At 45.7% G+C, this 72,089-nt stretch overlaps 1 protein-coding gene across 2 annotated transcripts; it reads right to left on the minus strand.

The window, feature by feature from the left end:
• Positions 1 to 7,905: 7,905 nt before the first annotated feature.
• Positions 7,906 to 31,833, minus strand: LOC132833861 (claudin domain-containing protein 1-like). Of its 2 annotated transcripts, none has more exons than XM_060852491.1 (5): positions 31,727 to 31,833; positions 30,222 to 30,545; positions 12,909 to 13,016; positions 12,003 to 12,140; positions 7,906 to 9,577 (listed from the first exon to the last, which is right to left on the minus strand). In XM_060852491.1, exons 2-5 carry the CDS (start codon positions 30,517 to 30,519, stop codon positions 9,354 to 9,356), a joined length of 768 nt encoding a protein of 255 aa, XP_060708474.1. In that variant the 5' UTR covers positions 30,520 to 30,545; positions 31,727 to 31,833; the 3' UTR covers positions 7,906 to 9,353. The 2 variants fall into 2 exon arrangements, with proteins under 2 accessions (XP_060708474.1, XP_060708475.1); XM_060852492.1 differs by lacking the exon at positions 31,727 to 31,833 and adding an exon at positions 31,620 to 31,702.
• Positions 31,834 to 72,089: the final 40,256 nt, after the last annotated feature.

A 72,089-nucleotide genomic window follows, 5' to 3' on the forward strand; every position in this document is an offset into this window, starting at 1 on the left:
CAGAATAAGGACAAATGGGATAATTGGGGTTAGGATAAAATGGATGAATTTGATTGAGCTCCAGATCAAAGTGACCTGAACACCAATTGATGCATAACAAAACCAGGGCTCTTTATGAAGCCGATCCAAACCTGTAAACATAAAATACCAGAACATGTTCTTCAAACCACTCAAAAGTGTCAGTGATCCTAAGATTCCAGCCGCTGTTCTCTCTGTACAGTATCGACTTTTCAGCTTGCTGCAACAAAGCACTACAAATCGATCAAAGATGAAATCAACAGTGAACCATACAGAACAATCAATAGCTATATATGGCAGGAGAGCTTGGATATTACACACAGGCACAAACTTTAGGAAAATAATCTGTCTTTTAAAAACAATTGGAATATGTCTCAGTATCAGATCTAGGATAATAATGAGTAAATCTTCCGCTAACATGGCCACCAGGTAACGAGAACACCATGTGGAGAGACAGCACTTTCCCCGACAGAGGATGACAATCGTCACAACGTTAACTGTAAAGAAGAAGGGGATTAAAAAAAACTTGAGATTATGCAGAAGCCTGGGAGCAAAGCCTCCATTTTGTCTCAGGAAGAATTCATAGAGTCATAGAGCCATGAAGTTGCACAGCACAGAAACAGAACCTTTGGCAAAGTCATCCAAGCTGACAAGATATCTTAAATTAATATAGTCCCATTTGCAAGCATTTGGCCACACTCTCTTTAAATCTGTCATATTCATGTACCCACCAAGATGCCTCTTAAATGTTGTAATTGTACTAGCCTCCACCAGTTTCTTCAGCAGTTTGCTCCATTCATGCACCATTGTCTGTTTTAAAATGTTGTTCCTTAGGTCCCTTTTCTATTTTTCCCCTCTCACCAAACATTTATGTCCTCTCGTTTTGGACTTCCCTCCCCTGGGGGGGAAAAAACTTTGCTTATTCATCTGATCAATGCCACTCAAGATTTTATAAACTTCTGAAAAGGTCACCTCTCAAGCGCTTGATATTCCAGGGAAAATGTCTTGGCATACTTAGCCCCACCCTTTAGCTCAAAATCTCCAACCCTGGCAATATCCCTGTAAATCATTTCTGAACCCTTTCACATTTCACAACATCATTCTTATAGCAGGGAGACCCAAAATGCAATAAAGGCAGTATTGTCTCTATTAGTTCTGCTGGTGCAGAAGAGGGGACAGAACTTCAAATAAGCAGAGTCCCCTTTTTTTAAGGTGTGTTAATGATACTCAGTTGAAATACTTGCCATAATGGATGGTTATGATACACCACTGAAACATGTGAGATTTCAATCTGGGGCTCAGACGTAGAGACACCCATTATTCTGTTACAGATAATCCTGCTAGATTAGTTAATGTTTTGGAAAATAAAAATATGAGGGAAGGCAATGCTCTAGTATATTACCGTCAATAATATGTTCAATTCCCACAGTCTCTGAGGTATGGTGAAGCACTCTCTTTTCTCGACCTCTTCCTTAGTCTGAGACGTGGTGATCCTCAGGTTAAATTATCCACCGTCGTCCCTCTGAAATGAGATTGCTTCCCTAAATGCTCAATTATATCGACTTTATATCTGAGATTGAAATTGTGTAAAGAGTACAAAGATTGGCCTTTGAATAAGGAGGACCAAATGCTGCAATAATGTATCAGAGCAGCAATGGCAGCATTATATAGGCCTGCTCTTGCGTAATGTGGAAAGTGATACTTGCCTATTGCCTGCCATCTTTACTGCTACATCAGCAATTGAGAAATATTCAATAAATCTGCAAAATTCATGTGTGTATTTGAATTAATTGACATTAGCCACAGATTTTTTTACATTATTCGTAATTATGAAAACGTTCAACTGCTACCAATCATTACAGCTAGGCGTGTTTGTTCATAATTTAGCTCGTTTTAACTATGCGTTCTTAACCTAATTTCTTCTTATCAGAGAGACAGGGTACTCACCTAATGCGAGCAATTCGGATCACTTTGTTCCCACTTAAACGTACTTAATCTGCTTAACCACTACTCCCACGTGATTGGGATTCCCGCAAAACTGACAAAAATCATGTGAGACCATCAACCAATAAGAAGTGGGAACAAGACGAATTTGTTGGGAATATGGAGCCTGCTCTACCATTAACTGGTGTGATAGCTGATCCCATTTTTCTAACGTCCAATTTCTTGTCCTTTCCTGGACTCTTTTAAGTACTCTTTGTTACACATTATAAACAAAGTTGTGAAGTCCATTTGGATTGTTTGGTTTTGCAGCAGATTCCCTTGCTGCTCGAGAATCTTTCTACTTCAGCCTTTGACTGTGAAGAAATAATACAATGAAAGCATAGAACATAGAACATTACAGCGCAGTACAGGGCCTTCGGCCCTCGATGTTGCGCCGCCCTGTCATACTAATCTGAAGCCCAGGAGAAAGTGAGGACTGTAGATGCTGGAGATCAGAGCTGAAAATGTGTTGCTGGAAAAGCGCAGCAGGTCAGGCAGCATCCAAGAAGCAGGAAAATCGACGTTTCGGGCATGAGCCCTTCTTCAGGAATGAGTCCTATCCGAAGCCCATCCCACCTACACTATTCCATGCACAGTACGTCCATTTGCCTGTCCAATGACGACTTAAATGCACTTAAACTTGGCGAATCTACTACCGATGCAGGCAAAACATTCCATACCCTTACTACTCTCTGAGTGAAGAAACTACCTCTGACATCTGTCTTATACCTATCGCCCCTCACTTTAAAGTTGTGTCCCCTCGTGTTTGCAGTCCCCATACTTGGAAAAAGGCTCTCCCTGTCCACCCTATCTAACCCTCTGATTATCTTATAAAACCTTTGTTCTGAATGGAAATCACCTCCGATGTTGCTCCTCTGCTATGTGCAGGTACTGAATTCGTATTGGCAAACCAGCTGAACAGGTCAGAGACAATGTGCTTGTCCTCCCTATTTCCTTCAGTTTAGCGCCCGTTCACTTGTTAATTGGGCAGCACTCTAACTATTGTGCCCATAATCAGTAAAACAATGAACTGTGAACGCCTCCAGTAATATACATTACTGGAGAAATAAAACAAATCTGGCAGCACATGTGATGAGAGAAACAGCGTTACCGTTTTGAGACCAGTGACTCCAGAACAATTGAGGTTGTGAAAGGATCCAATCACAGGAATGTGAATAGTTTAATTGTATCATTTGCCAAACAAGTGCCAAGGTACGTTCATAAACCCAAGTTTGATGCTTCAAACAATCCCATTTGGCTTAAGGTGGGCTTGGGAATCACAAGTTTCGATGGGCAGAACTATATGAAGACATGCAACGAGAAGGATGCCCCAGACAGATTTACAACAATGCAATCATGATGCAACCCCTTTTGACAAAGGGTCAGTTAGACTCGAAACGTCAGCTCTTTTCTCTCCTTACAGGTGCTGCCAGACCTGCTGAGATTTTCCAACAAAAGTTTGAAGATCGGCAAGATTGATGAACAAAAGAATTCGGGAAACCATTTTAGTAGCAAAGCTTCTCCAAAGTTTTGAACTGCCTCTTTTAAAGTCGAAGGTTTGGAAAGGCATAAAAGAAGGGCACTTTTGCGAGGAACTGAAGAAAATTGTTGGGAATTTTTATTGTAACCTGACAGGGATTATAACATTAGGTAAGCATGGCTTGGAGTCTATCTAGTGGACACAGACACTCACCAGTGACACCAATGATAACGAGGAAGGGATAGTAAATGGCTTGAACACCCCGAAGTATATATTTGATTCGAATTGTTAAAGGCACTACATTATAGCTGGTAGTAAGATGGTAAAGTGCCATGCCGAAACTTCTGTCCATTGTTGTCACATTCCAATAAGCTTTAATCGGATTCTTATTAGTTTCTGCGATAGGCCAATCTGTTGCTTCTAGTGGTCCAACAATTGGTGTGACATCCCAATCTATCCCCAATCTTTGCACCATTGCTGTGCCATTGAAATCAATATTTCCTCTCTCTCTCTAATTCCTTGAAGGTTTGGAGTCGAAATTATTGGTTATATATTGAAGGGAGACCTTCAGAAATAGAGGGAGTAAAGCCTCCAGGGACACAATTCGGCTCCAGTGTTAATTGCACTAATTACAGTCACTTAATAAACAAGTTTAGATGCGCACCTTTTACGCACGTAGTCGTTGTTACACGTTACAAAGAAAAAGTGATGAAGTCCATTTGTGTTTTGCGTGAGTGGGTAATGAAATGACTTTTGGAAATGACAAAGCTTCTAACTATAATTTCTCTGTCCTCCTTTGATTTGAGATTCATAGTTGATGCATGGATTGTTACAAATATTACACACTGTTCGGAAAATGAAAGCGATAAACGGAAGGTTTACAATACAGCCAGTCTAACATTGAAGGCGTGTGAAATTTAGAGAGAAAGAACAGACAATAAAAAAGCTGATTGGATGAAGCTGAGTGTATAAATGAAAAACAACATGCATTTTTCTATGCTAAATTTATGTAGTTTGTTTAGGAAGTAGTGAAACATAGTGATTGGGGCATTTTGGTTAAAGCTCTACATATTATCTTTAAAAATTCATTTTCAGGACGTGGGTATGGCTGGAGAGCATTTGTTGCCCATTCTGAATCGTCATTGAAATGATTACGTTATGAATGATAGAGCCCTGAAGAGGTATGAAGATAATCCGTCCAAAGAATTTTGCAGGTAGCAGGACAGAAAGGTAATATTGTTCAGAAGGCTAGAAGACAATTAGGTTTCTTAGTCATATGCAACAGCTGGGAAGTTATGTTGGAAATGTTGCAATGATGCTTCTTCCTTAACAAGATTACATTGTCCTTGGACTTGTTTCAACAGTGGTTGTCAAAGGCAGAGGTTCCAATTTGTCTGAGATAAACAACTTTAACTATTTCTAACAGATATTGTCCAAGGCAACAAGAAGGAAAAGGGCCTTTTGGTTTGCTTAAAAAGAACACGTGTACAATGAAAGGGGAATGGCCAATTCTCCCAGTTCGCAATTTTCTTCTAGTTTGGTTTAATTGTTGCTGGGTACCCCGAGAAGCTGCTGGGAAGAAAAAAAAAATCATTTTCCAGCAAATTATCCCTGGTTGATCCTCTCTGCAATCTCTCTCTCCTGTACGAACCTGTATTTGAATTTACCTGTTTGCCAAGTGGTGTGTTTATGGGAATTGGAAGAGCTCTGGGTTAAATTGCGGGCAATATCGTGTTGGTCAGGTTTTCCAATCATTGTCATTGTAAATTCTGTTCGAGTTTGCTTGCGTGGTCTGTAATTTGGCAGTCTCTAAAAAAAAATGTTTTCCTTGAAACTGAATGGTTTGACCAGCTGCATCACTGCAAGAAATTCCGCCATGCATCTTCTTAAAACATCGAGCAAAGCTAGAGTCTGGGCTACCTTCTTGAAATGTTTTTAGTGAGTTTGGCCTGGTCCTTAACAATGTACACAACACTGATTAGGTCAGCACTGAAATATTGAGCACATTTCATATATCATCACATGACAAAGTATATGTTGTTGTGCCAGAACATGTACAAAAGGAGATTTACCTGAATGGTGCCTAGCATGGAGGTTCTTGATATGACAAAAGGTTAGACGGGGTGACTTTGTTTTGCTTGTAACAATATAAATTGAGTTGACCTGATAGGAGATATATAATGGCATAAGTGGCATCGATAAGGTGGATAGGAATGCACTTTTTCACGAGTTAGCATGTTAATCAGCAGAGGGCATGGATTTAAATGAAAGGTTCGAGGATAAAAAGAGGGTTGAAGCATTTTCATAGAATAGACTCATATAATCCCTACTGTGTGAAAGCATGCCATTCGACCTGAATCTATACCGACCCTCCAAAGAGCATTCCACCCAGACCCACACCCATACCCGACCAGTGTAACCATTCCTCATGTCTCACTCACTTAGCCTGCACATCCCTGAACACCATGGCCAACTTATCATGGACAATCCAACTAACGTGCACATCTTTGAATTCTGGAAGGAAACCACAGCACCCAGCGGAAACCCATGCACACACGGGAAGAATGCATAGACTCCCCACAGGCAGTCACCCATGTTGGAATCAAACAAGTGTCTCTGGCACTGTGAGGCAGCAGTACTAACCATTGAACCACTGCAAGGCACAATTTTGCCTCACTCAAATGATGGTGCGAGTGTGGAATTCATTGTCTGAAAAGAGGTTGTGTTTGAAAAGGGTAATACAACGAATGATGGAAGGTACAGTGTGAAGGAAGATCGTTTGCTTCTTATTTTAGTTATTTTATTTTAGTTATTTTCTCTGGTACTTGCGGGGGGGGGGGGGGAAAGAGAACTAGACGGTATAGATTTAGAGTGAGAAGGGGAAGATTTAAAAGGGACCTAAAGGTCCAAATTTTTCACACAGAGGCAGATGGGTGTAAGGAATGAGCTGAAAATGTGTTGCTGGTTAAAGCACAGCAGGTTAAGCAGCATCCAAGGAATAGGAAATTCGACGTTTCGGGCATAAGCCCTTCATCAGGAAGCCTTCCTTGAGGCAGGTACATTGCAACATTTAACAGGCATCTGATGGATACATAAATAGGGAGAGAGAGATATGGGCCAAGAGCTGGCAAATGGGATTAGATTAATGTAGGAATTATCTGGTCAGCATGGATGAGTTTTACGGGTCTGTTTCCATGCTGTACATCTCTATGACCCCATGATTCTATGACTAAGAAGTGATAATCAAAGTTTGAGTCTCTGCCTCTCCCTCATGTTTAAAATGAAATGGTGCCTCCCTCCATCACTGCACAATCTTCACATGTTTTTGCATGGAATCAACCTTCTATTGGTCAGACCTGCTTTCTGAAGATCAGAACTGCTTTGAGCCACCAGAACCCAACTTGTATTTGCCAGATCTCCCTTCAGTCACTGGTCCTCCATCTCTATTGATCAGACCTTGCAAGTACATTGTGAATATTTCGTAAGGGTTTCCTCCTCTCTGTCTTCAAGTTCAACTACAGACAGTGTGATGTATTAGGAAAAAGGGAGAAGTCCCAACATTCTTGCAGCAGCCAGTCACTTCACTTGGGATCGGGCTCTTTAATTCAGTCAGTGGTCAGAGAGCACTGAGGTAGATAAAGGGGTCCAGAAGGCAGGAGTGCTACATTGTCAGACCCTGCATGCAGCCACTTTAATGTTAAAGGTGTGTGCTTCTCTTGCAATATTGCCTCCAATACAGTATTGGTCACCTTCATTTTGTGGGGGAAGGAGGGTATTTAGAACACACTAAAGACAGTTCAGTGGACACTTTCCAGTTGGACACCCGAAATGAGTAGGTTGCCTGATACGGAAAGGTCAGCAGATTGGGCTTGCTTCCACTGGATTCTAGAAAATTATGGGATGGTTTGATTAAAATGCAGATCAGAATGGTTTTGGTAAGATGGACTTGAAGAAAAATGCTCCTTCCTGTGGTTTAATCTAGAACCAGGGGGCACTGTTTCAAAATGAGTAAACCGCCCCTTTTCTGACAGAGTTGAGGTGAACCTCTTTCCCCGAGACTTGAGACGCTTCACTGCCCGAGACAACAGTGGAGACCAGGTCATTAAATGCTTCACCCACATGTGGATATTTCCTTAGTACTCTCTCCCTCCCTTAGTTTTCAGTTGTGGGACAAGTCTCCGAAGGGCAGACAATTCCATCCAAATGTACAGAAAGTTGTTGTATCGGAGCCATTTCACATCTACTTTGGTATTGCACGTGTGAGTCAATGTTCAGTTTCCGTATTGAATCTAATAACAGATTGCTTCATCTCACAGTCGTGTGATGACAGCAACTCATCACAAACGCAGAAGAAAGCCTCAGCAGCAGACAAATCACTCATGGTCAGACTACACTTGAGAAAACCCAATATATAAACACCTGCTTTTATTTCAATAACTTAAATATTGCAGGGCACAGGAGAACTATCATAAAAATACATGCACTAATTATTAAATAAGGACTTCTCACACAGATTACAATATACAAAGGTACTTTGTCAGCCAGGTCCCACGGCCGGTTATATCAAAATGCCACCTCCATTTGGAGTGAGAGCACACTCCGGTTCACCCCCAGACGCATATTCTCAAAAGGAAACGAGTGAATCCATGATACTGTTACCTCCTGAATCCATTTCAGTCATGATTTCATTCAGCTCAGCTCATAAGAGAGAAGACGTATTTTCAATTAGAACTACAAGGGCATCCCACTCCTAAGGATTGGAAGGAACCCAGATTGGGACTTTGTTCTCAAAGACCTGTGAAAATGACAGCATTTCATTCTCAGCAATTATTAGATAGCTAGCCAGCAAAAATATAAAAACAAAGCTTTTGTGCTGAGTAGGACACTCTCTCTCTCTTGCCTCTGAGCCAAATGCCTGTTTGGGGCCACATCCCAGTGTCTCAATGCAGCACCAAGAGGGCACAACACAGCAGAGGGATAGGACTCTGAGGGGCAGTACACGGTCAGGAGCTCATTACTAATGGAGTGCCGCACTGTCAGAAGAATCAGTGCTGAAGGAGTACTGCACCACTGGAAGGTCAGAACTGCGAGAGCACTGCGCTGAGAGTCAATACGAACAAGATGCTCCCACTTCTGGACAGTCTCGTTCCTAATGGAGTGTTGTACTGTCAGAGGATCATTGTTGAGGGAGTGCTGCACTCTCAGGTGGTTAGAACTGCAGGAGCACAGAGCGGTCAGAGCCAGCAATGGAGGCAGCACTCCACTGCTGGAGGGCCAGGCCTGAGGGAGCACTGTCCTGCCAAAAAAAACTCAGTACACAGGGAATGCTGCACTGTTAAAAAGAGGGCCAAATCTGAGGGAGCACAGCATAGCTGGAAGGGCCACAGTGACAGCCCTGCAAGGATGGGGGTGGCAATAACAGAGGGCCTGTCTGCCCTCTCAAGGGGGCAGAGTGGGCAGAAAAGAGCCTACAGGCACTATTGAAGAGCGGAAATGAAGAGCAGACCCTGGGCCCACTCAGCCACCACCAAAGCACTCCAATAGTTTGCTCATTAGCACCCAGCTCCTTGTGACAGCTCCTTCCTGTCCACAGTTTGCATCCAGTTTGACTACTTCAGGATCGCATGGCACTGGAAAACGGAGTGGGGAGTGGACGGGATTTGAAGAATTACCGACACGTGGGGTCCCGAGCAAAAATAAGGGGGGGGCCTACACCCCCCCATGGAACACTATGAGGTTAAACATCCACGATTGAAATGCATGAAGGGAAGGATTAAGAACCAAAAATAAAAGTCCTTTGACATCACGGCTATTTCCAAACATGATTGAAGTGCCTCTTCACAAATCGGAGCGAGCAACGGGAAACCACAAGCTAAGCCACCCGGTAAGCCTTCATCCTGCTGTATTCTGTCCGGTCGGTGCGGGCGGCCCAGATAAACAGGGCTGCGGCCATGAGCTGGAGAGGGGCAGATACACACGCCAGGCAAAACGACCAGCCGTACTCCCCGTCCGGGCGGGGCTCCGAGTCCTGCATCTTGGCGTGGAGGAGCTCAACGTTGGCAGCGAAACAAGCCACGGTGCCCAGGGTACAGATTCCTGGCAGGGAGAAAGCGACAAAGGCACGGTTAAAAAAACCACACAGCAGTCCATCCGTAAAACAAAACAATTTACGCTCAAATTTCTGGACAACTGCCTTGAGTTGCCATTAATGCATAAAGTATATCCCAAAACATGGTTAAAAATGTGAGGAACCAAGAGTTGCTCACTTTAGTTGGCGGAACACACAGTATTCCTTAAAGGGTAAGAGGCTGCAAATATAGTCATTGCAGGAAGAGGCCTAGCTGTCCTAGTCAGTAAATCACAGCCTACATTATGGGGAGGGAATGTTAAGTGGTATTATTGCTAGCCTATTAATCCAGAGACCTAGGTAATATCCTGCCATAACAGATAGTGTAGCTTGATTTCAATTTTTTAAAAAAAAAAGAGATTAAGAGTCTGATGAGGACCACAAAATCACTGCTGATTATCACAAAAATGAGCAGATTTACTAACACCCCTCAGGGACAGAAATCCGCCACCCTTCCCTGACCTGGCCGACATGGGATCCAATTACGGATGGTCAATAAATACCGACATGGCCAATGACATCCACATCTCATGCACGATGCGAAGAAAAAGCAGTCCATTGGAGATGTTCATGGAACATTAGCCTTTGTCACAGGAGTCGTGAAATCTTGCTTCTGCTGTAGGGGGGTGTTGGGTAGACTGCACCTGGGAGTACTGCGTGTAGGTTTGGTTTCCTCATCTCCAGGAGGATATTTTTGCCATAATGCAAATACAAGTAAGGCTCACCAGACCCGTTCCCCGGACAGACAGACTGCCCTATGCAGAGAGATTGGGCAAAATGGGTCTAAATGTGGTCTTCATAGAGCTATGATGAGAGTGAGAGGTGATGTGATGGAGCATTACAGGAAGAGATAGACAGGTAGAGGCAGACAGCAATATCCAATTTGGGCCCTCGATTTGAAAGCAAGGGAACAGCCGATTAGGATCGAGAGATGCAGCTTTTCTCAAAATGTGAGCCCTGAAGTCTGTACCGCAGGGGTCTTTGCTCAAGTTTTAACAGTAGAAAGGATATTGTTAAATTGGAGACAGTTCAAGAAAGATTGACAACATCCTGGTCAATCTGGAGGATTTGTGCTATAAGGATAGGCTGAAACTTTTTTCACCGGAGGTCGAAACGGGACCTTATAGAGATTGAGAAGGTCACAAGGGACACAGATCAGGAGAATAGCAAAGTATCTTTTTACCCCTAGAGTGGAGGAGTTCAAAATTAGAAGGCATATTTTTAAGGTAAGAAGAATAAGATTTAAAAAAGGATCTGGAGGGGCAATGTTTTCACTCAGAAGGTGATTTGCATACGGAATGAACTAGCACAATATATGGTAGATGTAGGTACATGTAAAGGGCAGGTACACACGAACGGGAAAGGGATATGGGCAAAATGCAGGCAAGTGGAACAAGTTTAGTTTGGGAAACTTAGCATGGACGGGTTGGACCGAAGGCTCTGTTTCCCTACTGTATGACTGAGTGCAAAGTGCCATAGGGATAGTGCGCATAAAAGGCATTAAAGCATTGGATCAGTCATGATCACATTAATTGGGAAAACAGGTTCAATAAGCTGAATGGCCAACTCCCATTCCTATACTCCAATAGAAGCTGATCCTCACTGACTTCCCAGCCCAACTGCTTGTTCCGTGGTGCTATTGGGGGTGGGCGTTTGCACTCCCTTTCTGATTTTCTTAAAGAACTTCTTCTCGGTTTTTGGTTGCACCTCAGTCCCACGCTCCTGACCTTGGGAGAGAGAAGGTAGGTCAGAGGGCCTCCTCGTTGGGTCTGCTCCTGGCCCAGGCCGAACTGGCCATAAAGAGGTCCAGGCAGTGGGCTGTGGAGGGGGGTCGTTATGGCCAACTGCCTGGCCCTCTTCCACGGGTATGAGAGAGCCCGGGTGTTCCGGGAGAAGGAGCACACACAGTGTCCACCAACACCAGAGATTTTCAGGGAAAGGTGGACATCGCAGCGAGTAGAGTGCTTTATTGTCCCCTCCAGCTCTATTTTGATTCAATCCCTGCCTTCCCTTTACTGTTTGATCATACAGAATTGCCCTCTTGCTTCCTTCCTTTCGGGGTGGTGACATTGAATGAAGATTTGTATACCTGTTGCCTTTCACTGTTTAAAACAAAAGCTGATCTTTGCCAGAACATGTGATCTCCAACAGGTCTCATTCCTGTGTCGGGAGGTACCTTACAAAAACAAACCTCAATTTGAAACCCACAGGCTCCGGGTTCAATTCTGAGCAGGAATCAATCATCTACATTTGGGCTGCTGCTGCAGTAGGAGGTACATCACACTGTATGGGCGGCTGCGAGGCTGTGAAGTATTGCAGTGATGGAGAGGGGCGCAGGCAGGGAGGGAGGGAGGACGAGCAAGGGGAGAAACAGATGCGGCCTTCAAACATTACCTGCGAGGAGGTGCAGCACTCCAGTGCCAATGGCAGGGTACAGGCTGCGACAGGAACACACGCACAATCCAATGAGGGCCCCGAAACACATCAAACCCAAACTGATGAATGGGAGTAGGATCTGACAGCGACTCAAGTCTGAAAACACCAGGGCGGAGAGAGAGAGTGAGAAAGAAAGAGAGAGATTTATTGAATGATGTCCCAGCATGTTGGCCAGAGTAAGGTTTCAGTGCATGATCCATTCGATTAATGCTTGAACTGGTCAATGAGTCTTCCCAAAAGGAATGAGAATTCAGTTGCTGAGAGAATAGCAGATGCAAAGTCACAATAGTGAAGTCTGATGTAAATCTTGGTCTGGAAAAACCTGTCACCTTGCTATTAATACTGCAGCCACTTTGTGAGGGCTGTGAACAGACAAACCGAGGGATACTACACAACAGATGTGCCTGCTCCTGTATAACAGGCTCAATGGTGTGAATGACATTCCCATTCCTGTATAACAGGTATGAATGGCCTCACCTGTTCCTCTGTAACAAGTTGGAAAAGTTCCAGTTACCCGTACCCTAATCCAGAGGGAATGGCTCCCAGTCCAATGTAACAGGACTAAGAGGGCTGATTGGCCTCTTGGCACTGCGCAACACACTCCAAGGGCTAAACGGTCACCTCATAAGCCTGTGTAACAGAACAGAGGAGCTGAATGGTCTCTAAAACGATCCTGAGCAACTGAGTAGAGCGACTCAATGGCCTTGGGTTCTTGGGCAATCGACTGCAGGGACTGGGTGGAAGGTTCTAACCCCAATGCGCTACAAGGGGCACAGCCTCAGGCAGGGGTTTCTCCAAGACATGTCGAAACCCTGGAGAGGTCGATTGGGGCCTCAAGCGCAGGAGGGAGGAAAATGGACTCACAGGTTCTGACGTAATCCACTCCGCTGTTGTGGTTTCCGATCTGTTTGTACTTGGGTGTAAACTGGTTCTTCAGCGAGAAGCTGACACACATACTGCCCTGGTTCACTTCTGGAACAAAAACAGAAAGAAAGAATCAGAGGATTCACATCAAATATAAAAGGAAGACACTGAAAGAAAGAGGGGGAGTTGGGTGGGGTCTGTCAGTGAGAAACTGCGGCAAAGGCGTTCCAGGATAACATTATACTTGGAATTATGGAAGAAGAGTGCAGAACGCTGGACAGGGCAAACAGTGCATGGCAGAATGTATTGATACTTGGAGAGCAGATAATGTTTTTAGCACCCGTCTCTCAGAAAAGAATAAAAAAAAAGGCCAATACAGTACATCTTATTAAAATGGACACAGAATCTTTCAAGATGGCTTCCAGAAGTCACATGACTGCTGTCATCGATTCACTGCAGCAGAAACCAGGCACCTCAATGTATTAGCTCAGCGGCAACCACAAAGGGAGACATTCAGAATTCGACTGACACTTGGATAACTCAGAAAGTCTTCCCAAATTCAGTCTCTGAAAGAACAGGAGATGGGAGGTTACCAGAGAGAATTTGAACTACAACAACAACTTCTTGCCTCTAACATTGCAGCTGCTCTGCACAGATGATGATTGGACAGACTGAGGGGTGCCATCTTCAGCAGAAGGCCAAAGGGACAGTTGGCTGGAAGGCAAAGCAGTCAAAGGACTGATGAACTTTGGGAAGGTTGGTGTCTTCCTTCTAAATTCCAATGAGTGCACGCCCAATCTCCTCAATCCCTCCTCATTGAGGCAGTCCCTCCATACCCAAGATCACCCAGGCAAACCTTTTAAGGCCTGCATCAAACACCAGAACATCTTTCCTTAATAAAAGGGACCCAAAAAAAAAATACAGTATTCTAGCTGCAGTCAGACAAATGTCTTGTTTTAGCAAAACCTCCCTATTTTTATGCTCCCATTCCCTTTCAATTAAAAAAGGCCAAGATTCCGTCTGCCTTCCCATGACCCACCGAACTTGGATGTTAGTGTTATTGTCTTTCATGAGGCAAATATAGTCGTTTCAACAATAAGTTTGCCGAGATCAAACAAGTAGCCAAACAGTTATTAACCAAGGTACTGTACTTATTTCAGCTACATCCTGTCTGAAAGTACACTTCTTTTTAAAAATTAGGGGCAAACACAGTGGCTCAGTGGTTAGCACTGCTACCTCACAGCACCAGGGTTCAATTCCAGCCTCAGGCGACAGTCCGCATGGAGTTTGCACGTTCCCCCGCGTCTGCGTGGGTTTCCACAGGAAGTATTCACCATAACGTTCAGGGACGTGTAGTTAGGTGCATAAGTCAGAGGTAAATGCAGAGTAATAGGGGAAATGGGTCTGGGTGGAATACTCGGAGGATTGGTGTGGGCTTGTTGAGCCGAAGGGGCATCTGGAGGGGGACTTAAAATGCTGGGAATAGTAGATTAGATTACTTACAATGTGGAAATGGGCCCTTTGGCCCAGGTCCACACTGACCCACCGAAGCGCAACCCACCCAGACCCATTCCCTTACATTTACCCCTTCACCTAACACTACGGGCAATTTAGCATGGCCAAGTCACCCTAACCTGCACATTTTTGGATTGTGGGAGGAAACTGGAGCACCCGGAAGAAACCCACGCAGACACGGAGAGAATGTGCAAACTCCACACAGTCACCTGAGGCGGGAATTGAACCCGGGGCATCTCTGGTGCTGAGAGGCAGCAGTGCAAACCACTGTGCCACCATGCTACCCACTAAGGCTGTGGGAGTCGAAATATGTGGCACTGGAAAAGCACAGCGGGTCAGGCAGCATCCGAGGTGCAGGAGAGTCAACATTTCAAGCATAAGCCCTTTATCAGGAATGTGGAGGGGAAAGGGGGCTGAGAGATAAATAGGGGGTGGTGCTGGAGGGAGGGGTGTGTGGGGAAGGGAGATGGGAAGGCGATAGGTAGATGCAGGTGGAGGGGAAATTGTGAGAGGACAGAGGGAAGGGTGGAGTGGTTGAGTGAGAAGATGGACAGATAGGACAGGTCAAGAGAGTGGTGCAGAGTTGGACAGTTGGATCTGGGATGAGGTGGAGGGGGGTGTGGTGGGGAGGAGAGATATAAAAAAAAATGAAGTCGATGTCGATGCCATGTGGTTGAGGGTCCCTAGGCAGATGAGGCATTCTTCCTCCAGGTGGCGGGTGGCTTGGATTGGTGGTGGAGGTGACCCAGGACTTGCACATCCTTGGAGGAGTGTGAGGGGGAGTTGAAGCGGTCAGCCACAGGACAGTGGGGTTGTTTAGTACGTGCGCCAAGAGATGTTCCTGGAAACGTTTTGCGAATTGACTTCCTATCTCTCTAGTGTAGAGACGACTGCATCGACAGGAAAACAGTAGATGTGTTGGGTGGATGCGTAGGACAATCTCTGCCAGATGTGAAAAGATCCTTTGGGACCTGTTGGGGTGATTACACTACTAGGGTGTTTAATGTAGGGCTAGGGAGGGTAATACTATTACTGCAACAGACACTTCTAGCTCCAGCCCTGAAACGGTTAATAACAGCCATGCGGGCTGAAGCTGGCAACTGCATGACTACCTGTCTGGAGCTCGCAATTGATATACATTTTGTTAATTAAATCATGGAGCCTGTAACTGCCAGCTAGTGTCAATTGTTCCATCGAAACTCATGATTGATAAAGGAACCTGTAACTGTCAGACAGTGTGAATTGCTCTATCGGAACTCATAGTTGATAAAAGTACCTGTTAATGTACTTGCTGAAACTATTGATTAAATCACGGAAAACGACTAGCCTGTCAGACACATAGTAATGAGAGTTGACTCTCTAAACAATGAACTATTGATTACGGGATCGGAACCGCTGGCCCCAGGACGTCTGTGCCATTGTCAAGCACAGCAGGAGCTGGACAGGCACCTCGATGCGGCCAATGGGAAGACGGATCCCATCGCGCGCAGATGAACGGACCAATGAGGAAGGCGGACAAGGAAAAATCTGACCGGGGACTCCTGGCAGCGCGAAGTATAACTGTGCCAAGTCCGAACGGGGGGAGTTCGGAATGCCTTCTCCAACGAATGCATGCTTGATAATTCGTTGTATCGTTTCCCAGTTAAGATTCTGTGAATAAACGACAGTCTGCGCCAAACTAAAGATGCCAGTGTGGGTCTCTCCTTCCAAAAGGACACGCAAAGACGGGACCCTGCGGGTCCGTCATAACAGACCTCAGATGGAGAAGTGATGAGCAGAAGGTGTGGGCGCAGGCTTTATACTACTTGCGGCAGCAAGGGAAGGCGCCGGGAGTGGAGGGTGGGTTGGTAGGAAGGGCACAGACCGAACAAGATAGTCACGGATGAAACACACACAGTCTCTGAAACGCAGATAGGATGGGAGGGAAATATATCTCTGTTGTTGAGGTCTGAAATGGGGTGGCCGAAATGGAGGAGAATAATGAGCTATATCCAGAGCTGAGTGGGGTGAAAGGTGAGGACCAGAGGGGTGCTATCCTTGCTACATGATTGGAGGGGTGGAGTTCAAGGGCAGAGATGTGGGAAGTGGGCTGTCCTCCTATTTCAGAGACTGCTATTTCTCCTCCCATGTGATCAACAAAGCCCTCCAGCATATCTCCTCCACTTCCTGCACCTCTGCCTTCAAGCTCCACCCCTCTAACCCCAACAAGGATGGAACGCCCCACCCCACCCCAGTCCACATCCAGCAGAGATTTTCCTGCATATCCACCCACCTCATTGACTGCATCTGTTGCTGTCAATGTGGTCGCCTCTACGTCAAAAAGACAGGACGCCAACTCGCGGAGCATTTCAGGTACCATCTCTGGGATGGACCCACCAAACAGCCCCACCACCCTGTGGCTGACCACTTCAAAGCCACCAATCAACTGGAAGCACACCTCATCTCCCGCCTCAGGAACCTCCAAAAACAAGGCATCAACGGCCACTTCACTTGTTCCCAATCTCCCTTCCACCCCCCCCTCCCCCGCCCCAGCTCATCCCTCCAACTGCCCTCTTGACCTGTCCATCTTCCTTCCCACCTATCCACTCCACCCTCCCCACCAACCAATCACAATCACTCCCCGCCTGCATCTCCCTATCGCCTACCTTCCCTACAGCCCCTCCTACTTATCTCTCCACTTTCCGAGTGAAGGGCTTATGCCCAAAATGGCGACTCTCCTGCTCCTCGAATGCTGTGTGACCTGCTGTGCTTTTCCAGTCACCACCTACCGACTCTCCAGCATTCGCAGTCCTCACTTTCTCAGAGTAGTCATGATTTGGAGATGCCGGTGTTGGACTGGGGTGTACAAAGTTAAAAGTCACCTCCTTCATCACCTGAAGGAGCAGCACTCCGAAAGCTAGTGCTTCCAAGTAAACCTGTTGGACTATAACCTGGCGTTGTATGATTTTTTAAACTTTCTCAGAAGGTTGTTGACCGTGTGCAGATAAATGTATGTTCATCAACATGCTTCAGTAGCAGGAAAAGTGGCAGCTTTGACCAGGGGGCTGACAGGAATGACGAATCACCGATTTAAAAACTTACCTCGTGAATAGATGGAGTGCACAAGGGACAGCTGAGTAAGTAAGGTAATATATTTGGGTGGTTGCTTTATAAAACACTACTCAGGTAGTGTCTCCTACCCATCATGTTCCTCTAACCAAAAACAAAGTTTTGTGTGCCAGATTGGTAAGATTTTTTTTAAATCCTGCATTTTTCTACATTCTCTTTGGGAATTTAGAATAGTGGGAATGGCAATTAGGGCAGTTGAATGTTACTCCTGCAGAATGGGGAGGGGAGGGTCACCACTAGTGTCCCTGCTGACTTCCTGTGGGAAAGTGCACCCAACTCCAGCTCTATGTTAGGGAACCTGAGAGGGAGCTGGATGAACTTTGGATCATTCAGGAGGCGGAGGAGGTTATTGAGAGGAGATACAAGGTGGTAGTCACATCTCGGGTACAAGACAAAAGTGCAGATGGGTTACAGTTAGGGGACGGAAAGGAAACCAGCAGACAGTGCTGGGGTCCCCTGTGGCCATTCCCATCAAGAGAGAGGATACTGGATGGGACAATTTACCATGGAGTACAGATCTCTGGCACAGTCTGTTCCTGTTGCTCAGAAGAGAAGGTGGATGTTTGGGGAGGGGGAGGAAGGCAGAGAGCGACAGAGCGACAGAAAAGAGATGAACAGAGCATTAGTCATTGGGGCCTCCATATTTAGGGGACAGTTGGGAGGTTCTGTGGGAAGGACAGACTCACGGTTAGTGTGTTGCCAGCTCATGATGCCTTGGATCATGTCTTTGGGATCCTTGAGGGGGAGGAGGAGCAGCTCCACATCGGCACTAACGACATAGGTAGGAAAAGGGATGAGGATTTAAGGTAGAAATTCAGGGAGCTAGGCTGGAAGCTTAGCACTGGAACAAACAGATTTTATCTTTGGTCTGTTGCCCGTGCCAGTGAGGAGAGGGATAGGAAGAAAAGGGAGTTGAACACGTGGCTACAGGGATTATGCAGGCGGATGGGTTTCAGATACCTGGATAAAGATGTGCAGGTTAGGTGGATTGGCCATGCTAAATTACCCATAGTGTTCAGGGATGTCTAGGTTATGTGCTTTAGTCAGTGGTAAACATAGGGTAGGGGAACGGGTCTGGGGGGGTTACTCTTTGGAGGGCTGCTGTGGGTTGAAGGGCCTGTTTCCACACTGTATGGAATCGAATTCTAGTTCAATGGAGGCTCATTCTGGGGTAGGTGGGACCTCTATAAACAGGATGGTCTGCACCCGAACCAGAGAGGGGTGGGGTGGGTGGGGGTCGATTCGTGCTGTTGCTGAACTGGAGGGTTTAAAAAAAGGATTCAGCAGGGGGATGGGAACCTAAAACTTGTATCTCCAGTGACCGGGGAGGTTGAGAGTAGGGAGGTCAGAAATGAGGTTTCAAGATTGCAAGAGCTCACCCGCAAGCAGGGAGGTGGTTTGAAGTGAGTCTATTTGAACAGGAGGAGCATCCGGAATAAGGTGGGTGAACTCGAGGCATGGGTTGGTAGCTGGGATTTCGATGTTGTGACCACTTCGGAGACACGGATAGAGCAGGGGACAGGAATGGTTGTTGCAGGTTCCGGGATTTAGATGTTTCAGTAAGAACAGAGAAGCTGGTAAAGGGTGGGTGGGGGGCATTGTTGGTCAATGGTCCCCAAATGACTTGGAGATGCTAGTGTTGGACTGGGATGGACAATGTTTTTAAAAATTGCACAACACCAGGTTATAGTTCCACAGGTTTATTTGCAAGCACTAGCTTCCGGAGCACTGCTCCTTCATTAGGCAGTTGTTCATCTGATGGAAGAGCAGTGCTCTGAAAGCTAGTGCTTGCAACTAAACCTGTTGGGCTATATCCTGGTGTTGTGCAATTTTTAACGTTGTTAGTCAAGGACAGTATTAGGGTGGCAGAAAGGACATTTGAGTCGTCGTCTACTGAGGGAGTACGGGCCGAGGTTAGAAACAGGAGAAGTCACCCTTTTGCGAGTTTTCTATAAGCCTCCGAATAGTTCCAGTGATGTAGAGGAAAGGATAGCAAAGATAATTTTCGATAGAAGCGAGTGTAACAGAGTAGATGTTTAGGGGGACTTTAACTTTCCAAATATTGACTGGAAATACAACAGTTTGAATAGTTTGGATGGGTCAGTTTTTGTTTGCCGTGTGCAGGACACAGTATGTAGACAGGTCAACAAGGGGAGAGGCCACATTGGATTTGGTACTGGCCAACGAACCCTGCCAGATTTGGAGGCAGATGATCACGTTGGTGATAGTGACCACAATTCAGTTATGTTTTCCAGCATCTGCAGTCCTCACTTTCTCCCACAATTCAGTTATGTTTTCTTCAGCAATTGAAAGGGATAGGTAACTCATGCAGGGCAGTGTTATGGTTGGGGAAAAGGCAACTATGATGCAATTAGACAAGATTTAGCATGCATAGGAGGAGGAAAAAACTGCAGGGGCTGGGCACAATTAAAATGTGGAGCTTATTCAAGGGACAGCTTCAACAAGACCTTGATAAGTGTTCGAGTAAGGGAGTCGTGGTTTACTAAAGAAGCTGAATCTCTTGTCAGGAAGAAAAGATGGCTTATGTAAAGGCGAGAGGTGAAGGTTCAGTTCGGACACTCGAGTGTTACACATTAGCCAGGAAAGATCTAAATACAGCAAGCCAAGGACAGCCCCCGGAGGGGAGATAAGACAACATTGGCAGATAAGATAAAGGAAAACCCTTATGCTTTCTATAGGTATATGAGGAATAAAGAAATGACTAGAGAAAGATTAGGGCCAATCAAGGATATAGTGGATGGAGTCGGAGGAGATAGGAGAAGCAATAAGTGAATATTTTACATCACTATTCACACTGGAAAAAGACAGACAATGTTGTCAAGAAGAATATTCAGATACAGGCTATTAAGGCTAGACAGGATTGAGGTTCACAAGGAGGAGGTGTTAGCAATTCTGGAAAGTGCGAAAATACACAAGTTCCCTGGGCCGGATGGGATTTATCCTAGGATTCTCTGGAAAGCCAGAGAGGAGATGGCAGAGCCTTTGGTTTTGATCTTTATGTCGTGATTGTCTACAGGAATAGTGCCAGAAGACAGGAGGATAGCAAATGTAGCAAACCCTGGTAATTATACACCACTGAGCCTTAATTCACTTGTGGGTAAAGTATTGGAAAAGGTTATAAGAGATAGAATTTATAATCCTCTAAAACGGGGATAAGTTGATTCAGGATAGTCAACGTGAAAGGTAGATCGTGCCTCATCAACCTTTTTGAGTTCTTTGAGATGGTGACCAAACAAGTGGATGAGGGTAAAGTGGTTGATGTGGTAGAACATAGGACATAAAATATTACAGCACAGTACAGGCCCTTCAGCCCTTGATGTTCCACCAACCTATGGAACCAATCTGAAGCCTATTTATCCTACATTATTCTATTTTCATCCAATGACCATTTACATGCCCCTAATATTGGCTAGTCTACGACTGTTGCAGACAGTGTGTTCCACGCCCCTACTACTCAATCAAGAAACTACCTCTGATGTGTCCTATATCTATCACCCCTTGAGCTTGCCATCACCACCCAAGGATAAAAGACTCTCACTGTCCACCCTATTAAACTCTCCGATAATCTCAGATGTCAAAATTCAGTCATGTCTTGACCACCTTCTCTCTATTCGGAGTTGTGCTTCAAGTCCCCCAGCCTTTCCTCAAAAGACCTTCCCTCCATACCAGGCAACGTCCTGGTATATCTCCTCTGAACCCTTTCCAAAGCTTCCATATCCTTCCTATAACACAATGACCAGAACAAAACGCTGCACCAGCGTTTTTAGATTAGATTAGATTCCCTACAGTGTGGAAACAAGCCCTTTGGGCCAAACAGTCCACACCGACCCTCCGAAGAGTAACCCACCCAGACCCATTTCTCTCTGACGAATGCACCTAGCACTATGGACAACTTAGCATGGCCAATTCACCTGACTTGCACATCTTTGTGACCGTGGGAGGAAACTGTAGCACCTAGCGGAAACCCACGCAGATACGGGGAGAATGTGCAAACTCCACACGGACAGTTGTCCGAGGCTGGAATCGAACCTGGCACCCTGTTGCTGTGAAGCAACAGTGCTAACCACTGAGCCACCGTGCCACCCCAATTTTGTACAGCTGCAGCATGACCTTGCAGCTCCAAAACTCAATCCCTCTACCAATAAAAGCTACCACACCATATGCCTTCTTAACAACCCTATCAACCTGGGTGGCAACCTTCAGGGAACAACGTACCTGGTCACCGAGAACTCTCTGCTCATCTGCACTACCAAGAATCTCACCATTAGCCCGGGACTCGGCATTCCTGTTACTCCTTCCAAATTGACTCACCTCACTTTTCCGCATTAAACTCCATTTCCCACATCTCAGCTCAGCGGCTTGTTTATGTCCCTCTGTAACCGGCAAACATCCTTCGACACTATCCACGACTCTGTTGACCTTCGTGTCATCCACAAACTTATCAACCCATCCTTCTGCACCCTCATCCAAGTCATTTTCAAAAATGAATGACGAACAGCAGTGGCCCCAAAACAGATCCTTGCGGTACACCGCAAGTAGCCAAACCCCTAGGATGAACATTTCCCATCAACCACCACCCTCTGTCTTCTTTCAGCTCGCCAATTTCTGATCCAAACCGCTAAAATCACCCTCAATCCCACGCCTCTGTATTTTGTGTAATAGCCCACCGTGGGGAATCTTATAAAATACCTTCCTGAAATCCACGTACGCCACATCTACCATTTTACCCTCATCCACCTGTTTGGCCACCGTCTCAAAGAACTCAATAAGGTTTGTGAGGCACGACCTACCCTTCACAAAACCGTGTTGACTTCCCCTGATCAATGTATTCCTCTCTACAGGATTATAATGAGATGAGATTTATAACCTTTTCCAACACTTTACCCACAACCAAAGGCTTACTGGTCTATTATTACCAGGGGTCTCTCTGCTCCCCTTTATGAACAAGGAGCCAACATTTGCTATCCTCCAGTCTTCTGGCACTACTCCTGTAGACAATGATGACATAAAAGATCAAAATCAAGGGCTCTGCAATCTGCTCCCCCTCTTCCCAGAGAATCCCTAGGATAAATCCCAGCCAGCCCAGGGGAACTTGTGTATTTTCATACTCTCCGGAATTGCTAACACCTCCTCCTTGTGAGCCTCAATCCTGTCTAGTAGTCTGTATACCTGTATTCCCCTCATCAACATTGTCTTTTTCCAGTGTGAACACTGACTAAACATATTCATTTAGCGCTTCCCCCATCTCCTCAGACTCCAAGCACAATTTTCCAACATTATCCTTCATTGGCCCTAGTATTTCTCTCGTCATTCTTTTATTCCTGATATACGGAAATAATGCTTTAGGATTTTCCTTCATCATATGTGCCAATGCCTTCATGTCCCCTCCTGGCTCTTCGTAACACTCTTTAGGTCTATCCTGGCAAACTTGTAGCTCTCAAGCGCCCGAACAGGACTTTCACATCTCATCCCAACATTAACCACCTTCTTTAACTTGACAAGAGATTCAACTTCCTTAGCTCCCCTGCTCGACCACTTCCTCCCTGCCTGACAGGTACATACTTATCAAGGCCACGCAGTAGCTGGTCCTTGAATAAGCTCCACATTTCAATTGTGCCCATCCCCTGCAGTTTCCTTCTCTATCCCACGAATCATGAATCTTGCCTAATCACATCATAATTGCCGTCCCTCCCCAGTAATAACTCTTGCCTTGTGTTATATACCTATCCCTTTCCATTGCTAGAGTAAACTTAACCCAAATGTGGTCGCTATCAACAAAGTGCTCACCTACCTCCAAACCTAACACCTGGCTGGGTTCATTACCCAGTACTAGATCAAACACGGCCTCACCCCTTGTTGGCTTGTCTACATTCTGTGTCAGGCAACCCTCCTGCACACATTGGACAAAAAGTGACCCATCAAGTACTCAAACTAGAATATTTCCAGTCAACATTTGGAAAGTTAAAGTCCTCCATAACATCTACCCTGTTACCCTCACTCCTATCCAGAATTCTCTTTGCTATCCTTTCCTCTATCTCTGGAAAGATTCAGAGGTCTATAGAAAACTCCCAACACTGACCTCTCCTTTCCTGTTTCTAACCTCAGCCTGTACTACCTCAATGGACGAGACCTCAAACGTCCTTCCTGCCATTGTAATACTGTCCTTGACTAACAATGCCACACCTCCCCTTCTTTTACCATCCTTTCTGTTCTTACTGAAGCATCTAAATCCCAGAACCTGCAAGAACCATTCCTATCCCTGCTCTATCCAGGTTTCCGAAATGGCCACAACATCTAAGTCCCAGGTACCAACCCATACTGCAAGTTCACCCACCTTATTCCGGATGCTCCTGGTGTTGAAGTAGACACACTTCAACCCACCTTCCTGCTTACTGGTGCACTCTTGCGACCTTGAAACCTCATTTCTGACCTTTCGTACTGTCAACCCCCTAGACACTGGAACTACAATTTAGATTCCCATTCCCCTGCTGAATTAGTTTAAACCCTCCTGAACAGCATTAGCAATCTCGCTCCCTTCCCCCCCAGGATATTGGTACCCCTCTGGCTCAGGTGGAGGCCATCCTGTTTATAGAGGTCCCACCAAAGCCAAAATGAGCCCCAATTATCCAGATATCCAAATCCCTTCCTCCTGCACAACTCCTGAAGTCACGTGTCCCCTCTCCATATTCCTTGCCTCGCAAGCACATGGCACGGGCAGCAAACCAGAGATAACAACTCTGTTTGGTATCGCACTCTAGCTCCCTGGATTTCTGCCTTCAATCCCCATCCCCTTTCTTACCCATGTCATTACCACCTACGTGGACCATGACTTGGGGCTGCTTTTCCTCAACGATCCCAAAACCACGATCCGAGACATCACGAACCTTGGCACCTGGGAAGCAACCGTGAGTCTCAGAACTTCCTATCTATCCCCCTAACTACAGAGTCTCCAATGACTAATGCTCTACTCATCTGTCCCCTTCCCTTCTGAGCAACAAGGACAGACTTTGTGACAGAGACCTGTACCCCAGGGCTTATCCCTGGTAGGTCATCGCCCGCAACAGTATATTTGTTATGGAGGTGAACATCCACAGGGGTTCCCTCCCCTGCCTGCCTGTTCCCTCCCCATCCGTGGTGTATGTGGATTTCAGTGAAGCATTTGATAAGGTTCCCCATGGTAGGCTATTGCACAAAACACAGAGGCGGGAGACGGGGGGGGGGGGGGGGGGGGGGGTCATTTAGCACTTTGGATCAGGACGTGACTAACTGCAAGAAGGAAGAGGGTGGCGGTTGATGGGAAAATATTCATCCTGGAGTCCAGTTACTAGTGGTGTACAGCAAGCATCTGTTTTGAGGCCACTGCTGTATGCCATTTTAGTGGGTGGCATGGTGGCACAGTGGTTAGCACTGCTGCCTCACAGCGCCAGAGACCCGGGTTCAGTTCCCGACTCAGGTGACTGACTGTGTGGAGTTTGCACATTCTCCCTGTGTCCGCGTGGGTTTCCTCCGGGTGCTCCGGTTTCCTCCCACAGTCCAAAGACGTGCAGGTCAGGTGAATTGGCCATGCTAAATTGACCGTTGTGTTAGGTAAAGGGGTAAATGTAGGGGAATGGGTGGGTTGTGCTTCGGCGGGTCGGTGTGGACTTTTGGGCCGAAGGGTCTGTTTCCGCACTGTAAGTAATCTAATCTAATTTTAATAAATGACCTGGATGAGGGCGGTGGAGGGTAGGTTAGTCAACTTGTGGATGACACTAGGTGAGTGGAGTTGTGAATAGCTGAAGGATGTTGCAGGTTATAGAGGAAAATAGATGAGCTGAGTTGAGAGGTGGCAAATGGAGTTTAATGTGGAAAACAATGAGACATGATTCACTTTGGAGGGAGTAACAGGAATAAAGAGCACTGGACTCACAGTAAAATTCTCGATAGTGTAGACGAGCAGAGCGATCTCAGTGTCCATGTGCATAGATCCCTGAAAGTTGCCATCCAGGTTGATAGGGTTGTTAAGAAGGCATACAGTGTGGTAACGTTTATTGGTAAAGGGATCACGTTTCAGAGCCACGATGACATGCAACAGCTGTACAAAACTCTGGTGCAGCCACACATGGAGTATCGTGTACAGTTCTGGTCACCGCATTATAGGAAGGACATGGAAGCTTTGGAAAGGATTCAGAGGAGATTTAGCAGGACGTTGCCTGGTATGGAGGGATGCTCTCATGAGGCAAGGCTCAGGGACACGAAGCTGTTTTCGTTAGAGAGGAGGTGGTTGAGAGGTGATTTAAATCGAGACCAGTAAGATCATCAGAGGATTAGATAGAGCAGAAGCTTTTTCCTCAGATGGGGATGGCTAGCACAAGGGGACATAGCTTTAAATTGTGGGGTGATAGATACAGGACAGATGTCAACGGTAGATTCTTTACTCAGGTTAGTAGGGTCATGGAATGCACAGCCTGTAAACAGTAGTAGGCTCACCAACTTTCAGAGCATTTAAACAGTCGTTGGATAAACATATGTATGGAAACAATAGTGTAGAAAAATGTGTTGCTGGAAAAGCGCAGCAGGTCAGGCAGCATCCATACAGCAGGAGAATCGACGTTTCGGGCATGAGCCCTTGTTCAGGAAACTAGGTTCCAGCCCAGAAGGGCTCATGCCCAAAACGTCGATTCTCCTGCTGTTTGGATGCTGCCTGACCTGCTGTGCTTTTCCAGCGACACATTTTCAGCTCTGATCTCCAGCATCTGCAGTCCTCACTTTCTCCTAACAGAATAGTGTAGGATAGATGGGCTCGAGATTGGTCTGACAGGATGGCGCAACGTCAAGGGCCACAGGGCCTCTACTTTGCAGTAATATTTTATAGACATGACAGGCCAAAGGCCTCCTTCGATGCTCTCTGACCCTACCAGAACAAGATGGAAGGAGATTTGGGTTAGGGTGGAAACACATGGAAGCCCCTGGATAACATTAGGATCTCAGGCAAGCACAGTTCACTCAAGTGCTTGAAGTTCGAGCAGCTTGTGCTCACACCACAGTTGCTGTGGAAAAGGGAAAATTCTCTGGATTCCTTCTACCAGCAGACAATCACATCACTCGGGATGAGGGTCTCCTTACTCAGTCAGCGGTCAGGGAGAGGAGGTAGAGAAGGGAGACCCCAGGGTTTGGGAGTGCAGCATTGTCTGACCCTGCAGGCATCCAGTATAAATTGAACATTAAAAGATGATATGTTTCTTTTCAGGAGCGGTGAGGCTACATCTCAAACACACTGAGCCATTTGAGTTTCCTTATGTAAGGAAGGATTTCAAACACATTAGAATGAAAAACACAAATTGCTAGAGGTCTGACAGCATCTCTGGGGGAAAAAAAATCAGAGTTAACGCTTCAGGCCTACTGACCCTTTTTCAGAACTGCACATCGCGTGAGCTAGAGGATGAAGCAGAACCAGGGAACAGCTCAGTCAGGATGAATTAATCCAAATACATCCAGGGAACTTATTTGGGTGGAACTGAGAAATAAGAAAGGGATGATCACCTTATTGGGATTGTATTATAGACCGCCGAATAGTCAGAGGGAAATTGAGAGGCAAACTTGCAATAGAGTGGTTATGGTAGGGGATTTTTAAACTTTCCAAGCATAGACTGGGGACTGCGATAGTGTTAAGGGTTTTGATGGAGAGGAATTTGTTAAGTGTGCACAAGAAAATGTTCTGATTCAGTATGTGGATGTACCTACTAGAGAAGGTGCAAAACTTGACCTACTCATGGGAAATAAAGCAGGGCAGGTGACTGAGGTGTCAGTGGGGGAGCACTTTGGGGCCAGCGACCATAATTCTATTAGATTTAAAATAATGATGGGAAAGGATAGACCAGATCTAAAAGCTGAAGTTCTAAATTGGACAAAGGCCAATTTTGATGATATTAGACAAGAACTGGGGGCAGATGTTCGCAGGTGAAGGGACAGCTGGAAAATGGGAAGCCTTCAGAAATGAGATTACGAGAATCCAGAGAAAGTATATTCCTGTCAGGGTGAAAGGGAAGGTGGATAGGTGTAGGGAATGCTGGATGACGAAAGAAATTGAGGATATGGTTAAAACAAAAGGAAGCATATGGCAGGTGTAGACAAGATAGATCTAGTGAATCCTCAGAAGAGTTTAAAGGAGTATATTTAAGAGGGAAAAAAGGGGACTTGAGATAGCTTTGGCAAATAGAATTAAGGAGAATCCAAAGGGTGTTTACAAGTACATTAAGAACAAAAGGGTAACGAGGGAGAGAATAGGGCCCCTCAAAAGTCAGCAAGGCGGCCTTTGTGTGGAGCCGCAGAAAATGGGGGAGATACTAAACGAGTATTTTGCATCAGTATTTACTGTGGAAAAGGATATGGAAGATATAGAATGTAGGGAAATAGATGGTGACTCTTGAAAAATGTCCATATTATAGAGGAGGAAGTGCTGGATGTCTTGAAATGCATAAACGTGGATAAATCCCCAGGACCTGATCAGGTGTACCCGAGAACTCTGTGGGAAGCTAGCGAAGTGATTGCTGGGCCTCTTGCTGAGATATTTGTATCATCGAGAGTCACAGGTGAGGTGCCGGAAGACTGGAGGTTGGCAAACGTGGTGCCACTGTTTAAGAAGGGCGGTAAGGATAAGCCAGGGAACTATAGACCAGTGAGCCTGACCTCGGTGGTGGGCAAGTTGTTGGAGGGAATTCTGAGGGACAGGATGCACATGTATTTGGAAAGGCAAGGACTGAATAGGGATAGTCAACATGGCTTTGTGCATGGGAAATCATGTCTCACAAACTTGACTGAGCTTTTGAAAGAAGTAACAAAGAAGATTGATGAGGGCAGGCAGTAGATGTGACCTATATGGTCTTCAGTGAGGCGTTCGACAAGGTTCCCTATGGGAGTGTGAGCAAGGTTAGATCTCATGGAATACAGGGAGAACTAGCCATTTGGATACAGAACTGGCTCAAAAGGTAGAAGACAGAGGGTGGTGGTGGAAGGTTGTTCTTCAGACTGGAGGCCTGTGACCAGTGGAGTGCCACAAGGATCAGTGCTGGGTCCTCTACTTTTCATCATTTATGTAAATGGTTTGTATGAGAACATAAGAGGTATAGTTTGCCAAAGACACCAAAATTGAAGGTGTAGTGGACAGCGAAGAAGGTTATCTCAGGTTACAACAGGATCTTGACCAAATGGGCCAATGGGCTAAGAAGTGGCAGATGGAGTTTAATTCAGATAAATGGAGGTGCTGCATTTTGGGAAAGCAAATCTTAGCAGGACTTATACACTGAATGGTCAGGTCCTAGGGAGTGTTGCTGAACGAAGAGACCTTGGAGTGCAGGTTCATAACTCCTCGAAAGTGGATTCGCAGGTAGAAACGATAGTGAAGAAGGTGCTTGGTATACGTTCTTTTATTGGTCAGAATATTGAGTACAGGAGTTGGGAGGTCATGCGGCTGTACAGGACATTGGTTAGGCCACTGTTGGAACTGTGTGCGCAATTCTAATCTCCTTCCTAACAGAAAGATGTTGAAAGGGTTCAGAAATGATTTACTAGGATGTTACCAGGGTTGGAGTACTTGAGCTATAGGGAGAGGCTGAATAGGCTGGGGCTGTTTTCCCTGGAGCATTGGAGGCTGAGGGGTGACCTTATAAATCATGACAGGCATGGATAGGGTAAATAGATGAGGTCTTTTACCCAGGGTTGGGGGAGTCCAAAACGAGAGGGGAGAAGATATAAAAGAGACCCAAGGCGCAACGTTTTCACACAGAGGATGGTAAGTGTATGGAATGAGCTGCCAGAGGAAATGGTGGAGGCTGGAACAATTGCAACATTTAAAAGGCATTTGGATGGGTATCTGAATAGGAAGGGTTTGGAGGGATATGGGCCGGGTGCTGTCAGGTGGGATTAGATTGAGTTGGGATATCTGGTTGGCATGGACGGGTTGGACCGAAGGGTCTGTTTCCATGCTGTACATCTTTTTGACTCTATGAAGCGGTGCTTTTGAACAAAGAGAGGTCAAGAGTGTGAACATGATAACATCTGGCAATAAATGGGGATCTCAGGATGTGGTGAGGATAGGTGACGAAGGAATGTAGACTATCATGGAAGCACCAGTGATCCTGGGTAGACTCAAAACTTGAATTGGATTCCACGCTGGGGAGAGTCTGAGCCAGAGACAGTCACTGAGGAACATGGTGCGGCTGTGGAAACGGGTTTTCGCAAATACATTGGAAAATACCAGAAGTGACAACGAAATTAATGACAGTGAACAAAAAAAGACTGGAAGGAAATCCTGTCAGAGACAGGAGCAGCATTTCTTCAAGGAGGGCATGCCTGAAGAGATGGGGCTGAGTTAAACATGACTATGACTGTATAGCAAGCTGAAGAATTTCCTGGTCAGCCATTCTGCTCATATTTGGTACTTTTCTGAAGGGGGGGGGGGGTGTTGCAGAAGTGGGAGGGGTAAGTTGGATAGCACCGTTCATATTTGGGATGGGGGGGTGGTGGGGAAACAAAAGAGAGCACGCAGCACAGCAGACGGAAGGGGGCAGATTAAGGCGAGGCTACGATGAGGTGCATGCTTGGGGAGCACAGAGGGCACTGCAGAAGGAGAGAGGGTAAGGAATTCCAACATGGAAATGGACAGAGAAAGAGCTCTCAATGCATACGAACCTTCTGGTGGTGGTTTGAACCAATAGCCTTCCTTGAGTTTGCTGATACATCGCCTCCACAGTCCAATGGTGCCATTGTACATGATGAGCGCCCGGGAGTACATGTACTCATCGCTGTCCTCACGATCAAACTCCTCACTACTCGGCTGCAGCTCAGTACTGTTCATCTCTGAAAGGCCGGGCCGGCTCCTGTACTCATACCAATGGTCAGTACCAATGGCAGCAGCAATGTACACTGCAGAGATCAGGGCCAAGACACTGCCAATCACCAATGCCGTGGCAAAACGGTTGTCCACCATCGCACCAGTGGATCAGCGTGTGCCAACTGTGGGAGCAAGGGCACAAAGCTTAGCATTAAAGGACAGGGGAATGACAGACAGAGAGATCTTGCAGCAAAAGGAGGAAGCAAACATGAATGCTGGATGAGCGATAGTGTGTGTGTGTGAATGATGTAATGGATTGCAAGGACGAATGACAGCAATGTGGGGAGGGGGTGGAGGGCAGGAGAAGTAGTAGAAATCAACAGGATAGACAAAAGGCTCACACATCACAGAATAAGAGCACGAGCAGGCACAAGTCAGACAGAACAAATTTGAGTGAACTGGACAGATTGCACGTGAGTGATAGAGCAAGGCAAATAGACAGATGTAGGCACATGACCAAATGCAGCAAGCAGTCAAAAGGCCATCACAACAGCACACAGTCACTCCATCACTGCTCTTGCCTCTTTTCTGACCACCCTTCCCATTCTGTTCCAGATATCCTGCACGACAAAGCTCTAATCCTTCCCCATTACCATTCATCAGAATTCTTGGTGCCTGGCTGCTGCTCAGACCTCAGCCACAAACCCCTCACCTTTTGAAATAGGGAGCAGGGCAACCCAGTTCAAGTCAAAAGCAAGGATACTCATTCTCGCCCAACAGATTTCCAAAACTAGCCCCAGTTGCCTGACTTTGGCCCATATACCTCAACCTTTTGTAGGATTGAAACAAGGTCAACGAGATAAATCTCAGAATGAGTGCCCTGTTCGTGGTTGTTAACCTGCCAGAAAAGAGAATGTACTTTCAACATTCACCTTGTCAAGGGGCCCAGATCTTATATGTTTCAATCAAGTCACCTCTGATCCATCCGCCTTTCATGAAACACAAGCCAGATCTGTCCTCTATCTACCCCTTACAGGTATTAGTCTCAGAACCCTTCTCCAAACTACTCCCCAATGATTTACATCCTTTTTTAAATAGGTTTCCTTGCACTCCATCAGCTACCAGCTCAGACATACAGTCAGGCTATGAAACTCACTACATAAACCCAAGTGCCTCTCTGAAGTAGGGTCACCAGACCACTCACTCACTCACTCACTCACTCACTCACTCACTCACTCACTCACTCACTCACTCACCTCCCGTCTGTCTGTCTGTCTGCCTCTCACAATCCAACACTTAAAGGCTCCACTCTTCACCCACTTCCGGTCCTACAGAAGCTCTTCCGGTGATACTACATCCTTACCCAAGCCGTGGCACCGACCACTCCAACGTCACCCAGGAGTTTCGACTGTTACGTCATAGGCATCGCCTCCACCCTTTTATTTCTGGGGCGAGCCTTTCCAGCCGATTCAGCCCCGCCCCAGGCCCACGACGACAACGCGCCCCGCCCCCAGGCCCAACGCGCCCCGCCCCCACGCCCAAGACGACAACGCGCCCCGCCCCCAGGCCCAACGCGCCCCGCCCCCACGCCCAAGACGACATCGCGCCCCGCCCCCTTTATCCCAGCCGCGCCTGAGCACTCTCAGACACGCCCCTTCCTCCTCCTTCTCACCCCCCCAACTCACGAACGTGACGCCTGGCCCCTCCTCACCCCGCCGCCGCTTCATGCCATAATCTTCGCCGAACCTCCTCGCCCTAGGCCCCGCCTCCACATCCTGAGCCCCGCCCCCTGACCGCCGCGCCCGTCAACTCAGCCGCCCCCCCCCTCGCATTCGGCTCCGTCTGCCGGCGCTCAGCCCCTTCCCCTTATTTCAGCCCGCAACTCGTCATTCAGCCCCGCCCCCTCCCTTTTGGCCCCGCCCTCCTCTACTCAACTGTACTCCCACGGCACCCAGCCCCGCCCTCTCCCTTCTAGCCCCGCCCCTGGCAGTCAGGCCGTCCCCCTGAACACGACGTTCCGCCCACTGGCACTCAGCCCCGCCCCCTTCCATTTCAGCCCTGCTCCACCCCTTTCAGCCACGCCCCCGACTCTCAGTCCTGCCCTGTGGCACTCAGCCCCGCCCCCCGCGCTCAGCCCCGCCCCCGCGCTCAGCCACGCCCCCTCCCATTTAAGCCCTGCTCCACCCCTTCCAGCCACGCCCCCGGCACTCAGCCCTGCCTTGTGGCACTTAGCCCCGCCCCTGGCACCTAGCACCGCCCACCAGCTCTGCCATGTCACTCTGAGCAAGTTGAGGATGGTCTGGGTGCAGAGATCTCTTGCTTTCCACTCCACGCCCCCTCCCTCCACTTGTTGCCTGCTGGCCTTACCCACTTACGGTTGCAGTTTCAGATTGACATGAACTGCCACCTGTTCCACCATGGCGGAACCAGGGCTGAAGAACTGAAATCCGGGGTGGGGCACTAGTACTTGCACTGATCAACTCATCCAGAATCTCTTAAGTACTGAATTTCTCTGTCACCCCTCCATGGCAGACAGTGAAATCTGAATCCGTTAAATCTCTGGCCTAATGGTGATCATACAGCTACCATCAATTCTCATGAAACCCCATTGAAACACAATTGTCCTTAAGGGAGGGAAATCTCCCATTTCTACCTGGTATTGACTGCAGCAATGTGTTTGTCCCCTAGGCACTGGGCACTTAAGGATGGTCAATAAATTCTGGCCTCAACTGTTTGTGTTGGGAAGGCTGTGAACCACATCTATATTGGTTGTGGATGATTGTACCCTTTAGTTCTCTTTAAAAAGATTTGTTCTTTTGGGGTCCCTTCAGTTCCACGCTCTTAATATTTGGGCGCCTGGAGAAGGGCACGTCAGAGGACCTCCTCTTGGGTCTGCCCTTGGAGCTGGCTAAAATTGCCAGCAACCAAAGCAGGCAGCGGGATGTGGAGGGGCTTAATAGTTCCCAACTGCCTGCCTCTCTTTTGCGACTATGTTCATGCCTGGATGCCCTTGGAGAGAGAGCATGGAGGTGCTTCTTTGAGTCCCAGCAGCTTCTCCAGATTCCCAATTACACCGGAAACGCTGACTTCGCCACCTGCTGATGCTGCCTGACTTGCTGTGTTATTCCAGCCCCCTGCTTGTCTACCTTGGATTCCAGCATCTGCAATTTTCTTGTCTCCAACAAAACTTGACCAGCAGCCGCAAACAAAACAGCTTGTTTAAACCAAACCCTGAACTAGGAGAAATGATGATTCCCCTTACATTGTACAAGTGTTTTAAAAAACACTTCAAAGTTTTTTTTCAAGTAGAAATTTCCAGACATATTAGAACCTCTGTCTTTACAATCCCTCTGAAAGAAAAACCAAGGACAACATAACCTTGTGTGAGAAATAAAACTCACATATTAATAAATTTCAGTCCGAGTCAAATTCTGAAGCAGCGAATTTTATTGATACGTACTTGCAAGAACGGGTACCTAACGAGTAAGCACACTGATCTGAGGGTTACATTCTGACTTGTGCTGTTCAGCTGCATCTCTCGGTCCTCCTCTTTCACCCCATTGATTACTTTTACTGTAGCACGTAGCCTATCACAAGATCAAGCTTCGCTCCATCTTTGTCTAGCTTCTCTCCACCTCTGTTTACTTCTCCCATGACTCTAAGCCTGTCGCCCCTTACTCTTATTTATCTCATTCCTTATATGTGACTATCCTAGCATAGTTAGCTGTCTTTGTGCGATCATCCTGCCAAACTAAATTCCATCCGTTGGCCACATCCGTCCTGCGACTGGCATACTCTTCTCCTGTTACTGGTACATCCCGCTCCATGGTTGCTCTGCCCTATTAGTCATAGATAATTCGGCCTGTTTTCGCTTCTCCTATTGTCCTATGCCTCGTACATCCTGCTCCATAATTGCTCTGCCCTATTAGTCAGAGATAATTCCACCTATTTTTGCTTCTTTCTGTTCTTCTATGTCGGGTACATCCCGCTCCACGATGGCTCTGCCTTATTAGTCATAGATAATTCTATCTGTTTTCGCTTCTCACTGTTTAGTATTTGTATGCCTAATTTTATAATGTAAGCTTTTGCAGAAACAACGCCTGTTCCCTTATTCTGCACAATTTTAACCCTATATCTTACACCTTGTTAAAGGACATCGTTACACAGTGTGAGGTTGTCCATTTTGGAAGGACAAATAAGAATGCGGAATACAGGGTTAACAGTAGGGTTCTTAGTAAGGTGGAGGAGCATTCATTAGCAGAGGGATTGAATTCTAGAGTCGTGAGGTGATGTTGCAGCTGTACAGGACTTTGGAGTACTGTGTGCAGTTCTGGTCACCTCACTTTAGGAAAGATGTGGAAGCTTTGGAGAGGGTGCAGAGGAGATTTACCAGGATGTTGCCTGGAATGGAGAATAGGTCGTACGAGGATAGGTTGAGAGTGCTAGGCCTTTCTCATTGGAATGGCAAAGGATGAGGGGTGACTTGAGAGAGGTTTATAAGATGATCAGGGGAATAGATAGAGTAGACAGTCAGAGACTTTTTCCCCGGGTACAACAGAGTGTTACAAGGGGGCATAAATTTAAGGTGAAGGGTGGAAGGTATAGGGGGGATGTCAGGGGTAGGTTCTTTACCCAGAGAGTGGTGGGGGCATGGAATGCGCTGCCAGTGAGAGTGGTAGAGTCAGAAGCATTGGTGACCTTTAAGCGGCAATTAGATAGGTACATGGATAGGTGCTTAAGCTAGGACAAATGTTCGGCACAACATCGCGGGCCGAAGGGCCTGTTCTGTGCTGTATTGTTCTATGTTCTATGTTCTATGATCTATGTTCTATGTTCTATATTCTAGGTGTAAAAAAACCTGCCCCCGTGTCTTTTTAACACGTTTCTCCTCTCACCTTAAAAATATGCCCCCTAGTCTTGAAATCCTCCAACCTAAGGAAAAATCACCTGCCATTCACCTTATCTAAACCCCTCACGACTTTATAAACTTCTGCGAGGTCATCGCTTAACCTCCGATGCTCCAGTGAAAAATGTCCTCAACTATCCAGCCTCTCCATATTCGGCAACATCCTGGCAAACCTTTTCTGAATCCTATCCAGCCTAATAATATCTTTCCTATGACAGGGCAACTAGAACTGGGTACAATGCTCCAGAACAGGCCTCACCAAAGTCCAGTATAATCTCAACATGACATCTCAACTCCTATACTCAAAGGTCTGAGCAATGAAGGCAAGCGTGCTAGATGTCTTATTAATTGCCCTATCCATGTGCAATCCTATTCAAAGATTTATGCACCTGAACCCCTAAGTCTCTCTGTTCTACAACACTACCTAAGGCCCTACTCTTAATTTTTAATTGTGTAAGTCTGCACTTGCTAGTTTACCTTCCATTTATCCAAATTAAACTCCATTTGTCACTCTTCATCCCATTGACCCAACTGACCAACAGCTCTTTATGATCTTAGGTTGTCTTCTTCTACTTAGATCTGCTCTAAGACTCAAAACATTAACTCTGCTTCTCTCCCCAGAGATGCCACTAGACCTGCCCAGTTTAAGCAACAATTTCTGTTCTTGTTTCAAGGCTCATGCTCTCTCACTTTTGCCTGCAATACCTTTGCTCACTCACTCTCTGCCACCCTGATCCATTCTGAGACAACGAATCCTTCATTGCCCCCCTGCACTGCCCACTCACACACCTCCGCCAAAAGTAATAACTTTTGCCCACCACCATCACCTACTTTAACAACTGCCTCTCTCGTGTATGAGGGAAGAGTCATTGAATCATAGAATCGCTACAGTGTGGAAACAGGCGCTTCGGCCTAACAAGGCCACACCAACCTCCAAAGAGTAGCCCATCCAGACCCATTCTCCTACCGTGTATTAACTCGTACCTAATGCACCTAACTTATACATCCCTGAGCACGATGGGACAATTTACCACGGCCAATCCAACCTAACCTGCACATCTTTGGACTGTGGAAGGAAACCAGAGCACCCGGAGGAAACCCACACAGACACGGTGAGAATGTGCAAACTCCACACAGACAATCGCCGAAGGCAAGAATCGAACCTGGATCCCTGGCGCTGGGAAGCAGCAGTGCTAACCACTGAGCCACCATGCCACCACGAGCAGCAAGCGAGAAGGGCAGAAAACTCCAAGATGGGTAGTGGGCTTTCGACATTGAGCTCCTCACATCTTAGGGGTACAGGATCTTGATTGCCCTGAACAGCTCACGGAACATGTTCAAACCCCTGCCCCAGACTTGAAGCTACCTCCCTTGACGGAGAACTGTTGACAGCCACGACAAACTTCCTGGCATCACGTTTGTGCTAGGCAACACAGCAATGCAGCAGTGTAGCCGTGGTTGAGGGGCAAGGCACAGAATGGCAAAGCAGCAATGCTTGTAAGCATCCAAGTTAGTGCACATTAAGAGAGCAAGCGAGCAGCAGAGCGGTCCAGTCCATGAGCTGGGCGTGTGGTCCCGAGCACAGAGTGCCCTTCATTGGAGCGTCACAGTGAGAGTTGCCGATGAGGCCCGAGGTGTGGCACTGGAGTGCAGGGAGGCCCCGCGAGTGAATTTGAAATGTGCCGTGAGAATCCTGAGAAGCCGTCAGATGTCAGGTGCCAAAGTTTGTGGACGTGAGGGGCACGTGGCCTGTGCCCAAGTAGTGTGCCCTGACGTGTTGGTGCCTGGTATCCACCATGGACGTCCTTTGGCCCAAGTGGCAAGCTGAAATGTCACTGGGCACCCACTCTGATTTGGTTGCTGAGATTGGCATCCAATTTGGTAAGATTGGAGCACATTAAAGAGGCAGAATGTGCACTATTCAGGTGGTTAGCAGGTAATAATTCCTCTGAATAGGCAACTCGCCACCGCCCAGGAAAAAATCTTGCCTTGATGCAATTAAAGCTATAGTAAAATGCTCCTGACTTCAGGAATCCTCATGATCTTTTTCAGCCCTAGACCACTTCAGTTAAATCCTTATAACATTTTGCTTGCAATTTTCAAGATGACGCCAAGTTGGGGTTTTTTTAGTGAGCACTCGAGAGGACCACCGTCAATTACCGGAGGTACAGATAGATTTGCCAAATAGGGAATAGTTGATGAAAATAATTCAACCCTGGATAAATGTGAGGTACCAGCAGCCTTTGTTTTAACCAGTACCTTGTCAACCGACACTCTTTTGAGAAAACAGCGAAAATATATATACTTCAAATACTGTAATGTCTCAGTATTTACACTGTAAATAATGTGTAACAGTGGTGTGTATACACCTGCATTGCATTTCTATGACTTGCTTTTTCCATTGATTTTCAGAGGCCGAGGCATTTTTTGAGGATCTTGACGTCTTAAAATTTTGCGTGGTGCGGATCTACTGTGATTATTCGATGTTGTGGCCATTTTGGAGACATGGATAGAGCAGGGTCAGGAATGGATGTTGCAGGTTCCGGGGTTTAGATCTTTCATTAAGATCAGGGGAGGTGGTAAAAGAGGGGGAGGTGTGGCTTTGTTAGTCAAGGACAATACAACAGTGGCTGAAAGATCTTTTGATGAGGACTCGTTTACTGAGGTGGTATGGGCTCGGGTTAGAAACAGGAGAGTAGAGGTCACACTGCTGGGAGTTTTTTAATAGGCCTCCGCAAAGTTCCAGTGATGTGGGGGAGAGGATCTGATTCTGGGTAGGCATGAAAGGTAGGCATGAAAGGAACAGGGTGGTCATAATGGGGTCTTTAGCTTCCCTCACATTGACTAGAAATACTATAACTCTAGTACAGTGGATGGATCAGTTTTTGTCCAATGTGTGCAGTATGTTGAAGGGCCGACAAGAGGGGATCTGGTACTTGGTAATGAACCAGGCCAGGTGTTTGATTTAGTGGTAGCACTTTGGAGCAAGTGACCATAATTCAGTCATGTTTAGTTTAGCGATGGAAAGGGATTGGTACATGCCAGAGGGCAAGAGTTATCGATGGGGGAAGGACAATTATAATGCAATTTGGTCAGACTTAGGATGCATAGAATCGGGGAGCAAAATGCAGGGGATGGGGATAATCAAAATGTGGAGCTGATTTAAGGAACAGATATTGTCTTTGATAGGTATGTTCCTGTCAGGCATGGAGGAAGTGATAAGGTAAGGGAACCATGGTTTACTAACAAAATTGTATCTCTTATTAAGCAGAAGAGGGAGGCTTATGTGACATTGAGATGAGATGGTTCAGATGTGGCAATGGAGGGTTACAGATTAGCTGGGAAGGATTTAAAGAGAGAGTTAGTAAGAGCAAGGAGGGGACATGAGCAGTCTTTCACAGGTAGAATAAAGGAGAACCCTAAAGTTTTCTATAGGTATGTGAGGAATAAAAGGATGACTAGGGTAGGAATAGGGGCAGTCAAAGACAGAAGTAGTAAGTTATGTGTGGATCCTGTGGAGATCAGAGCGGTGCTCAATGAATATTTCTCATCATTTTCACTCAGGAAGAAGAGAATATTGTCGAGGAGAGGACTGAGATACAGACTATTAGACTGTAAAGGGTTGAGGTTAGTAAGGAGGAGATGTTATCAATTCTAGAAGGTGTGAATGTAGATAAGTCCCCTTGGCTGGTTGGGATTTATCCAAGGATTCTCTGGGAAGCTTGACAGGAGATGGCAGAGCCTTTGGCCTAGATCATTGAGTTATTGTTGTCTATAGGTTTAGGACCAGAGAACTGGAGAATTGCAAATGTTCTGCCCTTGGTGAATAAGGGCAGTTGAGATGACCCAAGTCATTATAGACCAGTGAGTCTTAGGTCTGTTATAGTAAAAGCTTTGGAAAGGATTATGAGAGATAGGATTTATAATCATTTAGCAAGCAACAATTTACGTGGAGGTAGACAACATGGTTTCGTCAAGGGCACGTCATGTCTCACAAACTTCATTGAGTTTTTTGAGAAGGTGACCAAGCATGTGGATGAGGATAGGGTAGTTGACATGGTGTACATGGACTTCAATAAAGCCTTTGATAATGTTCCACTTGGTAAGCTTTTGGAGAAAATATGGAGGCATGGGATTGAGGGTGATTTAGTAGTTTGGATTAGGAACTGGCTTTCTGTTAGAAAGCAGTGCGTGGTAGTTGATGGAAAATATTCAGCCTGGAGTCTGGTTACTAGTGTGTGCCACAAGAATCTGTTTTGAGACCTCTGCTGTTTTTCATTTTTATAAATGACTTGAACGCAGACATAAGTGAATGGATTAGTAAGTTTGCAGATGACACGATAGTCAGTGGAGTGGTGGACAGTGGGGAAGAATGTTGCAAGTTGCAGGGGGACTTGGATAAACTAAAGATTTGGGCTGAGAGGTGGCAACTAGAATTGAATACAGATAAATGTGAGGTGATTCACTTTGGGAAGAATAACAGGAAGGCAGAGTACTGGGTCAATGGAAAGATTCTTGGTAGTGTGGATGTGCAGAGGGATTTTGGTGTCCATGTACATAGATACCTGAAAGTTTCCACCCAGGTTGATAGTGCTGTTAAGAAAGCACACAGTATGTTAGGTTTTATTGGTAGAGGGATTTGAATACATCGAGTTAAACCCCATCTAACCAGCCCCTGAGAGAAGGAACTGGAAGTGAATTCACCACAGGACATGGCATCACCACAGGAAATAACATCACCAACCCAACATATAAATAGAAAGCAAAAATTATCAGCAGTGCTTTGCCTGAGGCCCACCGAAGATGTTACTTAGTAGGGTGACGAAACATCTGGAAATGAACCTTCCAGCTCAGCGAGCAAACCTACATTCAAAAATGATCCAAGTTTTTAAAAAAATACTCATTCATAAGATGTGACGTCACTGGCTGGACCTCCCTTGAGAAGTGGTGAGCTGCCTTCTTGAACCGTTGCATCATTTGCTGGAGATACACAACAGAAGAATTTTCAGGATTATTGACCCAGTGACACTAAAGGAACATTGATATATTTTCAAGTCAGGATGGTGAATAGCTTGAAGGGGAACAGGCAGGGGTTTTGTGTTCCCATGTATCTGCTGCCCTGGCCCTTCTCAACGCTGGTGGTCATGGATTCATTGTCCAAAAGAAGCCTTGGTGAATTTCTGCAGTCCATCTTGTAGCTGCAACACACTGCTGCTGCTGAGCATCGGCGGTGAAGGGAATGAATGTTTGTGCATTGAGTGCTAATCAAATGGGCGCTCTGGCTTGGATGGTGTGGAGCTGCATTCATCCAGGCAAGTGGGCAGTGTTCCATCACACTCCTGACCAGTGCCTTGCAGATAGTAGACAAGTCTTTGGGAGGCAGGCGCTGCAGGATTCCTAACTTCTGAGCTGTTCCTGTAGCCACTATATTCAAATGGCCTGTCCAAATCAGAGGAAGAGCGTCTCATCTTCCGCCTAGGAACCCTCCAACCACAAGGGATGAATGCAGATTTCTCCAGCTTCCTCATTTTCCCTCCTCCCCACCTTATTTCAGTCCCAACCCTTGGACTTAGCACCGCCTTCTTGACCTGCAATCTTCTTCCCGACCTCTCCGCCCCCACCCCCTCTCCGGCCTATCACCCCCACCTTCATCTCCTTCCACCTATTGCATACCCAGCGTCCCTCCCCCCTACCTTTGATCTTAGCCCGCTCGGCACACCTTCCTCATTCCTGAAGAAGGACTTATGCCCGAAACATCGATTCTCCTGCTCCTTGGATGCTGCCTGACCTGCTGCGCTTTTCCAGCATCACATTTTTCAGTTCTGGTCAATAGCAACTTGGATGTTGGTAGTGGGGGATTCAGTGACAGTAATGCCATTAAATGTCAATGAAATGATGGCAGGATACCCTCTTGTGTGGCGCAAACTGTATTTGCTGTTTGTCATCCCAAGCCTGGATATTGTCCAGGTCTGGCGGCATTTAACATTGGCTGCTTCAGTATCTGAGGATTCACGAATGGTGCTGAACATTGTGCAATTTTCGGCAAACCTCATCACTTCTGACTTGATGATAGAGAGAAGATCATTGGTGAAGCAACTGAGGATGTTTGGGCCTCAGGTAGTATGTTGAGCAACTATTGCAAATCAGCCATTGACTTGGCATGACTGACCTCCAACAAGTGCACCTAGATTCCTTTGGGCTATGACAGCAGCCAGCAGTGAGTTTTGCGTCCACCACCAATTCCCATTTGGACTTTGAATGTCCTCTGCCATTTGATATGACCCCGGCTGATCTACTTCAGGAATCAACCTGAACAGGCCCAACCTCACGAGTAACCTTTGACCCGCTTGCCACTCCTTTATCTTCTTAAGCTCAGAGTTAAAAATACTCGATGACACAGATTGCTTAGAAAATAAATTCCACAGCCAAATGATCCTCCAAGAAAAACAAGGATTCACCTCATTTCCGTCTTAGATGGAGGTTCCCTTTTTCTCGGACAGTGTCCCCTCAGTCTAGTCAGTCCTGACTGGGTGATCCAATGTGACCCCGCAAGATGCTACAACCAGCAGTTAAAATCTGGTTGAGGGAAGCAGGTAGGCCCACAAGGAATATTTCTCACTAATGCTGAATAATGGATCCTTAATGCCAGGGATCTGTGTTGAGCTTTTGGAATATCCTGACCTTAACTCTAGAGAATAGAATCCCGACAGTGTAGAAATAGGCCATTTGGCCCAACAAGTCCACACCGACCGTCCGAAGAGTAACCCACTCGGACCCATTCCTTTATCCTATTACTTTACAGTTCCCCTGACTAATGCGCCTAACCTACACATCCCTGAACACTACGGGACAATTTAGCACGGTCAATATACCTAACCTGCACAGCTTTGGTGAAAACTGGAGCACTGGGGGAAACCCATGCAGACATGGGGAGAATGTGCAAACTCCACAGAGTCGCCCGAGGCTGGAACTGAACCTGGGTCCCTGGCGCTGTGAAGCAGCAGGGCTAACCATCCAGCCATCATGCTGTGGTGTGTCCCTCTGTCTAATGGAGATGAGAACAGGGTACTGGGAAGATGGGGGCCGAACTTGAACTGCCTCATCATCAGGAACTGAGGGATAGGCAAAACCATCTCAAGTCCTTCTCTGAGTCTACCCCTCCCTCAGTGGAGCATCACCAGCATGTACGTGTTGACCCTGCGAGGTGACCCAATGCAGGGCTCTTTTCGCCCATTCATTCTGACTGAGAGGGAACCTGTATCCTCAGATTTCCAAAAGGTTTTGGATAGGGTGCCATGTCCAGAGATTGTCCGGTGATCATTAATCTAAGGACATTCAAGAGCCAAATCAATGAGCACCTTTGAGATGTTCCAAATGCTCTTTAGCTAATAAAGTGAATCTAAGCTCCTGCCATGAGTGTAATGAAGGAAACGTGGCAGCTAATCTGTGCACAGCCAGCTCCCACAAATGACAATGTTGTGAATGTCCATTTCAGTAAATGTTCACGGAGAAATATTACTGTGGAGCAGTTCTCCATTTATCTTTCAAATAGTGTTTTTGTGTTGAGCTGTCAGATTGTCCAAAAGGCATTGCCTCTGCTCATCTAGCACTCCCACTGAACTATTTTTCTGTCCGAGGCGACAATATTCCCTCGCCGATGCCCTCCTGAAAGTGCAGCAGACTCTTTATACTGACCCTCTCGCCAGGGCAGTACTCGCCCAGTATTGAAATTCTTAACTTGAGGTCGTGCAGCACTACTGAGCATATGAGAGAACAGCAGTCTCTCTGTACTGACCTTCTGTTAGTGCAATGCTCCTTCAGTATTGATGCTGTCAGTGCAGTCCTCCTACTGTATTAATGCTCTGGCTGTATAGTGTTCCCTCAGCGATGATCCTCTGTCAGTGCAATGTTCCCTCAGTATTGACCCCCTGTTAATGCAGTGCTCCCCCATGGATCCTCTGTCAATTCAGTGTTCCCTTGATGCTGACTCTCCAATAAGGTAGTCCTTTTTTGCTGATTTGATGTTCCTTCAGTATTAATCACTCAATGACCTCAAAGTCTCTGACAATGTACATCCCCTTCAATTCAGGATTCTTTCACCCATTCATTGTGACTGAGAGAGAACCTGCACTTCTCAGATTTCCAAAAGGATTTGGATAGGTTGCCACGCAATCACAAAGTAAGTGTTAATAAATTAGCGTGAGTGGAGGATAAGGAGAAAGTGAGGACTGCAGGTGCTGGAGATCAGAGTGGAGAGTGCAGTGCTGGAAAAGCACAGCAGGTCAGGCAGCATCCCAGGAACAATAGAATCGACGTTTCGGGCAAGAGCCCTTCTAGAGGAATGAGGGTTGTTTACAGATACGAAGCAAAGCGAGATTGTATAAATGAGCAACTTTCAAGTTGGCGTCCTGTCCCTAGTGGAGTGTGGCAGGATCAGTGCCCACGTTTCATCTGTTTGCCATCTCTGTTAATTGCCTTTGCCCAAGCACTGAAAATGCAGAGTCAAAAGAGAGTATAAGCTGTGAGAGGGCGCAAAAACATCCTGCAAAGAGACATAGAGGAATGAAGTGAGTGGGCACAAAGGTGGACTATAATATGGGGAAGTGGGAGGTTATTCGTTTAAGCAATAAGAACAGAAAGGCAGAATGGTTTCATTCTCACAAACATCACTGGCAACTATTGAACTTCCAGAAGGCTTGGGCACACTCCTGGAAGGAACATACATTGTAGCCAGGGGTTTGGAGAACCAAGAAAGAATGGAATGAGATATTCCTGGATGAGACAACAATCAGAGCATTGTCCTCGATATCAAAGGAAGGATGGAGGTTCACTAAATTGTTTCCTGGGATGGGAGGATGTCCTCTGAGGGGGGAGCTGTTTGAATTGGGGTTCAAGAAGATACTACCTCATCGATATACGTAAGATACTGATGAAGCTTGACTGGGTTAAAACTGAGAGATGGTTTCTTGCTCGCTAGGGACTCTAGAACGCCAAGTCCCAGGAAAAGAAATGACCCTTTTGCCCTCAGCGCAAAAGACACATCTTCACTGAACGCTCGTCATTGCTGAATCTCTTTCAGGTTGGGATAGGCACGAATCAACGGAGTGACTAGGTCAGGGTAGTGTCGAAGCCAAAGAGCAACCATGAACAGGAAAGCAGATCCGAGGGGCCGAAGGGTGCTCTCCCGCTCCTATCTGGCTGTCCTGATGACCTTGCATTTGAACTTTCACGTCTGATTTGTATCTGTTTCGAAACTCCCACACAACACCCTCAGCAGAGCCAACAATTCATGTCAAGATTGAAACCCTCTTCACAGCTCACCACCAGTAACCACAACCTACGTCACCACATGCACATCCGTCCAGATGATGATCAATCCTTGCCAATGCCAGAAATCTTAACTGAACAGATTTCTTTTCAGTCTCTTTTCTGTTGAGCTTACCACAGGTAAACGACCTTTCCAGACTAAATCTGCTGTGTATCAGCGTTTTCAGATCTTTATATTTTGAAATGGCAAAATATTGTGACAGTTCGACCAGTCTTTCTGCCTCACTAAATGTCAGCGATTTCTCTCTTTCTGACTGTACCTCTCCATCCATCTATTATTGTTTCGTTCACACTTATACCCCAGACACAAGTACACTTTTTGAAACTGCTTTCAGACAAACGGTCAATGCTTCAAAGATCAAACAAATTTCAGTCCCAGAACCAAACACAGACAATGCTGCGCTGTCAGAGAGTCAGTACTGAGAGATTGCTGCACTATTGGAGGGTCAATACTGAGGAATTGCTGTATTGCTGGAGGGTCAGTAAAGAAGGGGGATTGCTGCACTGTTGGACAGTCAGTACTGAGTGACTGGTGCACTGTTGAAGGGTCAATAATGTGGACGTGCTGCACTGTCAAAGGATCAATTCCTGAGGGAGTGCTGCACTGTTGGAGCATCAGTACAGAGGCAGTCTGCACTGTCAGAGGGTCCATAGCGAGGGAGTGCTGCACTGTCAGAGATTAATTACTGAGGGAATGCTGCACTGTCAGATGGTCCATAGTGAGGGAGTGCTGCACTGTCAGACTTCATTACTGAGGGAGTGCTGCACTGTCAGACGCTCATTACTGAGGGAGTGCTGCACTGTCAGACTTTGTGACTGATGGAGTGCTGCACTGTCAGATGATCAGTAGTGAGGGAGTGCTGCACTGTCAGATGGTCAGTAGTGAGGGAGTGCTGCACTGTCAGATGGTCAGTAGTGAGGGAGTGCTGCACTGTCGGACGCTCATTACTGAGGGAGTGCTGCACTGTCAGATGGTCCATAGTGAGGGAGTGCTGCACTGTCAGATGGTCAGGAGTGAGGGAGTGCTGCACTGTCGGACGCTCATTACTGAGGGTGTGCTGCACTGTCAGATGGTCCATAGTGAGGGAGTGCTGCACTGTCAGACTTCGTGACTGAGGGAGTGCTGCACTGTCAGATGGTCAGTAGTGAGGGAGTGCCACATGTCGAAGGGTCAGTACCAATGGAGTGCTGAACTGTTGAAGGGTCAGTACTGAGGGACTGTATTGTGAGGCCCAGTAGGTTAGCACTGTGCCTCACAATGCCAGGGACCCGAGTTCAATTCCAGCCTTGGGCGACTGTCTGCACAGAGTTTACACGTTCTCCCTGTGTCTGCGTGGGTTTCCTCTGGGTGCTCTGGTTTCCAAAGATGTGCAGGTCAGGTGGATTGGCCATGCTAAATTGCCCATAGTGTTAGGTGCATTAGTCAGGGGTAAATGTACGGAAATGAGTCCGGGTGGCTTACTCTTCAGCTAGTCGGTGTGGACTTGTTGGGCCGAAGGGCCTGTTTCCACACTGTAGGGAATCTAATCTATAGAGGAACAAAAGCTGGAAAATGAAGTCAGTGTATTCAAACCTTTGTTGACCATGTGTACACAATGGATCAAATGCCTATAGATGGATGTCAGAGTCCAAGAATGTATTTTAAAAATCTATATGTTGTGGTTCAAGCTTTGAAACAAATCTCATCTCCTATTCTCACCATCTATGATTTAGATGTTTCCAACTATCCTTTTTAAGACTTTATAACAGATGGCAAAAGCACATTTGAAAAGTCAAACCAGCAGGAAGATTTATTTTACTGGGATTGTAATACACTGAAATATAAGCCTGCCCGCAAACACAGAAGGGAAGAAATTGTATTAAAATGGATGCAGAGGTATCAAACAACCCAGAGACACCAGTTCATCAATATCCTTGCTTCTGAGATAGAGTCCAAAACTGGAATTTGCATTTTAGAATTCATAGAGTCTTAGAGATGTCTGGCATGGAAACAGACCTATCATAGAATCACTACAGTGTTGAAACAGGCCATTAGGCCCAACAAGTCCCACACCAACCCTTTGAAGAACAACCAAACACAGACCCATTCCCCTCCGCCATCACTCTACATTTCTCCAGGTTACTCCACCCTAACCTACACACCCCTAAACACTATGGGTGATTTAGCACATCCAATTCACCCAACCTGCACATCTTTGGGTTGTGGGAGGAAACCGGAGCACACGGAGTAAACCCACGCATACACGGGAAGACTATGCAAACTCCACACAGACATTCACCCAAGGGGGCATCTAACCTGGGTCCCTTGCACTGTGAGGCAGCAGTGCTAACCACTGAGCCACCATGCCACCCTAACCTAATCTATTCCCATTTGCCAGCACTTTAGAGGGATCTCTAAACCCTTCCTCTTCATATACTGACCCAGATGCCTTTTAAATGCTGCAGTTGTGCCAGCCTCCACCACTTCGTCTGGCAGCTCATTCCATACATTCACAACCCTCTGTGTGAGGAAGTGGACCCTGAGGTCCCTTCTTTGGATGATTGGCTAACCAGGAGGTCAGGGGTCATGGACCATTTCTGATCTCGTTAAATGTCTTTGAACATCTTCTGAGGATTATCGCCAACTTGTAAACTCTGCTTCACCATTTCTGTGAAAGGAAGTTGAGTGCTTACAATGAGCACACATACAGGTCATTGATGTTGTTTTATACAAGCCGGAGACCTACCCTGCATAACCTCTTGTACCGGCTTTAACAGCATCAGTAAAGTTGTATGAAGTAGCATTGACTCCTTGGTGACCACTATTTAGATATTATACAGTTAAAAGACATCTGTGCTCAACCTTGTGTAATGCATATGACCAAGCCCAAAAGGGGCTAGAACCTATTTATCTTTAAGACCACAGCTTGCATTGCAGATGACCAACTGTTTTTGGCCCATCTCAGAGGGTAGGGTTTGCACAATTGACAGTCGGGCTTTGGGAGTTATAGAACAGAGGGACCTAGGGGTACAGGTACTTAATTCTTTGTAGTTTGCATCACATATAGACAAGAGTGGATAAAAAGTGTTTAGCACACCTGCTTTCATTGCCTCGCTCAACCTGAATTGAGACCTACAGAGCAGGCTGTGAACAAGGCAATCACAACGGGCCAGAATCGGATATTTGACCATAAAACAAGGAGAAATAGGTGGGCAACACAGTTACTCTTAGATGGATCTGATCCAACGCAAACAGGAGTTTCGGGATCTTTTCTTTTAACTTGGTTAGTTTCCTAGTTTCCGTCCTTAGTCCGTCTGGCAGAAAACAGAGAACGGGGATAAAAGTGTCTTTCTCAGGATGGCAGCCAGTGACAAGTGGTGTTCCGCAAGGCTCAGCGCTGGGTCCACAAATTTTCCCTTTGTACATTAACGATCTAGCTGAAGGAACTGAGGGCAGTCTGGCTATGGTTGTAGATGATACAAAGATAGGCAGCGGGACAGATAGTATTGCGGAGGCGCAGAGGCTGGAGAAAGATTCAGGTAGTATAACTGTGTGGGCAAAGAAATGACAAAGTGCAATGTGGGAAGGTGTGAGGCCATTCACTTTGGCAGGAAGAATAGAGCATGGACTATTTTCTAAATAGGGAGAAAATTCAAAATTTGGAGTGTAAGACAATTGGGAGTTCTCGTCCAGGATTCCCTCAAGGTAAACTTGCAGATTGACTCAGTAGTTGAATTGAATTGAATTAAATTGAGATGAGTTGAATTTATTGTCATGTGGCCTGGGCACAGTGAAAAGCTTCATCTTGCGAGCAATACAGACAGATCACAGAGTTAATGAGCATAGATAGTAAATAATAGGGAAACAACGACAAAAACAAAAACACAGGGACAGGTGAATGTTCAGAGTTTGTGAGTCCGTTCAGTATTCTAACAACAAGTGGGTAGAAACTGTTTTGAAACCGGCTGGTGTGTGTGTCCAGGCTCCTGTCCCTTCTCCCTGATGGTAGAGGCTGTAGAAAAACATTGCCAGGGTGGGATGGAGCTTTGAGAATGCTGGCGGCCTTTCCCTGACAGTGGGCCTGGTGGATGGATTCTATCGATGGGAGGTTGGCCTTTGTGATTGTCCGGGCTGAGTTCCCCACTCTCTGTAACCATCTCCGATCTTGAATGGTACAGTTGCCATCCCAGGTAGTGATACACCCAGACAGAATGCTCTCGATGGTGCACCTATAAAAGTTGACAAGGGTATTCACCGTCACGCCACATTTCCTCAGCTGCCTGAGGAAGGAGAGACGTTGTTGGGCCTTTGTAACCAGTGTGTCCACATGAAGAGCCCAAGGAAGCCTGTTGTGGGTGACCACTCCCAGGAGCTTGACACTCTCCACTCGTTCCACCTCTGTGCTGTTAATGTGTAGGGGGGGGGGGGGGGGGCATGAGTAACATCCCGCCAAAAGTCAGGAATGAGTTCCTTGGTTTTGCCGACGTTGAGAGCTCGGTTGTTCTCAGTGCACCATCTTCTAGGTCTTCCACCTCCCATCTGTAGTCTGTTTCATCACCATCTGAGATCCGACTGACTATGGTGGTGTCATCAGTGACCTTGTAAATGGCATCAGTCTGGTATTTGGTGATGCAGTCATGGGTATACAGTGAGTACAGTAGGGGAGCTGAGTACACCCTCCCACCCGGGGTGGGGGCTCCAGTGTTGAGTGTTAGTGAGGGTGAAATATTGTCCCCAATCTTCACTGATTGTGGCCTGTGGGTCAGGAAACTGAGGATCCAGTTGCAGAGAGAGGGGCTTAGTCCGAGATCACTAAGTTTAGTAATCAGTCTCGAGGGGATAATCGTGTTGAAGGCTGAACTGTAGTCAATGAGTAGAACTCTTACGTAACTCAGGAAGGCAAAAACAATGATGGCATTTATTTTGAGAGGATTTGAATATAAAAGCAGGGGTGTACTTCTGAATCTCTATAAGGCTTAAGTCACACCACATTTGGAATATTGTGTGCAGTTTTAGGCCCCATGTCTCAGGAAGAATGTACTAACCTGGGAGCATGTTCACAGGAGATTCACGAGAATAGTCCCAGGAATGGAAAACTTAACAAATGAGGAACGTATGAGGACTCTGGGTCTTTACTCGATGGAGTTTAGAAGGTTAAGGGGTAATCTAATTGAAACAGTCAGTATACTGAAAGAACTAGACAGAGTGGTTGTTGGGAAGATGTTCCCATTGGTAGGACAGACTCAGACACAAGGGAACAGCCTTAGAGTAAGGGGAAGACCTTTTAGGATGAAGATAAGGAGAAACTTCTTCAGCCAGAGAGTGGGGAATCTGTGGGATTCACTGCCACAGAAGGCTGTGGAGGCCAGGTCATTGAGTATAGTTAAGACTGAGATAGATAGGTTCTTGATTGGCAAAGGGATCAGAGGTTATGGAGAGAAAGTTGGAGAATCAGGTTGAGAAACTTATCAGCCATGATTGAATGGCGGAGCCAATTTGATGGGCTGAATGGCTTAATTTCTGCTCCTATATCTCATGGTCTTAGACAGAGACATTGCATTCTTCTTGTAGATTCTTTCATTTTCAATGGAATAAGTCTTTGTTGAGATGTGTGGAATGTCTCCACTATTGGCAGCCTCTTTCCTTTTAACCTCTTTCCTATTTACCATTCCACCATTGTTGAGTAATTGGGTATGCAGTTTTTTTTATATAATGCGATAATTCCGTTCCTGTGCAACTCTGTGCTGTACAAAACTCACGCAATACAAATAATACTTAAAGTGTTGGCGATCTAATCACGTTATACACAATACACATTTTACAAACTCGTGTTTTAGAAACAGCATTCCCATTTCAGCAATCGTGTTATAGCCAATTTGTGTGAACGAAAGATGAGTAGTAGCAGAACTGACTGTACAAGAGTCAGGATGTCTTTGGGGGTTAAGCTACACTTATGGATGTGGGTCTGCTCGCTGAGCTGGAAGGTTCATTTCCAGATGTTTAATCACCCTACTAGTGACTGACTGTGTGGAGTTTGCACGTTCTCCCCGTGTCTGCGTGGGTTTCCTCCGGGTGCTCCGGTTTCCCCCCACAGTCCAAAGATGTGCGGGTCAGGTGAATTGGCCATGCTAAATTGCCCGCAGTGTTAGGTAATGGGTAAATGTAGGGGTATGGGTGAGTTGCGCTTTGGCGGGTCGGTGTGGACTTGTACGGCCGAAGGGCCTGTTTCCACACTGTAAGTAATCTCAAATCTAATCTAGTGGGCCTCAGGCGAAGTCCTGCTGATAATTCCTGCTTTCTATTTATACGTTTAAGTTTCTTTGGGTTGGTGATGCCATTTCCTATGGTGATGTAACTTCCTGTGGTGAAGTCACTTCCTGTTCCTTTTCTCAAGTGGTGGTAGACGTGGTCTAACTCAATGTATTTGTTGATAGAGTTCCGGTTAGAATATTGTGTTCAATTCTGGTCACTACATTAACAGAAGGATGTGGAGGCTTTGGAGAGGGTCCAAAGAGGTTTACCAGGATCCTGCCTGGATGAGAGAGTATGAGCTAAAAGGAGACTCTAGAAAAAGCTGGGTTATTTTCTCAGGAGAAGTGGAGACTGAGAGCAGAATTGATAGGAGTCTATAAAATTATGAAATGCATAGATTGGGTTGAGAGTCAGAATCTTTTTCCCAGAGTTGAAATGTCTAACACCAAGGGCCATGAATTTAAGGTGAGAGAGGGAAAGTTCAAAGGAGACGTGAGGGACAAGTCTTTTTTACACAGAGTGGTAGGAACCTGAAACACACCGCTAGGGGTGATGGTTGAGGCAGATACAATAGGGCTGTTTAAGGGAGTTTCAGATGAGCACATGAACATGCTCAGAATGGAGAGATACGGACTAAGAGCAGGCAAAGGGGATTAGTTTAATTTGGCATCATGTTTGTCACAAAATTGTTGGATGAAGGGCCCATTCCTGGGCTGTATCGTTCTGTGTTCTATGTTCAACTTTGTCTTGATATCCTTACATTCATATTTATTTAAGTTTCACACTAACTGCAGTTTTGCACTCAAACTCATTCTGAAATTCCATCATGTTATGATCACGCTTACCAAGATGATCCTATAATTTGAGCTATTAATTAATCTTGTATCATTATATGGGGCCAGGTCTACATTAGCCTGTTACCTGATTGGTTCCCGTATATATTGTTTGAAAATGCCTTTCATGCACCATACGCTGTAATGTGTAGGCTACAAAGTGTTGGAGGCTGAGGGGTGTCCTTATAGAGGTTTATAAAATCACAAGGGGCTTGGACAGGATAAACGGACAAGGTATTTTCCCTGGAGTGGGGGAGTCCAGAACTAGAGGGCACAGGTTTAGGGTGAGAGGGGAAAGATTGAAAAGGGATCTTAGAGGCAACCTTTCCACGCAGCGTGTAGTGCGTGTATGGAATGAGCTGCCAAAATAAGTGGTGGAGGCTGGTACAATTACAACATTTAAAAGGCATCTGGATGGTCTATGAATAGGAAGGGTTTAAGAGGGATATTGACCAAGTGCTGGCAAATGGGACTAAATTAGTTTGGGATATCTGATTGGCAGTTGGCCCAAAGGGTCTGTTTCCATGCTGTACATCTCAATGACTTTATCTATGACTCTATTTGCCAGTTTGATATGTCCAGTGTATTTTAATCTTTCCACCCAGTGCCCTTTTCACAAATTCCCCCCACAATTTGTTGGTTTAAAGTATCTCCTGTAGTACAGCTTCTGCTGTGAAGTATGTAAAGCATTCCTGCAAATGACTTACTTTCTTTGTTATTCCTTACCTGCACTCAAACTGATTCAACTTTATAATCCTGCACACCAAGAGAATTTCCCACTATTATCCTTCATCTTTATAAATGCTACCACGTATCTGACAGTCAGTGCTCCCACAGTGCTCAACTCACGGAACAATGCAGCATTCCCTGTGCGCATCATCCTCCATCAATTCAGCAGCCTCTCAAGAATGCAAAAGATTGTAGGTCAGGATTTTTTCAATGACTTGCTGCGATTGCTCCTACAACCTTCTGACTCAGCCCAGGGAGCATTCACTGAACAGAAAGATGATGTAAAATACTGATGGAAAAGTCCTGTTGCATGTGCCTTTCACCTTTCTCTGACCTGCCACTTTCATTATTTGTAGCTTTGCGTGCCATGTTAAACTAAAAATGATTCAACTTTTAGTACCAAGATGTTTCGTTATTGCTCATTGTTTTCTATCCAGTTTCAAATACTGCTCCATCTGCAATGGGCTCAGTTAATAAATGATATTTTCCAGATTGCAACCGTTTTGGATATTCTATTCTTACTGAAAAGGACAGATTGTTAGGGTAATTCAAATAGTGCAGCTGATTTTGTATAAGCACACATTCTTTTGACGTTTTATTTTTAATGCAGACAAGACATCTGAACAGAAGCCAGGCTCACAGAAAGGTTGAAACCTCATGATTGAATAGAGGTGTTGTGCCATATCTGTAAAAGCAAGATTACACAAAAAATAGATGACAATAGGCAAGACAGATTGAACCAGTTTCCTTCAAATTAATCGTGTTGACTTTTTGAACACGTGAAGTTTAATAGTATCGAGTTAATGGGCGAGTGATAGATTCGAGGAGAAAGTGAGGACTGCAGATGCTGGAGATCAGAGCTGAAAATGTGTTGCTCGAAAAGCACAGCAGGTCAGGCAAGGAGCAGGAGAATCGACGTTTCGGGCATAAGCCCTTCTTCAGGATTGAGGAAAGTGTGTCCAGCAGGCTAAGATAAAAGGTAGGGAGGAGGGACTTGGGGGAGGGGTGTTGGAAATGCGATAGGTGGAAGGAGGTTAAGGTGAGATTGATAGGCCGGAGTGGGGATGGGGGCGGAGAGGTCAGGAAGAAGATTGCAGGTTAGGGAGGTGGTGCTGAGTTCGAGGGTTGGGACTGAGACAAGGTGGGGGGAGGGGAAATGAGGAAACTGGAGAAATCTGAGCTCATCCCTTGTGGTTGGAGGGTTCCCAGGCGGAAGATGAGGCGCTCTTCCTCCAACCGTCGTGTTGTTATGGTCTGACGATGGAGGAGTCCAAGGACCTGCATGTCTTCGGTGGAGTGGGAGGGGGAGTTGAAGTGTTGGGCTGTGGGGTTGTTGGGTTGGTTGGTCCGGGTGTCCCAGAGGTGTTCTCTGAAACGTTCCGCAAGTAGGCGGCCTGTCTCCCCAATATAGAGGAGGCCACATCGGGTGCAGCGGATGCAGTAAATGATGTGTGTGGAGGTGCAGGTGAATTTGTGACGGATATGGAAGGATCCCTTGGGGCCTTGGAGGGAAGTAAGAGGGGGGGTGTGGGCGCAAGTTTTGCATTTCTTGCGGTTGCAGGGGAAGGTGCCGGGAGTGGAGGTTGGGTTGGTGGGGGATGTGGACCTGACGAGGGAGTCACGGAGGGAGTGGTCTTTTCGGAACACTGATAGGGGAGAGGAGGGAAATATATCCATGGTCGTGGGGTCCGTTTGGAGGTGGCGGAAATGACGGCGGATGATACGCTGTATACGGAGGTTGGTGGGGTGGTAGGTGAGGACCAGTGGGGTTCTATCCTGCTGGCGATTGGAGGGGCGGGGCTCAAGGGCGGAGGAGCGGGAAGTGGAGGAGATGCGGTGGAGGGGATCATCGATCACGTCTGGGGGGAAATTGCGGTCTTTGAAGAAGGAGGCCATCTGGGCTGTACGGTATTGGAACTGGTCCTCCTGGAAGCAGATGAGGCAGAGACGAAGGAATTGGGAATATGGGATGGCGTTTTTACAGGGGGCAGGGTGGGAGGAGGTGTAGTCTATGTAGCTGTGGGAGTCGGTCGGTTTATAGTAAATGTCAGTGTTGATTCAGTCGCCCGAGATAGAAATGGAGAGGTCTAGGAAGGGGAGGGAGAAGTCTGAGATGGTCCAAGTAAATTTGAGGTCGGGGTGGAAGGTGTTGGTAAAGTGGATGAACTGTTCAACTTCCTCGTGGGAGCACGAGGTAGCGCCGATACAGTCATCAATGTAGCGGAGGAAAAGGTGGGGGGTGGTGCCAGTGTAGCTACGGAAAATGGACTGTTCCACATATCCCACGAAAAGGCAGGCATAGCTGGGGCCCATGCGGGTGCCCATGGCTACTCCTTTGGTTTGGAGGAAGTGGGAGGATTGGAAAGACAAGTTGTTCAGGGTGAGGACCAGTTCAGTCAGTCGAAGGAGGGTGTCAGTGGAAGAGTACTGGTTGGTACGGCGGAAAAGGAAGAAGCAGAGGGCTTTGAGTCCTTCGAGATGGGGGATGGAGGTGTGCAGGGACTGGATGTCCTGATAGATTCTATCAGGATTGCGAAATATTCAAAAATTGTGCATTTTTCCCAGTTTATCTGGGTTAATTAATGCAATGAACTTGAAAGATGTATCATCTAACTGAAGAAAGATAATTTTGAAGCCAGTAAATTAAAGTAGGCCTCGATCACGTATAAAATGATCTAAAATGTAGCATTTCAGATGAAATCCACTTCTTCCTCTTTCACCTCAATCTAGTTTCTGGGGTTTTCTGGTCTCTTCCAGTGAAACACACTTGAATTAAGTTTCTTAGAAAAAGTATTGTCTTTCATATTCTGTATGCAGGAGCTGAATTTGTTATTTTGACTGTGTATCTGTGTGTGTGTATGTGTGTGTGTGTGCGTGTGTGCGCGCGCATGTGTGTGTGTGTGTGTGTCTGTGTGTGTGTGTCTGTGTGTGTGTGAGCGTGGGTGTGTGTGTGTGTGTCTGTGTGTGTGTGAGTATGTGTGTGTGTGCATGTGTGTGGGTATGTGTGTGTGTGTGTGGGTATGTGTGTGTGTGTGAGAGTGTGTGTGTGTCTGTGTGTGTGTGTCTGTGTGTGTGAGTGGGTGTGTGTGTGTGTGTGTGTGTCTGTGTGTGTGAGTGTGAGTGTGTGTGTGTCTGTGTGTGTCTGTGTGTGTGTGAGTATGAGTGTGTGTGTGTATATGTGTCTGTGTGTGTGTGTGTGTGTATGTGTCTGTGTGTGTGAGTATGAGTGTGTGTGTGTGTCTGTGTGTGTGTGTGTGAGTGTGAGTGTGAGTGTGTGTGGGAGTGTGAGTGTGTGTGTGTCTATGTGTGTGTGAGTATGAGTGTGTGTGTGTGTGTGTGTGTGTCTGTGTGTGTGTGTGAGTGTGTGTGTGTGAGTGTGAGTGTGTGTGTGTCTGTGTGTGTGTGTGTGTGTAAAACTAACAGTCCTTTGCTTTGCTGTCTCAAGTGGGATGGATATCGCAGTAGCTTAAGTCATAATTGTAACCGGCCACGGTCTCCCTAATCACCTTACATACTTCCCTTTATTTCTCCGTTTGGTAAAGTTCGATGCCGTCTCCGAGCTATGGGACCTGGCTCCTTGCCCTTGTCCAGGTTTTGATTGGAAAGCTGGAGAAATTACTGTAAGATCTCACTTTGTGAACTTTCTATCCCGGACCGTCCCATATGGTTAATGCCAGTGAATCAACTCCCCCTTCCTTGGTGCCATTCCCCATTTACTGAAACCTTCCTCTGCCCCCTCTGACAGCGCCAACTGTCCTGTCCTTTGCTCTCTCTGCACCATCCAGACAGTTATTTTCCTTCAGTGAACTTGCAACTCTTTCTTTGCTCTCTCATTCTCTTTTTAGTTTCTTTCTGGTCCCCCTTCTTTCTCTGAATCTCTTTCTCTGTGCCTCTTGCTTTCTGTTATATTCTGTCTCTCAGTCTCTTACTTGTTGCTTTACAGTAACGTGCGATCTCTCCCCCAGACAATGTATCTCCGACCATCTCTCTCTTTCCATCACTTCACCACTCACTCCATCCATTCTGCATGTACAGGAATTTTATTCTCCTTTGAGACAGCACGTTTCAGATACTGCGTGAAATGTTTACACCTTCTCTACTCTTTGTATTCTTTTGATGATGGCTACTTGTGCTCCAGCCACTGAAAGCAATTTATCTATTTATTCTATAAAAGAAAAAAACTGGGGAGTGGGACTGATCAGTTACTCCTGTCAAAAATAAAAACAGTAAGGGCTATAGGAACTCAGTAAGTCTGGCAGTATTAAGAAACGTTTCGGGTCTAGACTGGTAAATTAGTTACATCGGCCAAAGCATCTTAATTTTATTTATATCTGTCCAAGAGTTAGCCTACGCAGATGGACCGAATAGCCTCGCTATGTATTATACTGCTTGATTAAAGGAGACGGATAGGTAACAGACACAAACATACCAAAATGCAAACAGAAAGAAAGTGCTCTTCAAACAGCAAGCGACAACAACATTTCCACACAGGAAACATGCACAGACACAGATATATTGGGCCCAGACTTGAGCATGAAACTTACACAGAACTTAAAATAAATTGACCAAAGCATGAGACTGTGGCATAATAAAGGTAGACCCCACTAAACCTTTACAGACTACCTTAACTGAGTGCGGAAATGGGGAATGCAAATCGGATTTGTTATACAATTCATGGTTGTCTACTCAACAAAGTTACTAACCATGGAGGCAGACAGCTCAAAAGGGTGAACTTCAGCCCGTTGGTCTTCATTTCAAATACCCATTCATGGAAACTAATCATAGACAATGGAAGGAGCAAACTCCTGCAGATGATGGAATCTGTACTGGAAACAACAAATGCTGGTGTGCATCAGATAGCATCCACAGAGAGAGAGGGAGAGAGAGAGCAAACAAACTTTTCAAGTCTAGGCAATAGAATCTGTTTCCACTATCCTTTCAAGAAGAATTTTCCGGCTGCCGTACAAGATCATTTCTCAGCAACCTCCCCTTTCTTTCAAAATTATTTTGTGTTGGTGTTCTCTGGTTTTCAAGCCTCACAGAATCATAACGTCATACAGCACAGAAACAGCCCAACTCATCCACGCCAACCAGGTTTCCTGAACTGAACGAGTCCTATTTGCCTGCATATGGCTCATATTCCTCTAAATCTCTCCTATTCAGTGTCTTTCAAGTGTTGTAATTGTATTTCCTCCTACCAATTCCTCTGGCGGCACTTTCCCTATACTCTCTATACCCTCTGTGTGAAAAGGTTGCACTCAGGTCCTTTAAAAACTTTTCCTCTCTCACCTTAAATCTCTGCCCTCTAGTTTTGAACTCCCATACCCTGAGGAAAAGACCTTGGCTATTCACTTTATCCCTGCCCCTCATGATTTTATAAACCTCTATAAGGTCAGCCCTCAGCCTCCTGGATTCAAAGGAAAAAAGACCCAGCCCCAGTCTGAGGTAGCAGGGTGGCTCAGTGATTAGCACTGCTGCCTCACAGCACCAGGGACCTGTGTTCGGTTCCAGCCTCAGGTGACTGCGTGAAGTTTGCACATTCTCCCTGCCACTGTGTGGGTTTCCTCCCACAGTCCAAAGATGTGCAAATTAGGTGAATTGGCCATGCTAAATTGCCCATAGTATGAGGTACATTAGTTGGGGTAAATATAGGGGTCTGGGTGGGTTACTCTTCAGTATGAACTTGTTGGGACGAAGGGCCTGTTTCCCATAATGTAGGCAATCTAACCAGCCTCTCCTTGTAAATCTTTTTTGCACCCTTTCCAGTTAAAAACATTGTTCCCATAGGAGGGTGACCAGAATAGTCTACAGTACACTAAATGTAGCCTTGCCAATGTCTTCTACAACTATAATATGACGTCCCAACTCCTGTACTCAATGCTCTAACCAATGAAGTCAAGCATGCCAACAGTCTTTTTCACTGTACTGTCCAACTGTCACACCATTTTCAAAGAACTATGTCACTGCGCCCCTGGTTCATCAATATTCCCCAGAGCCTGACCACTGTGTAAGTCCTGCTCTTGGAAATCTTACTAAAATGCAACGTTCATTTATTTTATAAATTTCTATGTAAATACTTGTATCATATAAATGTTTTAAATATTTATTTATTCTGTAAGCCAAGATTGGGGCAGCAAGCATTGGGGTGGCTTGGTGGCCCAGTGGTTAGCACTGCTACCTCACAGCACCAGGGACCCAGGTTCTATTCCAGCCTTAGGTGACTGTCTGTGTACATTCTCCCTGTGTCTGCGAGGATTTCCTCTAGGTGCTCTAGTTTCCTCCCACAGTCCAAAGATGTGCAGGTTAGGTGAATAGGCTATGCTAAATTGTCCCATGGTGTTCAGGGATGTGTAGGTTAGGGTGGATTGGCCATGTTAAATTGCCTGTGGTGTTCAGGGATGTGTAGGTTAGGGTGGATTGGCCATGCTAAATTGCCCATAGTGTTCAGGGATGTGTAGGTTAGGGTGGATTGGCCATGCTAAATTGTCCCATAATGCCCAGGGATATGTAGGTTAGGGTGGATTGGCCATGCTAAATTGCCCATAGTGTTCAGGGATGTGCGGGTTAGGGTGGATTGGCCATGCTAAATTGTCCATAGTGTTCAGGGATGTGTAGGTTAGGGTGGATTGGCCATGCTAAATTGTCCTATAATGCCCAGGAATGTGTAGGTTAGGTGCCTAAGTATAAGATAATAAGGGAGGGGAATGGGTCTGGGTGGGTTACCCTTCAGAGGGTTGGTGTTGTTACAAAGCTGTTCCTTTTCTCAAGGAGACTGTGACCTTGGTTTTTATCATAAGGGCCGTAAAGCACACAGGCTCTGGATTGACAGGTTTGGTACAGAGATGAAAGACTGATTGGTTTATACCTAAACAGATGAGACTTTAGTCCAAAGCTTATGCTTAAGAAGTGACTTGTATCATGAAAAGGAGAGTGGTCAGTCCTAGAAACTGGAGATTTGTTTGAGTCAGTTCAGCAGTGGGCTGTGCGGAAACAGGCTGCTAGACTCTCTCTCCCTCTGCCCTCGACCTGTCAACCTTTGTTGCATTTTTTACTGTGTTGAAAGGGGTTTGTTTATTGGGACTGTTGTACATATTCAGAACGGCATAATTAAGTCTAGTTTGGATAGGCGGAATTCTGTAGGTGTCCTTTATTCTGTTTCTTTGTGCTTCATTCCATAATTTTGTGAATAATTTCTTTCTGTCTTAAAGCCTGGTAGTCAACCCAGCCACCTTAACTCCGGGCAATTTTCACTGTACACTTACTGAAACAAATTGCAAAGTTATGGTCTGCGCTGCCTGCTTAAGAATGTTGTGAGTGGTCTGGCCTAGTCCATAACAGATTGGGAGTTCTCAGCAGGATTTCCACCTACCTCAGTGGTAGGTGCGAGTGTCATTATTTCAGGTGTTGCTTTGGTTAGGTAGACAAAGATTAGATTAGATTACTTACTTTTAGATTAGATTACTTACAGTGTGGAAACAGGCCCTTCAGCCCAACAAGTCCACACCAACCCGCCGAAGCACAACCCACCCATACCCCTACATTTACCCCATTACCTAACACTACGGGCAATTTAGCATAGCCAATTCACCTGACCCGCACATCTTTGGACTGTAGGAGGAAACCGGAGCACCCGGAGGAAACCCACTCAGACACGGGGAGAACGTGCAAACTCCACACAGTCAGTCGCCTGAGTCGGGAATTGAACCCGGGTCTCAGGCGCTGTGAGGCAGCCGTGCTAACCACTGTGCCACCATGCCGCCCACCAAGCTTGAGATAGTAATGGCTGCTTTAGTTGCCAAGAGTTTTCTGGAGCTGGAGTCAGCAGACAAGCTGGAGTTAGAGCTGCCTCCTTCTGTGAGGAAAGGAGAGATCATTACAGCAGTAGCTCAACATTTAAATTCGCTGAAAACAACCGTCAGAATATGTACAGACGGCAAAAATTCAATTGCAAACTAAGCCGCTTGAGTTCAAGGTGAGAGATAAGGAAAGGGCAGCAGATTTGAAACAGTTGGAGTGGCGATTAAAAGCAGAAGAGAGGGGGAAAGAGCGAACAGCAGAAGAGAAAGACAAAAAAGAAAGCATTTGAACTTCAAAACCCAACACTTTAAAAGGACAGTCAGCTTACAAGGTGGAGATAAAGGCTGAGGGTAGGCTTACGGAGGAAGAGCGTGAGGATGAGCAAGCCCCTGGTATTCAAAAGCCCAGTGAGAGACTGTTTCAGTGTGTTGAAGCATTGCCTGAATTTGATGAGAAGGATGTGGAAGCCTTTTTCGTCTCATTTGAAAAGGTGGCTAAACAAATGCAGTGGCCATTGACCATGTAGGTTTTGCTGATCCAAAAAAAACTTATAGGTAGGCCCAGTTAGGTCTTCGGATTACTATCAGAGGAGCTATTTGGGGAGGATGAGGAAGTGAAAAACGCCATCTTAAGTGTGTATGAGCTTGTACCTGAAGCCTAAAGACGAATCTAAGGAGGGACCCTAGTCAAATCTACATTGAGTTTGAAAGGATCAAACAAAGTAATTTCGATAGATGGATAAGAGCTTTAAATATAGAGCAAACCTAGAGTGGTCATTATTTTGGAGGAATTCAAAAATTCACTGCCTGAGCAGCACAAACTAATGTGGAAGAGGCAGAGAGTTATTACAGCAAGGTTGGCAGCTGAAGTGGCTGAGGATTATGAGCTGGTCCATAAAACACGGTTTGACTTTCAGAATCAATTTCAGTCCATAAGGGATAGAAACTGGGGCAAAGAGAAATCCTCACGTGGAAAGGGAAAGGTAGATCTCAGTGAAGGTCATAAGGACAACTGACGACGGGGTTAAAAGGAAACCCTTGAGGGGGAGAAAGAAGTTGAAAAAGCTCCAGTGTTTTCATTGTAATGACATGGGCCACACAAAATCAGTGTTGGTGGGAGAGGAGACAGCCAGATGTAGGAAAAGCAGATAAAGCCTGGAAGTTTAGGCGGCATGGTAACAGAAAGCCCAATGGAAGCTAGAAAGCTGAACCAGAGGTTGATTAAGGATGAAATGGATATAAATATACTTGCAAGGGTAAAGTTTATTTGCCAGGAGTAGCAGGTAAAGAGGTTACAATATTAAGGGACACAGGATCCTTTCAGTCTGTGATTCAGAAGGGTGAGGAGATATTGCCAGAAAAGGGATTGCTAACAGGAATCCATGGTGGGAAAAGAAGTGCTCAATTATGTAAAGTGAGGCTAGAGAGTCCGGAGAAGAGTGAGAATTTATAATAGGAGTACTGGGCAAACTCTCAGCTCCAGGAATACAATCTGTCTTTGTAAATGATATGGCTGATTCACTGGTACGTGTGCTGCCTACTCTAGTTGAAAAGCCAGTGGAGACTCAGGCAACTAAAGCACTATCACAGGTTTATTTGGAAATGTTCCCAGATTGCGTGTTAACGAGGCCACAGAGGCACAAGCTGAAACAGGAGAGATCAACAGACACAGATAAGGAAGCTCAAGTAGCGTTATCAGAAACTTTTTTTTGATCAGATAAGTGGAACAGTATAGGAGCAAATGGGTAAAAATGCAAGAATCTTTAACTCTTTATTGAGTTGTAGCAGAAAGATGATAATTTAAAACAATTGTATCAAAAGGCATATACCGAGAAGGAGAGTGATTTCATTCCTGTGTATTGTTACTTCACAAATTATGTCTTAATGAGGAAATGGAGACCATCACACATTCAAGCAGATGAGAAATGGGCAGAGGTTCATCAGATTGTTTTGCCAGTGGGATATAGAAAGGAGGTGCTGAGAGTGGCGCATCAGCTACCACTTGGAGGTCATTTAGGGGTGAGGAAAACACAGGCTAAATTACAAAGATATTTTCAATGGCCTGGACTTCACAAAGATGGAGTTGAATTTTGCCAGATGTGTCATACATATCAGCTAATCAGAAAACCACAGGCAGTAATAAAACCTACACATTTAATACCTATTCCAGCATTTTGAGGAACGTTTCGCAAGAGTCTTCATTGATTGCGTAGGTTCCCTACCTCAAACAAAAAGTGGGTGTAAGTATTTATTAACAATAATAGATGTGTTGATTGGATGTCCAGAGACAATCCCATTAAGTGACATCACAGCTAAAAGGATTGTAGAAGAATTAATCTTTAATTTCACTCGGTATGGACTACCAATAGTCAGATCAAGGGTCAAACTTCACTTCCAAGCTATTCAAGGAGGTTATGCATAACTTCGAAATAAAGCAATTCAAATCTACTGCGTACCATCCAGAATCGCAGGGAGTGCTAGAGAGATGGCATCAAACACTGAAGGCCATATTGAAGGATTATAGTCAGGATTATCCAGATGATTGGGATAAGGGAGTCCCATTTGTGCTTTTTGCAATCAGGGATGTACCAAATGAATCAACCAAATTCAGTCCATTTGAATTAATGTTTGGGCATGAAGTAAGAGGACCGTTAAAATTGATCAAGGAGAAATTAGTAAGTCAGAATTCAGAGACCATACATTTGGACTATGTGTCAAATTTTAGAGAATAAATAGAGCTGGAGGGCTGACTAGACAGCATTTAAAAGTATCGCGGCATACAATGGAACAGGAAGTGGATAAGAAATCACACATTTGCAATTTTGACTTTGGGGATAAGGTATTGGCATTACGTTCAGTAATAGGTAAACCATTAAAAGCAGGCTTCAGTGCACCTTATCAACTCAAGAAGAAATTGAGTGAGGTGAACTGTTTGACAAGGACTCCAGACAGGAAGAAATCTGAGTGTGTCATGTGAATGTGCTCAGAAGGTATTTTGAGAGGGAAGGAAAGCAAGAGGAGAAGGTGTTAATGATTGCCGCACAGAAGGAAGAACCACGTTCAGAGGATTCTGAGTTGGACGTTCCCCGAATCAAACTGAACAATGAGGGAGTTGTCAAAAATGGGATACATGACTGAATTACCTTCCACAACAATAACTGAAAGAGTTATTACAATCACATGGGGAGATATGCGGAAATAAACTGGGAAGTACTAACCTAATTGTGCATGACATAGATATATTAGATGCTGTTCCAATTAAGTAACATCCTAAAAGGCATAACCCTCTAAAGTTGGCTCAGGCTCCGAAGGAGATAGAATGCATGCTCCAAGATGGAATAATTGAAGTGAGTTACAGTGACTGGAGCTCACCCATAGTCATGGTGGCAAAGCCAGATGGTACCCAACAGTTATGTGTGGATTATCACAAAGTCACCGCCATTACAAAGACTGATGCACGGTTAGAGGACTGCATCGAAAAGGTGGGATAAGCAACGTACATTTCTAGGTTGGACTTGCTCAAAGGCTACTGGCAGGGACCTCTGTCAGAGAGAGCAGAAGGCAATTTCAGCTTTTGTCATGCGAAATGGACTATATCACTTTAAAGTCATGCCTTTTGGTATGAAAACTGTTCTAGCCACATTCCAGAGACTAACTAATAAAATCATTACCGGATTACCCGACTGTGTTGTTTACATTGGTTACCAGGTGATTTTTTAGTCATTTGCAGCATTTATTGGACTTGTTCCTTTGACTTCGGAAGGCAGGTTTCATAGTAAATCTAGCTAAAAGTGAATGTGCCAAACCCCAAGGCACCTTCCTGGGCCATTTTATTGGACATGGACAAATGGCCCCATGGGATGTGAAACCGAAAGTAATTGGGGAATTTCCCACACTGTTGATGAAAAGAGCAGTACTATGGTTCCTGGGATTGAATGGATTTTGCCAAAAGTTTGTGCCAAATTTTAGCAGTGTGTCTGCTCCACTCAGTGAATTTTTTTAAAAAGGGCAAGACGTTTGGGTGGACAGCTGACTGTCAAAATCATCAAAAACACGGAAATAGAAAAAACACACCGGATCATCAACGCCACACTCACAGGAATCCGATTCACGAGAGAAGTAGAAAAGGACAGCCAACTCCCATTCCTAGACGTGATAGTACAGAGAACACCGAACGGAGAATTCACCACAAGGGTACACAGGAAAGCAACACACACAGACCAAGTCCTAAACTATGAAAGTAACCACCCCAACACACACAAACGAAGCTGCATCAGGACACTATTCAAAAGAGCCACAACACACTGCAGTACACCAGAACTGCGAAAAGAGGAAGAGGGACACCTATACAAGGTATTCGCCAAAAACGGATACCCGCGCAACTTTATCAACAGATGCCTAAGAGATAGACCACGGAACCAGGACATGCCACAACCAAAAGGACTAGCCACACTACCATACATCAGGAGCGTTTCAGAACTGACAGCCAGACTACTACGACCCTTAGGACTCATAACGGCACACAAACCAACAGCCACGCTCAGACAACAACTTACTAGAACAAAGGAGCCAATACCCAACATGAGCAAAACTAATGTAGTTTATAAAATACCATGCAAGGACTGCACAAAACACTATATAGGACAAACAGGAAGACAGCTAACAATCCGCATACATGAACACCAACTAGCCACGAAACGACACGACCAGCTATCCCTAGTAGCCACACACTCAGACAACAAGCAACATGAATTCGACTGGGAAAACACTACTATCATAGGGCAAGCCAGACAGAGAACAGCTAGGGAATTCCTAGAACATGGCATTCATCCACAAACTCCATCAACAAACACATCGACCTGGACCCAATATACCAACCACTACAGCGGACAGCTGAAACTGACACCCGGAAGCGGCAAGGACAGACCACTATAAATACCGGAAGAAACATCAAAGAAGCACTTCGCAGGAGGCTCCAGAGCACTGATGATGTCTCCTAGCCAGGGGACGAAACGTTTGCAACAAAAACTTCCAGCTCGGCGAACAGAACCAGTACAACAAGCACCCGAGCTACAAATCTTCGCACAAACTTTGAGCACTTGACAGTCTAAAAACTCGGAACACTTCAACCCCGGGGCATCAACATGGTCTTCACCAGTTTCCTCATTTCCCCTCTCCCCACCTTACTCCAGTTCCAACCTTCCAGCTCAGCACCATCCTCATGAGCTGTCCTACCTGCCAATCTTCCTTCCCACCTCTCCGCTACACGCTCCTCTCTAACTTATCACCTTCACCCCCACCCCCATCCACCTATTGTACTCCTTGCTACCTTCTCCCCAGTCCCACCCCCCTCCCATTTATCTCTAATCCTGGGAGGCTGCCTGCCTTCAGTCCTGATAAAGGGCTTTTGCCTGAAACATTGATTTTCCTGCTCCTCGGATGCTGCCTGACCGGCTGTGCTTTTCCAGCACCACTCTAATCTAGACTCTGATGTCCAGCATCTAAAGTCCTCACTTTTGCCTAGCCCAAAGACTGTGTTAACTGCTGCCCCAGTGTTGGCCACATCTGATTACACGTACCCTTTCGATGTGGCCTATCGAAGCCAGTGATGTGGGCGTCAGTGTAGTGCTTCTGCAGGAGGATGACGAGGGAATAGAAAGACCCATCGGGTATTTTTCCAGGAAGTTGAATGTTCATCAACAGAAATATTCAACATGAAGAACGAGACTTTGAACTTGGTGTTGGCATTATAACATTTCAGTATCTATGTTACCAGCAACGCATCTAAGACAATCGCATACTCGGATTATAATTCATTGCCATTTGTGGAGAAACTCAAGGTCAAAAATGCCAGACTGTTTAATCACAATGTGACGATTGTGAATGTGGCAGGTCGTGAAAACGTGATTGCCAATGCATTGTCGAGTTGAGAGATGGCGATGTTTGGTGGCTGATGTGCCATGGCCTGAGTGTGAATGTAATTGAGCACATTTGCAGTGTGTTAGTGTAGTCTATGTGTGTGTTTTAGACTACTAACCAGCTTCTTTTTGAAGGTTTTAAAAAATTGAAGCCAACTTTTGATATTGATGGTTCTCTTTTTTTTAAGAGAGGAGGTGTCACAACGCTGGTCCTTTTCACAAGGACACTGTCCTTGGTTTCTTTCAGAGGGGTCATAAAGCACCCAGGCTCTGAATTGACTAGTTTGGTACAGAGATGAAAGGGCCTTTTGTTTATACCTAAACAGATGAGACATCAGGCCAAAGCTTATGTTCCAGAAGTGACCTGTATCACAAAAAGAAGAGTGGTCAGTCCTAGAAACTGGAGATTTGTTTGAGTCAGTTCAGCAGTGGGCTGTGTGGAAACAGGCTGCTAGACTCTCTCTCCTTCTGCCCTCGACCTGTCAACCTTTGTTGCATTTTTACTGTGTTTAAAGGGGTTTGTTTACTGGGACTGTTGTGCCTGTTCAGAACAATACAATTAACTCTAGTTTGGATGGACTAAGTTATGTAGGTGTTCTATTTTCTATTCTTTGTGTTTCATTCTGTAATTTTGTGAATACATATTTGGCTATTTAAAATCTGATAGACAATCTGATTTCCTGAAGAAGGGCTTATGCCCGAAACATCGACTCTCCTGCTCCTTGGATGCTGCCTGACCTGCTGCGCTTTTCCAGCAACACATTTTCAGCTCTGATCTGCAGCATCTGCAGTCCTCACTTTCTCCTAGTCAATCTAGCTACCCTGGGTAATTTTCACTCTACACTTACCAAACCAAAGTGCAAAGTTATGGTCGGGGCCACCTGCTCAAGTATGTTTTAAGTGGCCTGGCCTAGTCCATAATAGTTTAGACTAGTTGGGCCGAAAGGCCTGTTTTCACACCATAGGGATTCTATGATTCTTGGCTCACTTCCTCATTGTCTTCACTGTAAAATCAATTTAAATTTCATCCAAATCATTTACATAGATGATGAACAACAGTGATCCTTGTCTACCACCACCCTCTGTCTCCTCTCGTCAAGCCAATTTTGTATCAAATTGTCTGGCAGTCCCTGAATCCCATGTGATCTAATCTCACTAACCAGTCGACCACACAGAACTTTGTCAAAGAGCTTGATAAAGTCCATTTAGATAAAGTCTACTGGTCTGCCTTCGTCCATCTTCTTAGTAACCTTATCGAAAAACTCTGTCAAGTTTGTAAGACACAATTTCCCTTACACACAGCCATGCTAACCCTAATCAGTCCTTGCTTTTCCAAATGCATGTAGATCCTATTGTTCGGAATCCTCTCTAAGAACATACACACTACTGATGTTAGGCTCACTGGTCTACAGTTCCAATGACACCCTCCAATTTTCCTGTACCTCACCTGTCGTAGTCAATAATACAAGTATTTTTGCCAGGGGACCAATGTTTTCTTACCCAGCTTCACAGAATGTCCTGGGATATACTTGATGAGGTCCCGGGGATCTGTGTCCAGAATCACGTTCTCTTTATTTATTTAACTGAAACTCTAATTCTATTGCAATGCTTGTATCCTTATTCCAAACAAAAAAAAATCCTAGCCTCTGCAGTTTCTCCATATTGAACGAAGTTCCTCATCCCTCCCAGGATATTGACATTCAATGAATAATCACCAATGAATAAGTCTAACAGAGTGCAAATATCACAGCATCTTCATTGAGAAGATGGTGACACAGTGGTAATGTCAGTGGTAAATGGCTAAGAATCCAAGACTAATGTTCAGATTTCACCAGGCCTGCTAGTGGAATTTAAAAGTTAGTTAATAAACCTGGAATTTAAAGTAATGGCAACAATGGAGAGTCGTTGATTGTTATAAATAGATATGAGCTAGGATCGGGAGTAGGCCATTCAGCCCCTTGAGCCTGTTCTGGCATTGAATACAATCATGACTGACCCCAACTCTGTCTCGCCTCAACTTTCCTGCCCACTCTCCATTACCGTTCAACCCACTACTAATCAAAAATCTGTCCATCTTCTCATTAAATATATTCAGAGTTCTGGCATCCACCAAACTCTGGGATACAGAATTCCACAAAATCACAACCTTTTGATAGAAGTAGTACTTCAACATTTCTGCCTTAAATCTGCCTCCCTTTCACCTAAAATTATGACTTCGCATTCTAAATTGCCCCACTAGGGTTTAACATCACTCTGCATCTAGTTTTTGTCAGTTCTCTTTAGCATCTTACCTCATTATCATTCTATTAAAATCAGCACGCAGGGCTCCTCACACCTTAAAAGCATTATCTGGGCCAACATGACACCAATTGTTAAAGTTCACTTGAGAATGAAACTTTAAAAAAGTTCTGTGATTTATGTATGAGAGAACTGAAACCAACATGTTCATTCTAAAAGATGAGATACTTAACAAACAATCCAGGTCTTTTTTTCATTACATAACTTAGGTAACATCACACTGTAAACTTTCGCGATAAATTCTGTGTCTAACAATCTTATACTCCACAACCATCTGATGAAGGAGCAGCGCTCTGAAAGCTAGTGCTTCCAAATAAACCTGTTGGACTATAACCTGGTGTTGTGTGATTTTTAACTTTGTATAGCCCTGGTCACCCCATTACAGGAAGGATGTGGAAGTATTAGAAAAGGTGCAGAGGAGAGTTACCAGGATGTTGCCTGGTCTGGAGGGAAGGTCATATGAGGAAAGACTGAGAGACTTGGGTCAGTTCTCATTGGACAGGAGAAGGCTAAGGGGGGATTTGATAGAGACATACAAGATGATCGGAGGATTAGATAGGGTAGACAGTGAAAGTCTTTTTCCTAGGATGATGACGTCAGCGTGTATGAGGGAGCACAGCTGCAAATTGAGGGGTGATAGATGTCAGAGGCAGGTTCATTACTCGGAGTGTGGTCAGGGTGTAGAATGCCCTGCCTGTCAATGTAGTTAACTCAGCCCCATTAGGGATATTTAAACAATCCTTGCATAAGCACATGGATGATAATGGGATAGTGTAGGGGTATGGGCTTAGATTAGTTCACAGTTCAGTGCAACATCAAGGGCTGAAGGGCTTGTTCTGTGCTATATTGTTCGATGTTCTATGCTCTATGTACATCCCAGTCCAACACCGGCATTTCCAAATCATCCTAAAATCTAGTAAGTATAGACACAAACTGTGAATCTCTCCGCATGAAGCAAGCTTTTCATCTCTGGAATTATCTAGTCATCCTTCTCTGAACCACCTTCAATGCAGTTCCAGCTTTCCTCAAAACTGCATGCAATATTCCAGTTGCCAATGCCCTGTACAGATGCAACAACACTTCCCTACTTTTATACTCCATCCCTTCAGCAATAGGGTCGGGGAATGGGTCTGGGTGGGATACTCTTCGGAGGGTTAGTGTGGACTTGTTGGGCCAAATTGGGCCACTGTTAGGACTCTATGAAATTATCAGGTGATCATTAATCTCAAAGGAAACTCTTTAGCCAGAATGTGTTAAGAATATGGGGCTTGCCAGCAGAGGGAGCAATTCTGCTGAACATCACACAATGAAAGATAGGCTGGCTATCACACCAGGGATAAAAGAGTAGGAAGATAATCTTGATGGGTGGCTCGGTGGTTAGCCCTGCTACCTCATAGTGCCAGAGACCCAGGTTCAATTCCTGCCTCGGGCAACTGACTGTGTGGAGTTTGCACAATCTCCCAGTGTCTGCGTGAGTTTCCTCCGTGTGCTCTGGCTTCCTCCCACAGTCCAAAGATGTGCAGGTTAGGGTGAATTGACTGTGCTAAATTGCCCGTAATGTTAGATGTGGGGGGAATGGGTCTAGGTGGGTTGCTCCTCTTCGGAGGGTCGGTTTGGACTTGTTGGGCTGAAGGGCCTGTTTCCACACTGTAGGGAATCTAATTATAAATTGACTGGATGAGGTGAAATGGGGTGGACTGGAGAAAGGTCATATGGTGGGTCAACACTAGCATGACTCCAACTCCATTTTGATTTAGCCCCTTCCTGTGCTCACCTACCCAACAACCCCTTCACTCCTGATGGCTGTCACTGCCATTCATGGGGTTTGCAGGGAAATATTGAATGGGTTACATGGGTGTTCTTACTGCTTGTGGAGAGCAGTTTTAAGATAGCAAAAACAAAGTCATGGTGATGTTGGTGGTGGGGAGGTCTCTTGGCTGTATGTGTTAACACTTCTGGGAAGATAAAAGAAAAAACACAGAAACTCTGTCATGGATGAGATGGCCCAATTGATCGGTTCCTGTGTTGCGCACTTTAATCTAAGCTGTGTAACTTTGTAGGGAATGATGTTCCTCCATTAACCAATGCAAGTTCCGATGATCTCATAAAACCACTAGATAAGACTTAGAAATTTGGCCATTCACCCCACCGAGTTTGCTCCAATCATGGCTGATAAATTTCTCAATCCCATTCTCCCACTTTCTCCTCATAACCCTTGACATTCAAGAACCTATCCCTCTCACTCTTAAATATACTCAGTGACCTGGCCTACACAGCCTTCTGCGGCAATGAATTCCATGGACTCAAAATGTAGCCTTTCGCAGGACAGCGTGCAGCCCCTCTTCATTGAACAGGACGGTGCTGAAAGACCACCAAGAGAATTGGATTCAAACCAGGACACATAAGAGGAGCAGCCAGACTTGACGGTGACTGTCCCTCTCTCTCTTACCAGATGAACATTTTGCCAGCTTGCCCCATAGATGAATGGGTGTCGCAGAGAATGAGACTCGAGTCAGATTAAGTGTTACCATTTCTGCGTATTTTAAGAGTTGGCATGAATTGACATGGCGTAGGATTCACAGAGATGTCAGAGCACTAGACTTTGGGTAGACAAGAGATTGAGCACAATTGGACCCGCGCAACCAGAGGCAATTCTTATCTGTTTGTCATTGTAACTAAGATTCTTCTACTCTTTATCCATGGACCCATCGATGAAGCTACAGATGAAGCTACAGATCTCCTCCTCAGATACTGCCTGAACTGCTGTGCTTTTCCAGCACCATTCTACTCCAGAATATAGTCCAACAGGTTTATTTGGAAGCACTCGCTTTTGGAGCACCGCTCCTTCATCAGATGGTTGTTGAAAGCTAGTGCTTCCAAATAAACCTGTTGGACTATATCCTGTTGCTGTGTGATTTTTAACTTTGTCCACCCCAGTCCAACACCTGGGTCTCCAAATCACGACAGATGATTATGGGAGACAAAGGGCACATTGGTTGGAGGTGGATTGAAGCTGTAATGAGGGATGTCCAAATTCAACTGGATTCTCTTTCTGCCAAGTCTGACTTGACCTGTTTTGGGTGACTCTGAGGGAGATGACTCATTGATAATAGGTTACATTTTCCTGGAAGCTCTATCTCCTCCCCCCAAAACCTGTTTCAACACAAAATCAAGACGCTTAACAGAAATGCAAATTAGGCAACATGTGAGACCGATTGAAAAGATATTAAGTCAGGTGACCCTGGTCAAACGCGAACATTTTGAAAAAAACGTCTGAACCTTAACCGTTGCCCACCTCTATGTTGATCCCCCTCCCTTCCCCTTTGTTAATCTCCTCCCCCTCCCCATGCCTCCTCCAGCCACAGGCTCCTTCCCTGCAAACCTCCCTGAAATAAAACCACTTCCAAACCGTTGCTGAAGGGTCAACTATTTCCTGAAATTTTCTGTGAAGATAGTGCATGAGGAATCTTCAACAGAAACATGAGCAACCCTGGGAGACACGGATTTTAACATAGTGAGCGATAGAGAGGAGTGTTTATACAGGTCGCTTGGCATTGTAGGCAAGGGTAGGCTGTTCAACTCTGACTGAGATACGCTTTAGACCCTGCCCCGTGTCCATTCCCAGTTCTCGCCCCTCACCCCACTTAAAAATGACTCGATCAACCGTGGATTTTGATTTTTTTTTGG

The sequence above is a fragment of the Hemiscyllium ocellatum genome, chromosome 38 (assembly GCF_020745735.1).
Source record: "Hemiscyllium ocellatum isolate sHemOce1 chromosome 38, sHemOce1.pat.X.cur, whole genome shotgun sequence".
NCBI lineage: Eukaryota > Metazoa > Chordata > Chondrichthyes > Orectolobiformes > Hemiscylliidae > Hemiscyllium > Hemiscyllium ocellatum.

Excerpts from the sequence above, each read along its gene's own strand:
- LOC132833861 (XM_060852491.1), bottom strand. The coding sequence starts at position 30,519 with ATGGTGGACAACCGTTTTGCCACGGCATTGGTGATTGGCAGTGTCTTG. Across the intron at positions 13,017-30,221 it reads GTTCAAACCACCACCAGAAG|AAGTGAACCAGGGCAGTATG; the intron begins GTTCGTATGCAT and ends TTTTTGTTCCAG. Across the intron at positions 9,578-12,002 it reads AGTGCTGCACCTCCTCGCAG|GAATCTGTACCCTGGGCACC; the intron begins GTAATGTTTGAA and ends TCTCCCTGCCAG.